The sequence below is a fragment of the Cucumis melo genome, chromosome 5, assembly GCF_025177605.1.
Source record: "Cucumis melo cultivar AY chromosome 5, USDA_Cmelo_AY_1.0, whole genome shotgun sequence".
Lineage (NCBI taxonomy): Eukaryota > Viridiplantae > Streptophyta > Magnoliopsida > Cucurbitales > Cucurbitaceae > Cucumis > Cucumis melo.
The window spans coordinates 10,105,470-10,169,731 of NC_066861.1; the positions used below are offsets into that span (position 1 = coordinate 10,105,470).

Consider the following 64,262-nt stretch of genomic DNA (forward strand, 5'->3'; position numbering starts at 1 on the left):
ATCTTTCTCTTAAAAAATTTAACTTAGCATCAAAATTTACTCAAGTTTTCTTCAGGAAAATTATTAGAAAATAAGTTAACTTTCAAGAAAATGAGGCCTTACCCCTAAGTTTTTCTTGTGCAACTCAAATAGAAATTAAAAACCAGATATGTACAGATTGAACCAAAATTCTGCCATGGATGTACTTTGCTTGAGTTCTTCCTCTCTTCTTTAACCTCAAAATTCCAGCAAGCTTCCTCTTCTTCATCCTTCAAACGCTCTCTTTCAAATTGGCTCTGAACTTTAAAGAAGAAAATATGGAAATTAGAAAGGAAATAGTTTTGGCTGTGGCTTCGAATTCTTTAAAGAAATGGCACCGATTGGTTTAATGTCTTTCTCCTCTCTTTTCTTTCCTTTCTTTATTTTCTCATCCCACTTCCTTGTTTTAATTTCCCCTCACTATCCTTTATTACTTTCTTTTTATTCTTTTCTTTTAATTACTACAATCCATCAAAATCCATTACTTCTTTTTACGCAACTACTTAAATCCAAAATTATTAAAATAAACTTCAACCTAATTCTTTGCCATTTTTTCAAAAATTAAGCAATAAAAACTTATAGAAATACAAGTTAGTATAGTCTTTTATGTAAAATAGTGAAGTCTTATCGCATAAGAATAGAAGAAAACAAAGAGAAAAGTAGGCAATTTGATTAACATGTGAATTGTATTGTGCAAAAGAACCTCATTCTTGTTTTATTGCATTTTTAGTGTCTTTATCGCATGATTATAGGCAAAAGAAGTAGAGCTTGACGATAGAATGACTTCGCGAGGAGACGCATTCAGCTAACGCGACAACAGGCAATCAAGTTAGGCTATCTAATGCACTAGTAGACAAATTTGGTTGGTGCGAATGTCAGTCAAAGGACAAAAGGACGTCTATGTGGCACTGATGCTACTTTTTAGAGGCATTAATGACCCGTGGAATGCCTTGTCAACATCACTCCTTGTTTATAAGTAGAGCTCTTCATTCTAGAATTTTATGTGCATACTTGATCAGAGAGCAAGCTCCTATATCGTCCATTTCTTTTCTTCCCTTGAGTTTTAGGTGAGAGCTCAGAACAAAAGTTAGAGAGAGTTCATCCCCTACCATTTCTCCCCCTCAAAGATAGGTAAAAATCAAAGCCAAGAAGTATGAGAAACATACTCTGTGGCGTAACACTCTTTTTTGTATTTCATTTTATCTTTTCTTTGTATTGTTATGAAGCTGATGCATTTCTGTTGGAATTTGTGTCCTAAAACTCGTACTTCGTTATTTGATTCAATAAAATTTATTATTGAATGCTATAATCTTAAAACCAATAAATTAAGGTCCCGAGACTATTTTAATGATATTTGTCAAATACACTTGAACTTTATGTAGAGACATAAACATGGATTAAGTTCAAGTTAATAGCCCAAATAGTCTATAGTGTATGAATAAGGTTGGGCGCCTTATTTTGGATAAACACTATGGATGCGGCCCACTCCAAAGTTAGTACAAATGATGTAATCCTGAATCGTTCATGTAGAGACATGGGAGTGGGGGTGTCCTATGTAAATGGTTTACATAAGTTTGGAACCACGAAGTAGTCACTTTTAGTTATATCACCATAAACTACAAACTGACTATTTCAATTATGATGACCTAGGTAACTTGATCTTAATCCTGAGCTAACTATGAACTTTTGTTCATTCGGTAGTATCCTTAGATCTGCATAGGTGAGGGCAGCTCAACATCGTTGGCCCAATAAGCCTCCCATTTCAGAGGTAAGACCGAGTGGATAGCTAGGGACATAGGGTGCAAAATGGAATTCACTCCTACCTACTTCTGGGATAGTAGATAGGTTGTTCTCTTAAGGACTGAATCCCAGTCTTAAAAAAGGGGTCCCACCTTCTCATTGACTCGAGAAGGATTCTGGTTTATAGGTTGGACCTTAAACCAATTGTTTAATAGTGGATCAGTGGGTCTTAAGGAGCAATATGTAATCTTGGGGGTAAAATGATATTTTGACCCAGCCAAGATTACGAACAACCTATGAAGGATCGATTTGCCCATTATGGTTATATTAGGTGGACATAAATATATCTATAGTGAGGGGAGTGCAACTATGAGTCTTTAGTGGAATGACTCTTTAGTTAACAAATGTTGATTAAACTTGGTCTAAAAGAGTTTAGCCAGTTAATCTCGAATCGTTGGAGTCCATGATCCATAGGCCCATTAGGTTCCTCTACTAGCTCATATGGATTCAACTAAGAACAAGTATGTTGAAGTAATTCGAATTGTTCGAACTAAAAATAAAGAGAGAGAAACTGACAAATATATAAGATATAAGTAAATATGAATGTAGAAATAAACTTTAAGCTTTGTGTTTAAATATGATTTAAATAAATATGAATATAGATTCATATTTAAAAGCTTGAAAAGTTTTGAAATAGTCAAAGTTGTAAAAGTCAATATGTTGATTTTTTAACTTTGAACTTTGACCGGATTTATATTCAAATATGATTTGAATTTTAGAAAAATAAATGCGGATTCATATTCGGGAGGTTAGAATTAGTCAAGACGAAAAAAATAGTAAAAAGTCAAAAAGTTGACTTTTGACTATGAAAAGTCAAAGTTTGACTTTGACTTAATTGGTCAAATGATTAAAATACCCCTTTGACTAATTATTTTATTAATTAACGGTTAATGGGAAATGTGGTAAATTATTATGAATTTGAAGCCACTAATTTCATTAAGAATTAATGGAACAATGAGGTGTTGAACATATATGAAATAATTTGCATGTGATTTGCATGAAGATTTCACATAAAACATTTCTCATTACAGAATGAGAGGGGATGATGTTCTACGAAAAAACCACCTAAGCGATAAACAACCTCTTCTCTCCCAAAAGTTTTACTTTACATAACCAAGTCCCACAACTTAGTTCTTGGTCTTGAGCATAGTAGGTCGGCTTGGTGGTTGTCTTTGTTCGTGATTTTAGGCAGAGAAGGAAATAAATTTGAAGAAGAAGCACAGAACTATAAAAGGTAAGTTCTTCGTTTACCTTTTTGGCTTCTCGCTTAGGACCATCGCATAACATGTGCATATTAGCTTCTAAATCGTTTAGATGCATATAGAGTAAAGCATGATCCTTTAATTTTCGCTGCAGCATGTTTTTCCATCAATTTCTTCTTTCATTTTCCCATTTTCCTTGTACTATTCATGTTCGATCTATTTGGTTAGTTTGCGAGTAAAGAAATGTGCTTTTAATATTAGAGAATCATAGTGTATGCGTTATGAGTTCTGTTGAGTTAAACGCGGATGCCAAAGCATTGTATATTCGAGAGAAGAACAATAGTATTGATTGTAATCACCTGACAAGTGAGAACATACATTTAGCTAAGCAAGTGGTGAGAAGATTGTAGTGATACAATCTTGTCATCAAATTTTTCCGTTGTATACGTTGTAAAGATGCCAATGTGTGTGGCAAAAGCACCAAGAGGTTGTCTGCCTTAATCAAGGATAAATTACTAATAATGCACCCAAGATGATTAGATAAAAATCATGGCTTAACTTTGTGTATTTGGATCCCAAGAGGCGAGCAATTATGGCAAAGACACCGAGAGGTCATTCGCTTTAATTCAAAGTTAATATATGCTTTGTATCACCTTAAACTATTAAAGCACAATTCATTACAATTAGACAATTAGACTTTCCTTACTCGCTATACCGATAATTGAGTTCACATCCCATCTCATGTCATTACCATACTCACCTTGCACCGTCAAGTACCATAGTGTAAATAGATAGGATAAGAATATACTACCCACAACAATACTATATAGACTGCATGGCTTTAGCTACAAGAAAAGACATTTTGGAGCTTATATTTCCTATGTTCGACCCCAGACTTACCAGGAAACCTCTCTTCACTTGCACTTGGGTGATAGAGAGGAAAACTTGTACTACATGCATATCCTTAGAAGTTAGCAACACATGAATAGGATTGCACTTTTTATTGCATAACCCTATTCAGTCGCCTAGTAGTTGCTCACTTAGAGCTTTAACATGACATATCCACGAGTAGAAACATATTTATTTAATATAAGAAGAAAGTTTTTGGTACTGTTGTCAGGGAATTTAATAATTTTCCTTTGTGCGTTAATATCATGCAAAAGTTTTGTTTCAGTTTAATCGAGTACTTTAGTCGAAGAGTGCGTGAGCGAGTTTATGAGTGAAAGTTAAAAACCAGATTTTGTACTTGACCCTTAAATAGAGCAAACTTTTTAGAGAAACATAAAAGAACGACAAAGGAAATAGAGAGCTAACACCATGAACAACTAAAATAACCAAGACGTCCCTGCCAACCAATGTGCGAAAGAATAAAACCCTGCCTATTTAGCCTATAACCTGGACAGACCCATAAGGTCGTATGCCTCACCTAATATTTACGATTGCAACCCGTACTATCGTCTACCCTTCATTTGGCGAAAACGTAAGGTTTGAAATCAAACCGTAGTTTGGTGGACACAAATGCGAGGATCCACATGATCACATTAGATTTTTCTACTTTATCTGTGCCTCTTTCAATTGCCTAGTAGTTGCTTACCAATTATTGCATGTAATTAGTTGGTCAGATCTCAACACCTAGTATTCCACAAACCATTAGTGGAACTTAGTGGGCTAGGTGTTTACATCTTATATAGCCACCTATCAACACCTAGCCCACTAAGTGTTAGTGGGATTATTCAACAAAATGTTGGATTTTCCTAATAACTTAGTCCAAGGGCAATATGGTTATTTGACCACTTAAATCAAAGTCAAACTTTGACTTTTTTTAAGTTAAAAGTCAACATTTTGAATTTTTACAATTTTATCCATTTTGACTAATTTCGACCTCCCGAGCAAGAATCCACATTCATTTTTTTGAAATTCAAACCATATTTAAATAAAAAGCTGGTTAAAGTTTGACTTTTCAAAGTCAAAAGTCAACATTTTGACTTTTTACAACTTTGACAATTTCCATCAATTCCGAGCTTCCGAATATGAATATGTATTCGTATTTTTAATATTTAAGTCACATTTATCTTAAAGCTATAACTGATAATTATATCACATATACTTGTCGGTTTCTCTCTCTTTGCAATTTGAACAATTCGAATTATTTCGATATGTTGTTCTAAGTTAATTACGTATGAGTTAGTAGGGAAACCTAATGAACCTATAGATCATGGGCTCCAACGATCCAAAATTAACTGGATAAATACTTTTAGACCAAGCTAATCAACATTTGTTAACTAGTGGTTCATTCCACTAAGTCTCGTAGTTGCACTCCCCTCACTTATAAACATATTTGTGTCCATATGATATAAACATAATCAGTCAGTTAATTCTTTAGAGGTTGTTCATAAACTCGGTTGGGCCAAAATACCATTTTACCCCCAAAGGCTACATCTTGGTCTTTCAATCCCAATGATCAATTATTAAACAATTGGTTTTAGGTCAAAATAACAAGAGGGTGTGGCCCCTTGTTCAAGACTTAGATTTAATTTTTAAGGGAATAACCTATGTACTAACCTTGAAGTGGGTAGGAGTGAATTTCGTCTCGCACCCTATGTCCCTAGCCATCTGCCTAGTCTTACCCTTGAAATGGAAGGCTTATTGGGCCGATGCTGTTGATCTTCCCTCACCTATGCAAATCTAAGAATAATTCTATTTGAATAGAAGTGGATAGTTAGCTCAAGATTAAGATTAAGTTACTTAGGTTATCAATAATCAAAATAGTAAGTTTTATACAGTCAATGGTGTTATAACTTAAAAGTGACTATTTCATGGTTCAAATCTTATGTAAACTCTTTACATAAGATGCCTCCACTTTCATATCTCTACATGAACGATTCAGGATCATATCGTTTGTATTAACTACAAAGCGGGCCACATCCATAGTGTCTCTAGAATAAGGCGCCAAACCTTATTCATACAATATAGATCGTTTGGGCGATACTCGAACTTGATCTACATTTATGTCTCTACATAAAGTTCAAGCCTACACTAGATAGCCTCGAGACCTTAGTTTATTGGATCAAGATTATAGTATTAAATTTTCACTGATAAGTCTTCAATAACCACTTTATTGAATAGAATATAATTTTAAACTACAAACTACAAGTTTTATTACATAAATTCCAATAAATAAGAGGTGGAGAATAAGTAATTATTTATAGAGTTCTTATTTAAGTACTCATGTGCATTCTTTCATTTCTAGTATATTTACGGTTAAGTTAAATAAGAGGATAGGGTTTTTAAGTAAGGATTAGATACGAAGTAGGTATCTAATACCTTTTGTGTTAAGACTTACTAAATTTTGAGGACGAAATTCCTTAAAGGAGAAGGAAATTGTAAACCCGATATCCAAGAATCCTTAAGCCTTTTAAGGAACTAAAGTGGTGATCAATAGGGGTCGAGTGTGGTTGGAGAAACATGATTTAAGATGAATATTGCAAGAAAAATTGGAAAAGAATTTTACTAAAATTGGGTGATGTCTAAGTGTTATGAAAAGTGAGTCATTATTTTAGGTGTCATGGTTAGGTGTGTCATCATAGCCTTGAAGAGGAAAATTTAGCTAAGGTATGATGTCAAGACATTATACCTTGATCTAGGTGGTCAAGCTTAAGTTAGGTGAGAAGAGGTTGTCGTATGCGATAAGAAGTGTCAAAATAACCTCCAAAGATATTGAGGTAGGCAACCAAGATCATGCTAAGTGTTGTGGAGTAGACAACCAGCTAGGTCTAAAATCCTTTAGGGATAAGGCAATGTTAGGCATTTCGGTTGACAAGTTTGACTAGGTGAGGAAAAGGGTGCAAGGCAAGCAAGCTAGACGATTTGGAAGTGTCAAGAACCTTTAAGGAGGTTAGCATGCGACCAAACCTTCCTACATGAGATGGGCCATGTGGCCAAGACAAGCCACGTGAGACTAGGCTATGTAGCATGATAGGGCCTGCAAGGAGGAAAGGCTATACGACATGAATTGTCCAAATAACCTCTAAAGCATGTGGCCAAGAGGGGATTGAGGCGTCATGTAAAAGACTAGGCATTTTGAACTAAGTGATGAGCAACCAAAAATGTCAAAATAATCTCTAAACCTATAAAGCATACAAGTAGGAGGTTTAAAGTGCCAAGTAAAAGGTGTTCATTGGAAGTCATGCAAAGGAAATTTATAAATAGAAAATTTTGGAGAAGGAGTGCTTCAAAATCACTCGTTCCATTTGCTTAATTCCAGTTGAAAAATCTTGAAAAATTAGTCTAATTTTTTGGATAGGGCTGTTGGACCAAGAGAAGTTGAAGAAAAAAGTCAATGTTGGAGCTAAAGCATCAAAAGTCGTTTTTCGGGTAACTTTGAGTAGTGTTGAGTCTTTTGAGACTATAAAACGCATCAGTTGGAGTTTGAAGCTGAAATTATAAAGTAAAATATTCAAGAGAATTCTAAACATCTCTTTAGAAAGAAGTTTTATCATTTGAGTTATTAACCTCCTAAGTTAGAAGTAAGATTCTGGTCGAAAACTCAGTTTCTAGGCATTGTACAAGGTGGATCGAGCACTAGGATGGTGCTGCACACAAAGGAGGTTGGGGTACCAAAGGGCATGTCATGCATGCAGAGAGCAACGCGCACAGTATGCCTTAGGCACGTGAAGCGTTCGGCCACCAGACCTCTAACACCCTAGCACACGTGAGATTAACATGCAACCTAAGGCCCTTGTGCGTACGTGCCAGGTGTCCCGGGCATACTTGTCCATGGTGTTGTTTACCTATGGCCGTATACCCGAATACCCCTAAATCGCTTTGTCTTTATGTCTTATAAGTAGTTTAGTTTATTTCTTTTGTTTTTGTGTCGCCGAGCCAAAGTGTGACATTTCATATGCAAGCCTGCCAAGGCCAAAAATCTCAATATGTACTATAGGGGGTAGCACACTACTTGAACCCCCGCCCAAGCCTTGTCGAACTCTTTGCAATCTAAGCTCTTTTATTTGTAATTGACAGTCTTCAATGCTTTTTGTTATGATGTTTCCAACAATTTATTTTCTCTCTCCCATTTTATAAAACAATTTTCCCAAGAACATGGAGGGAGGCTACATCATACTGTGAGTTTGTCTACAGGTTTTGAATATTGAACGACTGACTTGTTGATCGAGCATAACAAGCGCCGCACAATCATGTTTGAAAGGTTACGATTGTAACAAGTGGTATCAAAGCCAAATTGATTAATTAATGATAAGACCGAAATATGTTGTCGGTGAATCCATCGGGCAATGTCCAGAGAGGCCGACAGGTAGAGCTGGAGGAGCAGATGCTATACCTAGCCGAAGTTCCCGACTCCATCCGCTTCTTGGAGTCCCATCTCGAAGAGATTGCTGAGAAAACTGACATGATCGATGCGGTAGCTGGTTGTGTCGAAGGATTACCGATACAAGAGTTGTTGGCAAGAGTCGACACTTTAGAAGGAAATATTGGAAGAACTGGTAGCCACGAACGTTAGGACAGTTCGACGGGCTCGGTTGCCTATATTGAGGAGCGTGTCCAGGAGCTATATAGCTCTTAAAAGACACTTTAGGAGATGATAAACGACACGTCTGAGGATTTTCGAGTTACCCTCGATGTCGTCAGAAATGAAATTGTAGATGTGAACGCGAGGCTGAATCTCACAATGTGAGTAATGGCAAACCAAGCTCCTGCTGGAGGAGCAATTCTGGTTAGCAGAGTAAAGATCTCGGAACCAAAGTCCTTTTGTGGGGCAAGAGATGCAAAGTCCCTAGAGAACTATATTTTTGACCTCGGATAGTACTTCAGGGCTACGAACACGGTTACTGAGGAAGCCAAAGTTACGTTGATGACAATGCATCTGTCTGAAGATGCCAAGTTATGGTGGAGGTCCCGGTATGTTGACATGCAAAAGGAACGTTGTATGATAGATACTTGGGATGCTTTGAAGAAAGAAATCCACTCACAATTCTTCCCTGAAAAATGTTGAGATTTTGGCTCAACGAAATTTTTGAGAGATGAAACATATTGGTAGTATTCGGGAGTTCGTGAAATAGTTTACGGGGTTGATGTTAGACATTTGCGATATGTCAGAGAAAGACAAAGTTTTTTGTTTTGTTGAAGGGCTAAAACCGTGGGCCAAGACCAAGTTATATGAATAAAGGGTCCAAGACCTCACGTCATCGTATGCAGCACAGCCGAACGGTTGTTTGATTTTACCTGTGACTCTTCAGATGTGAGACATCACCAAAGTTCCTCACTTGGAAGAAATAGGAATAGTCGCCCGAGTTCTCACAAAGCTGTCGAAGGAGGCAAACGTTCTGTTAGAGATCGCAGGCCTTACCAATCAAACATAGAGAACACATGGCGAAGGCCGAATAATCGAAGTCCACCTAAGCGTCCTCTCAATTTTTTCATATGTGAGGGGCCACATCTGGCAAGAGAGTGTCTGAATAAAGTCGACTTCCATGCTTTCCAGGCCTCATTAATCCCAGATTCAGATGATAAATCAAATCAAGCCGAAGGTGAAGTGAACCAAATAGAAGGGGGAGAGAAGCCTAGAATAGGAACCTTAAAGTATCTGTCGTCTCTTTAGAAAAAAGTAGAGGAGAGAAGTGTATCAGTGGAAAAGGGATTATTGTATGTTGACATTTGGATCAACCAAAAATAGACTAAGAGCACTATGGTTGATTCTGGTGCAACTCACAACTTTATAACAGAGGCAGAAGCCAGACGTCTAAGACTCCGTTGGGAGAAGGATTCCGGAAGAATGAAGACCGTGAATTCCATTGCCATACCTATCGTCGGACTAGTGAAACGAACGATGATAAAGTTGGGAGGATGGAAAGGTTTTGTAGACTTTATGGTTGTAAAGATGGACGACTTTGATATAGTACTGGGAATGGGGTTCCTCCTTGAACATGGAAAGGTCTTGTAGACTTTGTGGTTGTAAAGTTGGACGACTTCGATATAGTACTGGGAATGGAGTTCCTCCTTGAACATCAAGTCATACCAATACCCTCAGCCAAATGTCTAGTGATTGCTTGATCTTTCCCTACCGTCGTACAAGCAAATATTCGTCAGCCTAACAGGTTTAAAATGATATCGGACATGCAACTAGACAAGAGTCCCACCCAAGAGGAACCACCATCCGCGACGATCTCGCTTGGGGCGTTGGAAAAACTAGGGTAGACAGTCCCCAAAGACACTTTGTGTGTCCTTGAGAAGTACCATGGTGTGATGCCAAAAAGTTGCCCCAAGTCCTTGTCGATGCGAAAGAGGATCGACCATGGGATATAATCGCCACCAGATGCGAAAGCGCCTGCGAAGAATGTTCATCGCACAACGCCATCGGAGTTAGCTGAACTTCAAAAACAGTCGAAGAAATTGTTGGATACAGGATTTAGTAGACCTGTACAAGCTCCATGGGGAGCTCTAGTCCTTTCCCTAAAGAAGAAGGACAGGAACCTACGATATTATATTGATTGCCGTATCCAAAAAAGGTCACAGTTCGCTGCAAATACCCATTCCCCACAATCACCAGGCTGTTTGACCGCCCACGTGGGGTGAAGTATTTCCCAAAATCAAACATTCAATTTAGGTACTATCGAGTAAGAGCAACAGAGGCAGAGGGACTCGAGACAACTTGTGTCACAGGACTTAGAGCATACGGGTTTCCCGTGGTGCCATTTAGTCTTATCGATGCCAAAGGAGGAAAGTGTTGTTCTGAAAGAGACAGATAAACGTGCTGGATTAGTGGTAGAATTTCACCAAATTGAGGTAGAAAAGAGGATGATTGTCGCAACATGTGAGGGGAGAATACCAAAATCAGTCGCAGTGTTACACTCATGTCTCAAACTGGCCAATAGTAACAGGCAGTCCATTGAGGGATTTTTAAAAAGAGCAAGCTTGCTGACTGAGTTGTTGAAAGAAGAAGACATTCAGTGGGGTGGGAACCTCAAGTGTCAGGCCGTCTTCAATGGTCTGAAGTAAGCCATGATTGATGGGCCAAGTCTTATGGTCGTCGGTGTAACAAAGCCTCCAGAAGTTGAAGTAGAGCAATTCAACTGTATGTTTGAAGAATATCTGCATCATTTTGTTGATGGCAGACAAAGGAATTGGGCTTAACTGCTGAATGTAGCCCAGTTCGGTCACAACACTCAGTTGAAGAGGAATGGGAATAGATGGCTGACTTCGCTCGAGTGTGCTTAGAAGAAGCTTCAAGACCGTTGGAGAAGAGGGTAGTTCGAGTGGATGACCAAGCTTTCGATCAACGGTGTAACAACGCCGTACGATTATCTGTCAACCTGGAACAGGAAGAAGATAGAGAAGTCAAGGAAGTCCTTGCTGACAGAGTAAGGAAAAGTAGAAGGCCCACGAGGGAGATACATAAATTTTTAGTGAAGTGGAAGAACCCCCTCGTTGAGGTAACAAGCGGAGAACATGTCAAAGATCTTGAAGCGTGGAAGTAGAAGACAGAAGAGCTCCAGCTTTTCCAGTTGACAAGGACGTCAACCGTTTAAGTGGGGAAGAATGTCACGGACATACTTGTCCAAGGTGTTGTTTACCTATGGCCGTATGCCCGAATACCCCTAAATCACTTTGTCTTTATGTCTTATAAGTAGTTTAGTCTATTTCTTTCATTCTCGTGTCGTCGAGCCACAAGGTGACATTTCAGCTTTTTTATATGCAAGTCTATCAAGGTCAAAAATCTCAATATGTACTATAGGGGGTAGCACACTACTTAAACCCCCGCCCAAGCCTTGTCGTACTTTTTGCAATCTAAACTATTTTCTTTGCAATTGACAGTCTTAGCTTTCTGTTATAATGTTTCCAACAATTTATTTTCTATCTCCCGTTTTATAAAACAATTTTTTCAAGAACGTGAAGGGAGGTTACATCATACCGCGAGTTTGTTCATGGATTTCAGATATTGAACGGTTGACTTGTTGATCGAGCATAACAAGTGCCGCACAATCGTGTTTGAAAGGTTACGATTGTGACACTAGGCTTGCCGCCCATGCTTACAAACCAACCCAGTCCACATGCCATTTTGAGGCCTTTTTTACTTAATTTGGTAAATTTTGCTTGGAGTTTGGTTGTTTTATGAATTAAAGGGAATTTTAGAAGGGTAAATATGATTATTTCAGGACAAAAAGAAATTGGATAAATCTACAAACCAAGTGTTTAACTATCATTAATGAGTGACTTATGCGTTTAAATTGTTTCTTAGAATATTTCCAAGCTTTATTTATTAAGCATAATTTTAAAATCTATTTATAAACATGTTTCAATTAGATTATTTTGACATGTTTGAGCTAGTTAACAATGATTTATGAGTATGCTTTGAGATTTTTGAATTACAATTGTTTACTATTTAAAAAGATATTTGCAAAGCATGAGCTTGGTGTGAAAAAGATTTTAGCAAGAAAACCATGTTCGTTCTATACACCAAGTTATCTATGGTCAATGTGCGTTGAGTATTAGGGGTTTGGGGCTTTTCTTACCACTTAACTAGCTCCCACCGAGTTCAGGAAGGATAATATCGATTTTACTCTACTATCTTGATCGAGTTCAGGCAAAATAGCATCAATTTTACTCTATTGTGTTGACCGAGTTCAGACATGATAATATCATGACTGAGTTTTTCAGAAACAAACGTATTGAGCTATCAAGCTAACGTGACGAGTTTCAAGGTATAAAATAAACAGAGAATCTTATTGAAAAGAATGATTTACAAATTGAAGTGTTTTGGAAGCTTATATGTTAGTTATATGATAATTTGCATATGTTAAAAAACTAAACTTTAAGTATACCTATTTCAAAAGCGTGTTTTAAAAAATTGTCACTTATGACTAGTTTTTTGCTAACCATTTGTAAAATGTTTTTCACTTTCCAGGAAGAGAACATATTTTCTGAGCTTGACTTGTAGTTGATAGTCTGTTGTGTTAGTTTTGTTGTTTAATGGTTAGTAAACACGTGTCAAGTGATCTTGTTTGTAAATATTTCAACGTATGAGAATGTTAAATGTGTGTAAGAGTTTATGTAAGACTTGTCTCGACATTAGTTAATAAATAGGTGACACTTGACTTGTTTATTATTTCTCTCTCAATAGTTGTTGATAACTTGTAGAAATACAAGTTATTGTAGCCTTTTAAGTTGAACAATGAAGTTAGAACACAGGATAAAGTACTAAAATACGTTACTTTACTGCAAATTTATAAAGATAAGAGAATACAACTTATATAATTCTTGACGCCTGATTAACTATAGTGAATCACAAGAAGAATGCATGTAAGATCCTAAACGATAAGAAGTTGTTTGGCGGTTAACATCACTAGACGAGATGCCACATCATCATGTAAGAAGATTTGCTAGAAGACAAGAATGGTAGTTAGAGTTAATACGAATTGACAAGGATGCTTTTGGCATTGACATGTGTAGAAGACAAAAAAAAGTTAGAAGTTTCCCACTCAAATACACCTATAAATACATCTAGCTCTACCATGGCCAAAATATAAAAGAGCTCCGAGAGGTTTGTCTCCACGAAAACCGATAGAAAGAAATAGCCTTGTCCATTTTGTGGAAGTTTTGCCCTTTTTCACCTATTCTCCGGTCAACTTTTGGGTGAAAGCTCAGAGAGAGATTAGAGAGAGAAGCCCACTAACAATTCCTCTAACTTGTAAAAGAGTCAAGAAATGCATAACAATGCATTCTGTGGCTTGGCTCCCTTCTTTACTTTTCATTTTTGTACTTTCAATTTAATATTTTGACTTTCATATTTCTATGACCGAGAGGCCTACATCAATCAATACATTGCATCTTTATTCACGGTCATTCTATCATCTCTTTACTATTCATCTTGCTGAAGTGTTATAAGTAGTTTAAGTGTGTGATATGTGCTTGATAAGGGGTCTTTACTTATAAGGTTCATTGTGTTTAGCTGAGCTTGACTCCATCGCTTGGCCAGCATTTGTTGCCAACTGCTCGAGAGAGTAAGTAGCAAGGACATAGCTAAGTACATGTAGAAGGAAGTTCGGAAATAAACTCCATTTTGACATTTAACCTCCATCATTTGTGTCCCTAAAGGAGAACAAGTTTGGTGCTTAGACGTTGAGAGGTTGTCACCCTTAAATAGAGAAGCAATGCACTCTTTCAAGTAAGAAAATCTAGATAGCTATTGCATAATCTATTTTGATCATTTGTATCCTGAAAGGTGAACAAGTGTGGTGCTAGGCGACGATAGGTTGCTCACCTTAACTAGAAGATGGTTAAGTGATGTCCATTGCATTAGGGGCTGCTACATGGTTTAATCGCTTACAATGCGGAGACCTTCCTTCACATTTCTTTAATACAAGTTCACCTTCCATAACATTCCATGCCACCTTCTACAAAACCTCTAGTATAAATCGTAAAATTAGTACACACATACATCATACTGTATAGATATGTATATCCCTTGAACGAGAAGTAGACATTGTAGCTAAGCTTGATAGAGAATTTCCTGTGTTAGACCCTAGCTTACTCAGGAAACCTCTCGCTTTGCTTACACTTGGACAAGCAAGAGGAAAACTTATACTCAATACAGATTAAGCAGTTACGTGTGGAAAGAATGTGTACATTTTATTACACGATCCTCGCCTAGAGACAACGAACATACTACATGTGATGATCATGTCTCACAGCGTAGCATAGTTGCAGACATATAAAACCTCAATGACATACCAACAAACTCATTATTAAGTGGATGAAAGGCACCCTAATCATCGTGTACCCCACTTTGTATGGGTATGCTTAGCCCATTGATTTTGTAAAGAGAGGTTTGGTATAAAATTATTAAAATGAAAAATCTACCTTTTATATCCATTGCAAACTAAATATACCAGCTGTGTTATTAGCTTTCACATGTTTTGTTAAATAATGGTGTATTGGAGGGTGGGCTTAGTAGGTGTGACCGAGTAGCTAGAGAAGAGATTTGCTGACTTTAGGCTGTCTCTTGAGTCGAGAATAGGTTGTCCGAGAGGGGGTGTGACAATATCCCTTTGTTTATAGAAATACAATTGGTGCACTACAATATTCAAAACACACATGACCTGACATTGCGTCTACATTTTCAACCACTTTGTCAATTTTTGAAGCAATTGACAAATGTGCATTTGCAGTGTGTAAAATGGGTTCTTCAAATGCATTTTCATACTGTTAAGTAAGTGAAATAAATAAAACATAATTTGTATTATGCCATATATATCACCTATTCTACTAGATCTTACGGAGCCTGGTCATGTACGACATGGTCAAGTTTGATTATAGATAAGGTCTCTTCAAAGCGAACCAACTTACCCTCTATATAGAGCTTTTACGGTGGTTGAAACAAAGACACATTTTGTTGTGAATCCCAATGTGGTAGATAAAAAGACGACATATATTTACACAACCCAATCAATAGTTAAAGTCACACACTCCCATAATCCATTTTATCTTTGAAGAATTCCCTTAAACTATTATTAAAAAACGAATAAAATTTCGTGGAGTTGAAGGAAAATATCCAAATACATGTCTTCTTTTTCAATAATCCATATTTGCAGCATATCTTAATGGCACTAAAAATGTGGGTCTGTTAACTACTCCCTTTGAAGTCTTCACATCAACGCTTCTATTAGTGACATTGATAGGAATTAATAAAAGTTTATCGGTGTCTATTATTGACAGAATACAAAATTTTACTATATTTTGTAAATATCTTAGTTTATTGTACTATATTTGAAAATGTTCTTAATATAATTGAATAACTAAATTAAACTAATTCAATTAAATATATATATTTAAAGTAATTTGCATTGGAATCATGCTCAAATTGCACATCTCTCTCATAACCTATAGATTTAATATGAATCTCATTCATATTAGTTTTAACCTATAGTACTTAATATGAATCTTACTCATATTATTAGAATATTATTATTTTCTCTCATGTACGTTAATTTTGAATCTTATTAAAAAATTAACTTTATATTATAATGTATCTATATGTATTGTATTAATTGTATCTTATACGATTAAAACATATTCTCTTTATATAATTTGAACAATTCAAATTCTTCAAAAACATTTAAAACTTATTTCATTCCGTTAGTGAGCTAGCAAGGGGACGATCTACATGTTAAAAGCTCAAACGATTCAAGATTAACTAATTAATCTCTTTAATTACATTAATCAACCATTATTAATTGTGGGTATTGACGAGGGGTTTTATAGATCAGTAAAAATGATGCAGAAAAAAAATGTAAGAAATGAAGCTTAAACTAGGTCTAAAGAAGGCTAAGAGACAATTTTACCATTAGGTTAACTTTTAGAATTGTAGAATTGTTATTCTTTCATTATATATATATATATATGTAATATAAATGGTAAAGTTGAAGATGGGCTTGAGCCCCCTTGGACCTATGCTAAATGTGTCGTTGTTGCTTATTAAAGACCCCACATTGTACTCTTGGTATTGTAGAACAGTTTGTGTGTCTATTAATTAAGCATTATGAGTAATTCCATCCTTCATGAGTGTTTATAATTACATTTGGGTCAAATTATTGTTTTTTCTAATTACATTTGGATCAAATTATTGTTTTACTTTTGTAATTATCTCTAATGAGCAATTTGTTTATGACCCAACTATAAACTAAATGCCTATCAAGTCATTGAGAGGAAGAGATCTTATTGTTCAAATTCATAAGGTCATTACTTAAGAAAATGCTCATCTACTTTCCTTAATAATCGGAATAAGAGAATTTCATCTTAAGTAGTTATGTTCCTAGATCCCTATTTGGTTTCATCCGAAAATGGTAGGCATATTAAGTCGACAACGTAAGCTACTCTCACCCATACAAATAAAAGAACGACTCCTAATAGACAAAAGTTCATAACTCACTTAGGATTGAGATCGAGTTATAATATATGGTTATCGATTTGAAATATTAATCTCTTCAATTTGTAACACTGTGAATTGATGATATACTAGTTTACTCTGTTGAGAGGGAAACCCATGAGGAACATTTGAGGATTGTTCTACAGACTCTACGTGATAAACAATTGTACGCTAAGTTTAACAAAAATGAGGTCTCGTTGGAACAAGTAGTATTCTTGAGACATGTAGCAAAAGGAGTTAGTGTCGATCCATAAAAAGTGGAAGCAGTTGTCAATTGGAAAAGGCCAACCAGTGAGATAGAAGTACGTAGTTTTCTTGGTTTGGCAGGATACTATAGGCGTTTTATTGAGAATTTCTCACGATTGGCATTACCCTTGACAACTTTAACAAGAAAGAATGCTAAGTTTGAGTGGTCAGATAAATGCGAACAAAGTTTTTAGGAATTGAAGAAGAGATTAGTCACCACACCTATTATGTCCTTCCCTGTAACAGGGAAGGACTATGTGATTTATTGTGACACTTTGAGGCAAAGATTCGGTTGTGTGCTTATGCAAGATGAGAATGTAATAGCTTATGCTTGAAGGTTAGAGGACGGTCTTCTCTAGTATTTGAGATTGTGAGAAGACAATCAGAGGACAGTAATTTATAAAAGAAGCTTGGAAAATCCAAAAAAGGCTTAGAGGAGGAGTTTAAGTTGAGAGAAGATGGAGCCATTGTTAAACATAGAAGATTATGTGTTACGAATATCAGTGAGCTTAAGGATGCTATTCTAAAAGAAGCTCATAGTTCAGCTTACGCTATGCATCCATATAGCACCAAGATGTATAGAACTTTAAAGAAGACTTATTGGTGGCCTAGAATGAAGCAAAAGATAGCTAAATATGTTAATAGATGTTTGATTTGTCAACAGGTTAAACCAGTGAGACAGAGGCCAGAAGGACTTCTTAATCTTTGCTAGTGCCAGAGTGGAAATGAGAGCATATTACTATGGATTTTCTATTTGGATTACCTCGTACATCCAGTGGACATGATGGTATATGGGTAATAGTATACAGACTTACCAAGACAACACGATTTATACCGGTTAAAGCGACATCTACGTTAGACTAGCTAGCTAGATTATATGTCGATAAGATTGTGAGTCAGTATGGAGTGTAGTGTTCATAGTTTCAGATAGGGATCCGAGGTTTACTTCTAAATTTTGGCCTAGTTTGTAGAAAACAATGGAAACAGGACTAAAGTTTAGTACATCTTTTCATTCTCAGACAGATGGTCAGTCTGAGAGGACCATCTAAACTTTAGAGGACATTTTGAGAGCATGTGTCCTTCAATTTAAGGGAAGTTGGGATACCCACTTGCCACTTATGGAGTTTGCTTATAATAATAACTATCAGTCTAATATCGGTATGACACCATATGAGGCCTTATACGGTAGACCATGCAAAACTCCTGTGTGCTGGAATGAAGTGGGAGAGTGGAAGTTAGTAGGTCCCGAGTTGGTTCAAATTACGACAAACAATATTAAGTTAATCAGAGAAAACCTGAGAATAGCCCAAGATCGATAGAAAGTTATTCGAATAGGCGACGAAGAAACTTAGAATTTCAAGTTGAAGATCAAATGTTTTTGAAGTTATCTCCATGGCGAGGTGTTATTCGTTTCGGAAGGAAAGGTAAGTTCAGTCTTAGATATATTGGGGCGTATCAAATAACAGAATGGGTGGGACCAGCAGCATATAGAATTGAATTACCAATAGAACTTGCCCGAATACATGATATTTTTCATATCCATGTTAAGGAAAGATATACCAGACCCATCACATGTGTTGCGATAACAACCAGTTTAATTGAAAGAAGATTTGAGTTATGACGAAGAACCAATTCAGATCCTTGACAGAAAGAAATAAGTTTTGAGAAACAAGATGATTCCACTCATAATGGTTTTGTGGAGACATCACGGAGTGGAGGAGGCAACTTGGAAACCAAAAGATCAGATGAAGAAGAGATACTCGATACTTTTCAGTTAAGGACATCTAAATTTCGAGGACGAAATTTTCTAAGGGGAAGGTAAGTTGTAAACCCGATATTTTTTTTGGATTTTTTTAATATGAAAGGAATAAAAGAAAAATGGAAATTAATTATATATATAATTAATAATTTTTATTAAATAAAACAAAGAGAAAAGAAAAGAGAAAGTAAGGTGGATGTACATTCGGTGCATTATTTATAAAAGGAACCCCTCCCCCACCGCAAAGCTTCTTTCGATCCATTCTTCACCATTTCTGCACCAAATTTTAGAGGGGTTTCAAAGGGGTATAAGGCTGAGAAAGGAAGAAGAAGAAGTTCAAAAAGTGTAGGTTGAAGAAGACAAGGAGTTTGCAAGACCAACTTCTTTATAGTTCACTAAGCACATCTCTGTTTTTTTTATTAATTCTGAGCTACACAAGAAGAATTAAGAGGCAATGTTTAAATTTTCTGGAATCTAATACATTTTTGAATAAATTTTATGAAGAAAGCTCGAGCAAATTTTGATGTTCATTGGGTAAATTTTGACAGAGAACACAAAGCAGATTGTTTTCACGTGAAATCAGGAGATCTCTGATTTTTTTAGTATTTCAGAGTGTACCGGTAGAGTTAAGATCTCTATTTGGTATGGTTGGAAAGCTTATTCAATTTATTACAACTCTTATGAAAAAATCATGAACCAAAAACGACTAAAAATAAGTTAAATTGTAGGGACAAGTTAAAGGGGTCGTGGTGTACATGATTATTAGAGTAATTCTGTTTCGAGGGATATATGAGATTATACATAGGGAATTAGAATTTCATGTCTTGTGGTAAGTTTTAGAGGACCTCAAAATAAAGATTTTGACATAAAGAAATCTCATTTTGGTTAATTTTTGGAAGAGTTATGATAATTTGAATTTCATACTGCGAACTTGGAAAATTCTTAGAAATGTGTGGAGTATGATTTATTTTTTTAAGAAAAGATAGACTTATTTAGCATTATCCTTAGTGAGCCATGTCAAGCATAACATTTGAAGATCATAATATTTAGGTTTCTAATACTCGGTCTGGTTGTTTGACAGGCCAAGAGGAAATAGGTCGGAGTTACACACGAGGGAAAACTAGTCTAAGACTGTGAGTGACAAAACCAGTTTTGAAAATATTTCTCCCAAATTATTATTTATGATTGACTGCTCTACACGTTTTATTACGAAGCTATGAAAATCATTTGAATTCCATAATTATTTTCAAGTATGAGTTTCGAGACTAGATTTCTTAATGATAATTTATGCTAGCACATGATTATCGAATGTCTGGAAAGTATTTGACCCACTGTGTTTCAAACAAAGCATGAGTTACCAAGTTTTGTTTAGTTACCAAGTTTTGTTTTAAGAACTACAACTTTTCACGAACGATCTAAGTAAGCTTAAGCTTTACGAAAGATAAAGATAACATGCATGTTTTAATGTTTTCGTAAGATTTTCGAATGTTTCCATTAACTACATGACTGAGGTGTTTGAGCCCGAGGCTATATGGTACCGTGTGCACATACGTTAGATTCCGTTGTTGATGTTGAGTGTACTCTGTAACAACGGTGCTGTCTGAGTGATGGGTGGGCCCCACTACGAAAAAGACAATGAGAGTGCTGGACGGACCCCACTACATCGTAGAGCTTGTCAACTTTAGTTGTATTGGGTGTGCCCTACACCATGTAGATTTTTCATGTTAGTTAAAATATTTTGATATACTTGATATGCCTTGCTAGATTTCAATGATGTACATACTGAGTATTTGAGGAAGCTATTCTTACTATTATACATTAATATTTACGACTTGTATAAACAGATTTATATGTGTAGGCTTTCATGTGCTCTTACCTTTAAATTTATAGTTTTAAACTAAGTCACTCATTGAGCTTTATAGCTTACTCTTCCAAAATGTTTTACCCACTTTCCAGGTAGAGATCGAGTTCCCGATAGCTGATAGATTGCCTTAGTCTACTGAAGCTCCAATATCGATTGCCAGTACGTGGTTAGAGTTGTGCATAGAGTTTATTGTGTTATGATATATATATATCTTTGTATGATATAGATACTCTACAGTTTGGGTAAGTTTTAGGAGCTGAGGTTGTATAAACCTTTGTGTGTTTTGGTTAAGGTGTCTCCAGATTTACTTGAGGAATAAGTTATTTTCGGGCTACACTTCATGTATGTTTATGATTAGTCTAGGTTCCGCTGTGTTGTGTTGCATGTATAATAGTTTTTATACTAGATTAGCAAGTTTACCACGTTAAAGAATTCAACAGAGTCGACAGATATCGGTAGAGAAAAACGTTGTTGGTCGGCTTCACGCCGTCTTTCGGTCTAAGCTAGCAAGTAGTCCGGAGGAGGTGTGACTTTTCAATTGACGGTGTTACAAAGAGAAGTTATATATTTTGTAGTCTAGTCTTATACAAACTTTTTATATAGGATATCTCCACTCACATATATCTACATGAACGGTTTGGATCAAATTGCTTGTAAAATTTACAAAGTGGGTCATATCTATAGTGCTAGTAGGATAAGGTACTCAACCTTATATGTATACTAGAGACCCTTTTAAAAATCACTAAAACATGATGAAATTTGTATGTGTTTACGTAGTATTCAAGGAGTTTAATTTATTGGATTGAGTTATACAAGAAATAAAATGAGATGAAAATACTTGATTAATTAATAAATAGTTTTGAAAGACCGGGAGTTCATAGCGTAATCCTCAACAAAAGGATCAACAGACATATTTCATTAGCAAAAGTTCAAAATGGTTAAATGGTTGATACATTTCACGTGTTTGTCAATCAGTAAAAATGATGCGTAAAAGTGGTCCCCGTTTATTTGTCTTTCTTGTAATGCCCTTGCCTTGGGTATTGCACACTTCTGTGTAATTAGTACATTATCACACAATAAATATAATACGAAAATTATGTACCCCAAACGGCAGCCCCTCATTTCTTTTCCTTCCCATTTGTATTTTATGTTACCTGTACAGTAAGTTGTAGCTTTGTTTCCATATTGATGCATGAAGTAAACAAATGTTACATGCGATGAAAACGTTTTCATATGCCATGTGATTATATGGAAAATTCTTCATTCTCACTTATAGATTTATGGTGAGGCCTACTACCATTAATATGAAATCTGTTAATATGTATGGAAGTAAATTTACAATGCGGTACTCCAATAAATTTGGGTTTTCAAGTGAGAATTGAGATAGATGTGAAAGAGTAGTAGTTTAGGAAAGCAATAGTTTCCAACCCCGTAATGGAAATCGGGAAATCGGGGGTTGGTATTCAATTCCTCGGCTCATTCAAGCCGATTGATTGCGAGGTTGTTGGATTGGGTAATGGTAGTGGGTGGCTTCCCCATCACTTGGACTTCACATCTCTTTCTCTATATATCTCTAACCGACAATGCTCAGATGCGATTTCCTATCGTCATTCCCCTGCTCTTTCACTCATTTCTCTCTTTCCATCTCTCATTCTCCTCTTTTTTTTTTTTTCTCTTTCGTAAGTCTTCACTTTCGATTCTATCCTTCTTCTACTTTCCCCCATATGTTTCACATTGTTCATTATTTCCATTGATTTCCAGGTTGCTGCTTCCGATCTCTAACTCCTACACCACTCAAGGGAAGAGAAGATGAAGGTGATTGACAAGATCCGGGCAGCCACCACCGGCGATGGCGGAAGAGTTGTTTTCTCCTTTGAGTACTTCCCTCCCAAGACAGAGGATGGTGTCGATAATCTTTTTGAGAGGATGGACCGTATGGTGGCTCATAATCCTTCCTTCTGCGACATTACTTGGGGCGCTGGTGGCTCCACTGCCGATCTCACCCTCGACATTGCCAACAAGATGCAGAACATGATCTGTGTTGAGACCATGATGCATCTCACTTGCACCAATATGCCTGTTGAGAAGATCGACCACGCTCTTCAGACTATCAAGGCCAATGGCCTTCAGAATGTCCTCGCGCTTCGCGGTGACCCTCCCCATGGACAGGACAAATTTGTCCAGATCGAAGGCGGCTTCGCTTGTGCTCTCGATCTTGTACTCTCTAAACCTTCGTCTGTGATTGTTTTTTGAATGTTAATTGTTTTTGCTCTCTAAATGTTTCCATTTCTTATTCATAGGTTAAACATATCAGGGAGAAATATGGTGACTACTTCGGCATTACTGTAGCTGGATATCCAGGTTTTTTTTCTTTCTGATCAACAGTTACAGATCTACTTTTGGCTGCCTTTTCTTTTCTGTAACTAACGGAATGCTAATGGTTACTTCCACTCTGTTCTTCTCAGAGGCTCATCCGGATGTGATTGGAAGCAATGGCGTGGCGACGACTGAAGGCTACCAAAGCGATCTGGCTTATCTTAAGAAAAAGGTGACTCTGATCTTAAAGCAATCTTGATTGATCTTTTTCCTGTTCTTACATGGGTTACTTTTGATATGCTACTTTATTTGTTTTCTGCTTGCTGCTATTTTATTATTTTGTTTTGGGTTCTTCTCAGTTCGATGCTGGGGCTGATCTGATTGTTACTCAACTCTTCTATGACACTGACATTTTCCTCAAGTTTGTTAATGATTGTCGTCAAATTGGAATTACTTGCCCAATTGTACCTGGTATTATGCCCATCAATAATTACAAAGGTTTCTTACGCATGACTGGCTTTTGCAAAACTAAGGTATAACCTTCCTCTGATCTTCATTAATGGTCTTGATATAGGTTATAAGTATTAACACTTGTTCGTTGCACTTCATGATACTTCAAAATTTACAATCGGTGATCATCAATTTTTTATTTTTCTTCTCCAAAGAAAAACTACTTTGATGTATAGTGTTAAATTTTTTCTCTTCTACCTATATGCGTGATTTTTGAAAACCTACAGATTCCAGACGAGATCATGGCTGCCTTAGAGCCTATCAAGGATAATGAAGAAGCTGTCAAAGCTTATGGAATTCACCTTGGAACTGAGATGTGTAAGAAGATTTTGGCTCATGGAATCAAGACTCTGCATATTTATACACTGAATATGGAGAAATCGGCATTGGCTATACTAATGGTATATTCCAGTATACAATGAATGGCATTCTTGTTTTACTTCAAGATATTGTTTCTGTGGGTAATTTTGTCTGTGGATGCTCTGGTACAAGGGGAAGTTTCTGAAGCTTTTGTTGACGTGTTGTATTGGTGGGTGGTTTCCGTTTATTGAATATGGCTTCCTTTCATTTCTTAATCTTGGTTCATGTTTTATTTGAACAACTGAGAATCTGCATCTACCTTTGAAGTAAACTTGTAAGGAGTCATAAAGTAATTGTTATAATGAAAACTTCTGAATGTTAATTGCTGATACGCCTGTTAGAAGTATGTTTTGAAACACTGCCACAATTATCGTATACTAAGAGGAACATGAGACTCATACACTTCTATACGTTTTAATATAGAATAAATATATTATAACATGAGAGTTTTTTTTTTCATTGGATGTCCTTAGGCTCCCTTTTTCTATTATAAAGTAATTTATACTTCATTGTTCTTTTTCTCATTCTTTTTGTACATTATTATTAGGGATAGTTGCAAATATAGCAATTAGATTCAAAATATTAGTATATATAGCAACATTTTTTTTTAAATTACAAATATAACAAAATCTGTCAAAGTTCATCAATGATAGAAGTCTATCGTTGATAGACCATGTTGCAAATATTGGTCTATCACTAGTAGACCATAAGTGTCTATCGGCGGTAGAAGTCTATCACCTATTGATTTTGCTATATTTGCAATATTTTTAAAATGTTGCTATATACTTAATTATTATTTCTAAAATTGCTTCTTATTGTAATTACCCTTATTATTGTTACTATTTATTTATTTTGGAGGCTTGTAGTTTATTTATTTATTATTGTTATTATTTATTTATTTCATGTCGATAAATCATGTCTGAGTGCACTTCTACACTCATGGCAGAATCTTGGTCTCATTGAAGAGAGCAAAGTCTCTAGATCCTTGCCTTGGAGGCGACCGACAAATGTTTTCCGTGTCAGGGAGGATGTTCGTCCAATCTTCTGGTATTTCTTCTGCTTATTGCAAACCAAGGATGCATTCCTAATGGTTTTTGGGTGCATAAATTTTTTTTTACACCAGGTTAATATTGAGATAGAGCTGATCTATTTAGTTGTTGATTACAGGGCTAATCGTCCTCGAAGCTACATATCAAGGACCATAGGTTGGGACCAGTACCCCCATGGTAGATGGAGTGATTCTAGAAATCCTTCATATGGGGCATTGACTGACTATCAGGTATGAATAACGAACTAGAACTTTTAATACATAATCTTTGTGAGTGCCGTTCATTAATACATGCTCTATGTTTATATTAGTTATATGTGTGTGAGAGAGAGAGAGCTGTAGGGAGGAGATTTCCTTTTACATCCGACTTCTTGTTGACCGCCAGAAAACATCTACATTAATTCAGGACTTAAAAATTGTCTTTGATTAGTCTGACACCATAACATAATCACAATATTCTGTTGAGTCGAATGAAGCTTATGATTTTAGGAAAAGATAATTTTCTAGAAAGTCAGTAACAACTCCTGTTGGAAGCTTTTGGTAGACTTTTGCCCCCAAATAACGTGTTTGTTTTTAGTGTTATTATTGCCAAGCTGGTTAGATGATTTGTTAGAAGTTTAATCAGAGTTATTTTTGCTTTGTTTTCCACTTAAGTTTATGCGGCCACGGGCACGTGACAAGAAGCTTCTTGAGGAATGGGCACTCCCATTGAAAAGCATTGAAGATGTTTATGAGGTACTGTTCCTAACCAAGAGCGTAGAGAAATTTTGTTACAACTGCTAGCGATCAACTAGTAATGTTTAGACTTTTTTTGTATCAGAAATTTATGAAGTACTGCCTTGGAAAGTTGAGAAGCAGTCCGTGGTCTGAATTAGAAGGTCTTCAGGCTGAGACAAGGATGATAAGTGAACAGCTTGGGAAAATTAACATGAAAGGTTTTCTTTCTATCAACAGCCAACCAGCAGTTAATGGAGAAAGATCTGATTCTCCTTCCGTAGGTAAATACAAGTTAATGCATTTGTACAATTAACTTTTTTGACAGCCCAACTGACCAAGTGTTTGAAAAAGTAGGAAAAGTACTTCAAAACAAAAACTGAACTAGATATTAATAAAAATGAAAGACAATATATTATTTGCCAAGTTACATATTGGAGGGAGTAAATTTAATATCCCCAAGGGAATGAAGCCCACTTCAGTTTCTATTCATATTCTTCTTGAAATCAGAAACCTGTACAGGGCCCATCTGTCAAAAGACAGTTAATGGTCATTTGAAGGGATGAAACACGTGTAGATGGTATGTAAACTTTAACCACGAATATAACATCTTAACAATACAATCATCATGCATGAGTCGCCCTTGTGTAGTGTAGGGGAATTATTATTTTCTTGCTGGAAAATTCAACACTTGGTCTCTACTCTTTTTGTAGTGATCTCATTAGGTTCTAACTTCTGAAATCTGTGCTAAATGGTGGCAAAATGTTTAGTAATCTGACCAATGTTGGGACGATTGATAATGATTTACAGGATGGGGTGGGCCAGGAGGTTACGTTTATCAAAAGGCGTACATTGAGTTTTTCTGTTCCAGGGAAAAGTTGGATGCTATTGTTGACAAATGCAGGGCCCTTCCATCTCTCACCTACATGGCGGTGAATAAGGAAGGCATTTGGGTATCCAACGTCACTCAAAAGGATGTGAATGCTGTAACATGGGGAGTTTTCCCAGCCAAAGAGATCATCCAGCCAACCGTTGTCGATCCTGCCAGTTTTCTTGTGTGGAAAGATGAGGCGTTTGAGATTTGGTCAAGGGGATGGGCTGCCTTGTATCCTGAGGGCGACTGGTCCCGAAAGTTGCTTGATGAGGTTGGTACACTTGCTATATCTTTTCAGTGCTCAATTAATTTCGGTTTAATATTTCCTAAAAAATAACATCCAAATGTGTGATTGAAAGGCTTAATTAGTAAAAAGATTAAATGTTGTTTTATCTACAAGGTTATTAATATATATAATGATAGAAGATGAGAAGGTATGTGGAGGATTATTATTGATGACGAAGCTATGTTATTTGTTTCAGATACAGAGCAGCTACTACTTGGTGAGTCTGGTGGATAACGATTATATCAATTCCGACCTCTTTGCTATTTTGGAGGACTTCTGAGATGAGCTCTGCTATTCCTTTCCATGATTCTAGCTTTTTCTTCCATCTTTCGATTTCTCATTGAAGCTTGGATAAGGTTAATTCAAGAAGAATTTAATTTTATTTCCTTTTTATCTTTTTTTTTTCCCTACATTTTCCGTTTGTTTGAGTTTATAATATAATTTCCCAAAGGGGAGGGGTGTCCATTTAAATACATTAGAAACAATTTTGGGATTTTAAACTTCCCGAGGTTGGATGTAATGTATAATTCATTTGTGACTGAAGTGTATTAGATTATAAATATCTCTAAAGGTGGTCAAACCTTGTGCCTGGGATACTACATTTATATTTTATGGTTCTTTTAAAGTTTTAAAATCAGACGGCGCTCATTCATGTTCCGGTAACTAACCTGCATAACGAATTTGAAATAGTTGAAATATGATAATTCTTGACCTCCTTCAATGTCTGAGGTGGAGTTGTATTGGAGATCAAATTAATATAATGACTGAGGTCGAGTTATCATTAATTCACTGGCTTGAGCCATTAATTTTGGTCGAGTACTGCAACTACTTTTACCTCATTTTGTTGAGAAAATTGAACTTTCAAAGAAGATTTGCTCCCAAGTGAAGACAACAATTAAAGATGAAGTTTAAGATAGAATTCATGCAATGGAATGACAAAATCAACCAAATAAAAGATTCTTTTATCATGCAAAGTACATAGGTCAATAAGATATTATTTTGTTGTAAACACTTAGAAGTAAACTTCACTGGATCAATTTTTATAAACATTTTGACAGTTTCTCCTTAAAATTGGATAACTTGCAAAACTATAACACTCCCAAATTATGTGTTTCAATCACCCACCAAGTCTGTATCACCACACACTCTTCAATAGAATCAAGTTCACAACACTTTAACTACATCACAGCATGAAAAATTAGGAGGAATGGTGGAAGTTTTACTTTACAAACCATCTCAAACTAACACTACCCTCTTTAATTACAAGCCAAAATAACAAATTCAAAATATATATGTAATAATTTGAAATTTAAATAAAACTGGTGATAGATCTCAACTTCTATAGGTTGTTGGAACCTCAAATGCTACTCAATGGAAAATTAAATAAAAAGAATATACTAAAAAACCTAGTGAGTGGTATTGAGTGGTATAAATTTATAAGATAAATAATGTTTAGAAAAAAAATCACATTCATAATGGAAATATATAACTTTATAAATCAATAGACACTTCAAAAACTCGAGATAATTAAAAATCTAAAAGTTTTACAAAGGAAACTCTTAGAAAGCATTGCAATGAGTTCCATCACCAAAATTGTAACCAAATTTCTAATCATACTGGCATTGAAGAATCTGAATATGTACAATTAAGCAATCTCTAATCATACTATAAAATACCTATTCTCAAGATACATAACAGATACATAATAGATACATAACAGAGCAAATCCTTAGTTATACTATGCATTGCGTAAGCTCTTGATACTTAGTACAGTGAAACTCAAGTCATACTATGCACCGAGTAATCTCTAGTTACATGTCATAGTTAGTCTCTAGTTATACTATGCACCGAGTAATCTTCAGGTACATAGTAAAGTAAATTCTTAATCATACTATGCACCAAATAATCTTTAGGTACATAATAGAGGAAATCTCTTGTCATACTATGCACCAAGTAATCTTCTAGTACATAGCAAAGCAAATCTCTAGTCATACTATGCATTAAGTAATCTCTAAGAATATAATAAAATAAATCTCTAATCATAGGTGCATGCAAAGCGATCTTTCAAGAGCAAAGCACCCCATGGTAGAATCCAAATCCTATGTATGTATTAAAGTGGATCCCAAATATCTTGTATCACATCCACATTATGAAACATATTCACATAGGTGTATATGAGAAATCACCATGTATACAAATCTAGGAGTTTAAAAACTACTTTAAACTTTCAAAGATTCTCATCTCAATCAGAGTCACTCTAAAATTAATACCTCTATATAGTTCTAACACGTTCTAAAATCATATATTCTTCATTAAACATTATCTCTAAAAGTCACACAACTTGAATTGATCTTTGGCAAAATGTTAAAACCAAGAAATTTGTAGAAATTCACTTTTCATAAGCTCCAATAATTGAAATGAGCCATCGTAGCTAAAATTGTACATAAAAATATATCCCTCGAAATTCAATTATGTATCACAAGGCGAAAAAGGTATCAAAATCTTTGGATCTAATCAAATAAATTTTGATACCTACCGACAACCCAAGCTCATGCGTCAAAGTAATAAAATCCCACAACACCGGGTATTGTCATCATGGAATTATTTATTCGGTTTAACTAACTATTTGGCAATCATTCTCGAAGTAAAACGAGACATGCGCAACGGGATCTATTTTACCCTAATTGCATTTAAACAATTTAGAAATTAACGTGCTTTAAAACCCTAATTAAATGAAATTAGGGTTAAATGAAAAAATTTATCTTCGTTGCTTTCAAATTTCTCGATATCTCCTCATGAACACGAACCGGGACCACCATTAGTGTTGACTTGCTATTCTCCAGATTTAGAACCGGGTGGTGGGACCCAATATGTGAAGGAAAATAAGGGAGAGATGAAAATTGAAAGTTTGATTTTAGGGTTTGAGATTTGTGAGAGAGAAAAATTGGTATTATTTTGTAAATAATAAAAATTACCAAAATTTCAAAAGTCTTCAAATATTTGAAAATACGTCTTTAAATAACCTAATTATATGAAAAATGCATGTAATTAGTACACCAAATCTTAACACTTAACATTCTACTCAACATTAATGGAACTTAGTGGGCTTGGTGTCTATATCTCATATAGCCACTTATCCCACTATCAGTTAATGGGATTATCCAATAAAACATTAAATTTTTCCAATAACTTTTTAGACAAAAGGCAATATGGTTATTTCACCATTTAAATCGAAGTTAAACTTCGACTTTTTCTAGTCAAAAGTTAACATTTTGACTTTTTACCATTTTGTCCATTTTGACTAATTCCGACCTTCCAAGTACGAACCCACAATCATTTTTCTAAAATTTAAATCACATTTGAATATAAAGCTGACCAAAGTTTGACTTTTCAAAGTCAAAAGTCAACTTTTTTATTTTTTTACAATTTTATCCATTTCCATCAATTTCGAGCTTCTGAATATGAATCCACATTCATATTCCTAACGTTTAAATCATATTTAAACATAAAGCCCTATGTCCAACTCATATCGACGACTATATCACATATATTTGTCGGTTTCTCTCTTTTCACCTATTTCGAACAATTCGAATTATTCGATCATATTGTTTTAAGTTAATTCCATATGAGCTAGCAAGGGAACCTAATGAACCTATAGGTCATGGGATCCAACGATTTGAGATTAACTGGCTAAATCCTTTTAGATCAAGCTAATCAACATTAATTAACTAACGGGTAATTCCACTAAAGTTTCGTAGTTGGACTCCCCTCACTAAAGATATATTTGTGTCTGTTTGATATAACCATGATAAGTAAGTTAATCCTTCACAGGTTGGTCAAAATACCATTTTACCCTTGACACTACGTCTTAGCTTGCTCCTTAAGTCCCACTGATCCACTATTGAATAATTGGCTTTAGGTCTAACTTATAAACCAAATCCCTCTTGGCCCAATGAGAGGATGGGGCCCATTGTTCAAGACTTGGATTCAGTCCTTAAGAGGATAACCGATCTACTAACCTTAAAGTAAGTAGGAGTGAATTTCGTCTTGCACCTTATGTCCCTAGCCATCCACCCAGTTTTACTCTTGAAATGGGAGGCTTCTTGGGCCAGCTCTGTTGAGCTACCTCACCTACGCAGATCAAAGGATAGTTCCGTTTGAATAGAAATTCATAGCTAGGTCATGATTAAGATTAAGTTAATTAGGTCATCAATAATTGAATACTCACTGTAGACTTGAACTTTATGTAGAGACATAAATGTGGATCAAGTTTGCGTCTATAGTGCAAACGATCTATAGTGTATGAATAAGGTTGGATACCTTATTTCGGGAACACTATGGATGCGACCCGCTTTGTAGTTAGTACAAAAGATGTGATCCTGAATCGTTCATATAGAGACATGGGAGTGAGAGCATCCTATGTAAAGTGTTTGCATAAGACTGGAACTACAAAATAGTCACTTTTAAGTTCTAACACCGTTAACTATATAAACTTACTATTTCGATTATGATGACCTAGGTAACTTAATTTTAATCCTGAGCTAACTATGAACTTTTGTTCAAACGGTATTATTCTTAGATCTGTATAGGTGAGGGCAGCTCAATGACACTGGCCCAATAAACCTCCAATTTCAAGGGTAAGACTGGGTGGATAGCTAGGGATGTAGGGTGCAAGAGGGAATTCACTCCTACCCGCTTTAGGGTTAGGGACTGAAACGAAGTCTTGAACAAGAGATCCCGCCCTCTCATTGGCTCGAGAGAAATTCAGTGTATAGGTTAGACCTTAAACCAAATGTTCAATAGTGGATCATTGGTAATTAAGGAACAAAATGTAGTTTATAGGTTGGACCTTAAACCAAATGTAAAATAGTGGATTTTCAAAAGCGTTATCTTCTTTAACTTGAATCATGTTAATTTTGTTATATTTAATAACTTATTCTAATTTAGACAAATAATCGAGCATTCAATCCATCATACAAGTTCGGATGAAATTCACGATGTCAGTCTACATTCCTAGCATGATCCCTTATACATTTTTCCAAAATATAGGTCGAAAAATGAGCTTGTTGAAGGGAGAACTAAGGTGTAACCCAAAACGATAAAAAAGATGGCTAATGCTACCAATAATTGGCAAACGTTTGTCCAATATAAAAAAACCATCGAAAATGCACTTTCAGTAAAAAAAATGGGCTAAGTTTAAGAACTTCTGGTGTTTGTTACCAAAAAAAGCAATCGATAATGGCCCAAAGTCAGTCTTTTTTAGTTTTTATTTTGGGGTAAAAAGTGGTTCTTCAATGGTTTTTTTGTTTTGTATTGGTCATAAGTCTTTCGAGCTTCGAGACTCAAACTCCGAAGACTTCAGTCTACATTTCTATCATGGTCTCTTACACATTTTTCAGAAGTATAGGTTGGGAAGCGAGCTCGTTGTTGGAAGAATTAAGGTGCAATCCAAAACGATCGAAAAGATGGTCAATACTTCCAACAAGTGGCAAACGTTTGTCTGGTGTAAAAACCACTGAAAATGCACTTCTAGTAAAGAAAATGGGTTAAGTTCAAGAACTTCTAGTGTTCGTCCCAAAAAATAGCGATGACAATGCCCAAGACTTTAGTTTTTTTTTAATTTGGGGTAAAAAGTGGTCCTTCAATGGGTTCTTTGTTTTGTATTGGTCATAAGTCTTTCAAGCTTAAGGACTCAAACTTCGAAGACTTCAGTCTACATTCCTGGCATGATTGATTAAATCTAAATGATCGTGTAACCAAATTTGAATGTAACCAAATTAAACGATCGTGTAGCAAAATTAAATGATAGAATTGAAAAAAATAAATTGTAGTCATATTTAAACGATTGTATACCAAACAATAGCCAAATCCAAATCTAAACGATCAAATTAAACGATTGTATAACCAAATTTAAATGTAACCAAATTAAAGGATCGTGTAACAAAATTAAACAATAGAATTGAAAAATAAATTGTAGCCATATCTAAACAATCGTGTACCAAACAATAGTCTATTGTATGTATAAATTGTATATTGTATATTGTATGTATAAATTAGATTATAAGTATAAATTGTCTATTGTATGTTGTATAAATTTTATAGTGTACGTTAGGGAGTAATGTATATTGTAAATTGAATACATATTATATGTGTATGTTAGGGAATAATGTATGTTATAGAATGTATAAAATTTTGTACATTGAATATATAAATATCTTTGTAATTTAAATTGTAAATTGAAATTGTTATAGTTTTTTTAGTTATAATGTATATTTAATTTTTTAAGAACCAAATTATATGTGTGAATGAAATTTTAGCAATTGTAATATGTTAGGGAATAATTATTATTGAAATTGTGATATTGATAAAAAATTTAAATTTATGATATTGATGAAATTGAAGAATTTGAAACTTTATATTGATGTGATGTGGCTATCCTGCATTTATGGTGGTTTGTAGTTTATAAGAACACGAGTTATTTATTAGAAGTAAGGGTGTATTTGTGCGTCATGTCATTGTATGTAGTTGCTGATCATATTGAGGACGACACCCTGTGCAGAGTCGACGTTAATCTTACAATGGTGGAAAGACAGATTGTGCGTCATGTTGTTGATGACTTAATAAACAATGATGATGAAAAATTATTCGTTCAATGCGGATCAAACAATGATGAAGAACAATAATTGACGAATCATGTATTCATAGTTTTTTCATTTTTTTATATATTCAGTTTCACGTACTCTCATATTTTTAATTAATTTTGGTGTATATGTCCATAGGTACTATGTCTAACTTTCTGTTGATTTCAATGAGAGCGATGATGTGTTTAATTTTAATGCAGAGGTGTTTAATACCATTCTAGACACGTCATCGATTGGCGACACATCTGGTTAGTCATCGTTACATAAACAATTATTTATGCATAAGTCTTTTTGTTATATTTATGAAATTATTCTGTTTTCTTAGATGCCTCTCAACCTGCTACTTCTACTCTTAGGAGGCGACAACACTCTAGGAACCTGGAGTTGGATAGACATGTTGCACAAAATGGGAAGATGTCCATATCTATCGCTCAAAGCTAGGACAAGCCTATCTCGCCACACGTCGTTCACTTTAGCAATGTCATCAGCATGTTAATGCGAGACACTTTTTTAGTTCGCTTTTTTAAGTGGGTTGATGTGATACAGGAGTACATCGAGCTCGTTAAAGGTAGTTTATAGATAAGTTTTTTAATCGCTCGTACATATATGTTACCTATACATATATACACAGACTTAATCCTAATATGTGTGTACTTTTCTTTGACAACAATGGTTCGTGCTGGATTTCACTGATCTAGCACTTATCCAGTTTGTTGAGCATCAAATGCTTACTGTGTGGAAGGAGTTCAGAAAAAATAATCACTACCATTTCAAGAACTTCGATGATCTTAAATAGGCTTATGCCAACCCACCCTCAGATTCACCAATCAAGTGCAAATTGGCACTTCCTCTACGACCACTACCTCACTCGATAATTTCTGGTGATTTATCCTTTTAATATTCTTAAATGGTACTTCATTTATTTTTTTATGTAACATTTTGATTGTTTTCATGTAGGAGCAATGGTCGATGAATAGGGCTGCTAAAGTGAAGCAGCCGTACAACCACATCAGCGGCGTCAAGTTGTTTCTACAACGATAACACGAGCTCACTGAATAGTGGGGGAATCCAATCAATCGTGTGGAGTTATTCAAGGAAACAAACACTTGGGGTGACCAGTTCGTTTTGTAAGCGACTGCCGATGCGCATATAAGTTTATAAGCTGTCATTTGTCTTGTTTCTCACAATAATTGATTTACACGTTTTACTTAATTAACAAAAATTTTATTTACAAATCAAATGCTAGAACTCCAGTCCTAGCTTACCCTAGAGGGTTTTCAACCACTCTCTGGGGACGAGATATGTGAGACCGTTTTAGGTAGACGACCGAGCTACTCAAAAGGTTTTGGTTGGCCCTACACCAAAGTCCTGACATGCTTCTGGCAGTTCTTCATCTACATCTATGGAGCAAGAGGTAGCCCACGCCAAGTAGGTTAACGAGCTAAAAGCTCGTCTTGAGGTAGTAGAAGAAGAGAGTAACAGGAAGCATGAAGAAAGTGCTCGCTTGATAGAAGCATAAGCTCACCATATGGTAGCACAAGCTTGGCAGATGAAAGAAATGAGGAAAATGATTGAAAATCTCTCCTGGGCTTTGAGAGGACCTTAATTTCATTGAGGTACATAATTTTCAACTTTTACATTCTTTAACTTCATATTATTGATGATACATATTTAACTTAATTTCGTGTCATTGTAGGTTCGAAGGCATAGAGAACTTTCATGGAACACCGATGCTTAAATTATGTGTTTAGTTTTTAGTTTTTCGTTTTCATTATGTATGTAATTTTTAAACTACAAACGTGTATTTTTTAATATAAATTTCATTTGGTATTTTATTATATTTACGTTAATTTTTTTAGTATTTAAATCGAATTCAATTCCAATTTACAAAAAAATAAAATAAAAATAAAAATAAAAATTATAATAAGGATTTCATGACGCACGTTATGCATCGCAAATGGTCGATCTGTCGATGCGATGTCGTTAGAAGGTCTGCCAATGTCGCGTTGGTGGTTCATGTACGCCAACTCACTTAATGACGTCGACAGTAACCTATTTATGACATCATTACCAAACGTCGACAGATCCCTACTGCCGACGAGTTAACCATGTCGACGAACAATGGTTGATAGTAACCCCTTTGCCGACATCATCCCATTCGCGCATCAGGAGTGCCTTTCACGATGTTCTTGTCGACGTAGCCTCTCCCGACGCAGTCTTGGCTTCTGCCAACGCATCTTTACGTCTGTAGACCCCCTTCTTCTTGTAATGCAAGCTACTTAACACAACTTCAAACCCTCATAAATACTAACATATTCAATCTTAAGTTTGCACTGAATAAGCTTCCATAACTGCAAAATAGCCATAATAAATCAATAACAAACTACTTCAATCTTTACAAGCTACCTAACAGTTGCAACAAACAAAATGTCACATCCCCTCATGGATTACCTGCTAGCTTAAACCGAAAGACGACGTGAAGCCGACCAACAATGCTTTTCTCTATCGATATCTGTCGACTCTGCTGAAATTATTAACGTGATAAACTTGCTAATCTAGTATATAAACTACTATACATGCAACACAACACAGCGAAACCTAAACTAATCATATACATACGTGAAGTGTAGCCTGGAAATAACTGATTCCGCAAGTAAACCTGGAGACACCTTAACCAAAACATAACCAACAAAGGTTTACACAACCGCAGCTCCTAAAATGTACACAAACTGTAGAGTATCTATATCATACACAAATATATACATCATAACACAACAGACTCTATGCACAACTCTAACCACGTACTGGCAATCGATATTGGAGCTTCAACAGACTAAGGCAGTTTATCAGGCACCGGGAACTCGATCTCTACCTGAAAAATGGGTAAAATATTTTGGAAGGGTAAGCTATGAAGCCCAGTGAGTGACAATACGTTAAAACTGTAATTCAGAACTCATGATAATCATTGAAAACTTATAAATCTAACAAGCAAAGTGTTAACTATAAATATTTTCAGAAAACAACTCCTTCAAACATTCAATACGTATATCTATAAAATATAGCAAGACATTTCCTGTTTATAAACTATTTAACTAACATGACTTCATTACGTTGTGTAGGACACGCCCAGTACAACCAACGTTTATTAGTTCTATGATGTAGTGGGACCCGTCCAGCACTCTCATCGTCTTTGTCGTAATAGGGCTCACCAAGCACTTATGACAGTAACGTTGTCACAGAGTACACTCAACGTCAACAACGGAATGTAACCTGTGTGCACACGGTATACTCTGGCCTCAGGTTCAAGATCTCAATCATGTAGTCAATGAAAATATCATAAAGCATATGAAAACATTAAAACATGTGCTTATCTTAATCTTGCATAAACTCAAACTTACTCAGCTTGTTTGTGAAAAAACCGAAAATCTTAAAATAATTCTTGCGTAAACTATGCTTTGCTTAAACAAATACCATTTCAATCGCTTTTCAAAACTCATTAATTACGTGCTAACATGTGGATTCCGTTATGAAATCTTAGCTTGAAACTCATACTTGAAAACTAAACATAGAAATCATATATCATTTATAAACTCGTAGTCAAGCATTTTAAACATTTAGTTATAAGAAATAGTTTTCTTAAAAAGAATCTTTTTCAAAACTTGTTTTTGTCACTCATAGTCTTAGACTAGTTTCTCGGTGTGTAAACCTAACTTATTTCCTCTGGGCCTATCAAACAACCAAACCCAAGTATTAAAAACTTAAATATTATGACCTTCAATGCTATGCTTGATATGACTGATGCTTAAGAAGTCTAACTTTAAGAAATAAAACCATATTACACACATTTCTCAAAATTTTCCAGATTCATAGCACGAAATTTAAATGATCATAACTCTTTCAATACTTAATCAAAGTGAGAGTTATTTATGTCAAAGTGAGGTTCTCTAAAACTTACCTCAAGACATATAAATCTGATTCCCTGTATATAATCTCAGATGTCTCTCGAAACACAACCGCTCCAATAATCGCGTACACCACGACCCCTTTAACTTGTCCCTACAATTTAACTTATTTTCAATCGTTTTTAGTTCACAATTCCTTCATGAAAGTTGTAGTAAATTGAAATAAGCTTTCAAACCATACTAAATAGAGATCCTAACTCCACTAGTACACCCTAAAATACTAAAAAAACCATAGATCTTCTGATTTCGCATGAAAACAATATGCCCTATCTTCTTTGTCTAAATTCATCCAATGAACATCAGAATTTGCTCAAGTTTTCTTCATAAATTTTGTTCGAAAATGAATTAGCTTTGAGTAAATTTAAACCTCACCTCTTAATTCATTTTGTGTAGCTCAAACCGATCAGAATACCAGAGATGTGCTTAATGAACTATAGAGAAGTTTGTCTTGCAAACTCCTTGTCTTCTTCAACCTACAATTTTTGAACTTCTTCTTCTTCCTTTCTCAACTTTCTACCCTTTGAAACCTCTCTGAAATTTGGTGCAGAAATGGTGAAAAAAAATGGTGAAGAATGGAATTAAGATAGCTTGACGGTGGAGGGAAAGAGAAGAAGAAAAAGAAATTGGAATTTCTCTTCTTTTTTTTCCTTTCTTTATATCCTTTCTTTTTTTTTCTTTTATAAAAACCATTAAATATATATATATATATATATAATATTATATACTTAATTTCCAATTTCTTTTATTCCTTTCTTATTTTTCTTAAAGAAAATTCAAAGAAAATATTAAGTTTACACAAACTACTAACAAATAAAAACAACTAAGTTTGAACTAAAGGCTACCATAACTGCAGGATAGCCAAAAAAATCTCAACCGCAAATTACAGTAATTATAAAACAATAGTAGTCTTCACAAAGACAAATAATGAAATCGTTATGCCCTCTTCCCCAAATTCAATACTACCCCTTTAATTTTCAATTCAAACTCTCCTCCCTCAAATCTTCAATTCAACTCCCCCCGCCCTCCTATCCTAAATTCAAATTTTCAATACATAATCTCCCTCAAATTTTCAATTCTCAAATTCATAAAACACATAAAATCCAAATTGAATCCTAAAACAAAACTAATTCAAAAACTAGATCACAAAACAAATTCAACCCCTATATCATAAAACTAATTTCAAACAAAACCTAAACCTAAACTAAACTAGTCCTATCTTAAAACATAAACTAAAACAAAATAAAAACTAAATTATTTACCTGAGTTAGGAGTGGTGGCAACAAAGACGACGGACGATGGCAAGCGGCAGGTAGACGGACTTTTTCTTCTCGACCTCTCTCTCATTCTTAAATCTTTCTCTTTTTTGTTTCTGTGATTTATAGAACTCAAAGAGTTCTTTTTATAAGGGAACTTCCGATGCACCACGAAAACATCGGGAGAAGACATCCATTCCCGATGTCATTAGTAACACGTCGGTATTGTTTAATTTAACAATACTCCCAACGCATTTAGTAATACGTCGGGATAGATTATCCTCTATCCTGACATTGTGCATGTCCTATCGGGGGAAAGCAAACATATTATTTAATTATTTCCTATCTCCCGACGCTGGATATAAAAATGTCGGCAAATAGAGCCCCAGTCCCGACGTCTACTAACTGGGGTTGTGGAAAGTGTGACGATTAAATAATATTTTTGATGTTCTTCGACACCTTGTTCACAAGCGTCGATAATACGAAAGGTTATCCCGAGTCTCTCAAAAGGATTTGGAGAAAAACAAATATATATATATTTAATTGTAACACATTCCTCAACGTTATTGTTATCCACATCAATATATGCCTACCTTAGCTCGACATCGTTCTCACAGCGTCTGAGTATGCAAACTTTACTGGCATAGGGGATATGGCGTCGGGAAAACACTTGTCTTCCGATGTCAGTTTCGCCAACGTGGGTTTGTGCATTGGAAGAACCCCAATTATTTGTAGTGACTCCCTATAACACATGATAAATGGGTGTCCTTAGACAAAGTGATGACCATCTATTACATCATGTGGTGCACCCCAATGGACATTAGATGCATTCTGGCCGTTCAAATTAAAGGAGTCTTCACAAATAAGAAAGTTCAGTTGCTTCTTCCCTTAATAGTTGAAAATATTGAAATGCATCATGTGTTGAAAATATTGTTGAAGTATGACATGAACTATTTTGAAGATGCACCGGTAATAAATAAAAAGATCAAATGGTAGCATCCTCCTCTCATTCACCGCGTGAATCATTCACCAAATGAAGAAAACTGATTAAGGCAACCACTAGTAATGAAGAGGTTAAAGAGACTGATAAATCAACCTTTGTAGCCCTTACCATCATTCCATTGTCCCCCACATCCAAAGAATTACCACCACAGTTTATGGATCTATCTTCCTTGCCTTTCGAAACTCTATCACTCTCTCTCTGGAAGAAATTGGAGGATGAGACTCTATCACTCTCTCTTGAAGAAATTGTAGGATGAGCTTTGTCACTCTCTCTTGAAGAAATTGGAGGGTGAGACTCTATCACTCTCTCTTAAAGAAATCGGAGGATGAGACTATATCACTCTCTCTTGAAGAAATTGGAGGGTGAGACTCTATCACTCTCTCTTAAAGAAATTGGAGGATGAGACTATATCACTCTCTCTTGAAGAAATTGGAGGGTGAGACTCTATCACTCTCTCTTAAAGAAATTGGAGGATGAGACTATATCACTCTTTCTTGAAGAAATTGGAGGAATTAGATCCTTTGAAAAAGATGTCTTCCTACCCTCATCCTCATCATCTTAAGACCAATCTATCAAAACTTCCACAGATCATTTTTCTTCTATCTTAATCCCAGTGCCCACCCCAAGAAAAGCTCTAGAATCTTAAAATCTTTTACCTTTATCGCCTGTTGTCATAACTCCCCCACCACACGAGAATCCCTTACTTAAGACTTCAAAACCTGAGGAGTCTATCAATTTCCCATCCTTGCCGTACGATTCAACACATGTTGATGATCGACTTAATCCAAACACAAGTGTGCCAAAGACTGATATTGGTAAGACACATTAGGTCACATCTGATAATGTCAATACTCAATGCCAAGAAGTCCCTCAACACTTCATGGTGAGATCCTCGAACCCTTAACGCATTAACTAGTCACGATCTCAACCAACTAGGATGCTTTGATGATGCAACACTAGAGGTTCCAACAATGGCATGAAACATTTGTTCAACGCCATGCTTATTTTGCATAAGAACAGATAGTGCTACAAGATTTAGGTCTGCATCAATTAGAGAAAATTAGTAAACTTCAACGACAACATCAGTGCATCTTGCAGCACCTTGAAAAAGACTGAAAACTAATGTGGCAACATGTTCATAGGCAAGAAGACCAGTTTTGAGGGTTGATGAACTACGTGCATGATGTATATGTTTAACGTGTACCTGCTTTACTCTTATCATTCTGCAAACTCTTCAACAACCCCTCAACTTTCTAGGCAATTAACTCCTGCCGCAACACCATGATGACAATGTGGTTGAAAAATAAATTCAGGGGTGTCTTTTGTTGGATTCTATTAACATCTCTTTTCAACCCTTGTAAACATTTGGAATGCATTTGTAAAGTAAATTTATATAATGACATCTCTACTTAACGCATTTTATCCAACTTTGTTTGTTTCTTTTCCTTTGATATGTTTGTTCAATGGCTTCAGTGATGATAACCATGTACCCACTTAAAGACACTTAGGGCCCGTTTGGTAACGTTTTTGTTTCCTGTTTCTTGTTTCTGTGAGCAAATTTGCTCACAATAGAAACTCTTTACTATGTGAGCAAATTTTATCTCAAACCTTTTCTTTTGTAAACTTCTCTATTGCAATCTTTTAACGTTATTTTGGCAATGAAGACCTTACTAGCTTTCAAATTTTGGGGGTAGAACAAGGCTAGAGCTAATGCGTTCAGAAGTAAAAAAAAAAAAAAAAACATGTTCTATGCTTTATTTATTTTATCTAAATCCTAAATCCAAAAAAGGGTTAAAAATATTACTAATATAAACTAAAATTGAATCAAATAAATGGAACTCCTATGAGATCATCTCATTTGAAAATGAGTTGCCACGGTGAGCAAAGCTCTCGCATTTAAGCAATTAGATTAAATAAAGCAATGATAAGAGTTGTAGTTGTGAAGATTCAAATAATACAAGTGTTTTTTTTATCAACAGTCCAACATCAAACTAAATAATAAAAAGAGAAAATAAGTAACACAAAAAATTTAGAGCATTTTGAAACAATTGCATATTTCTAAAATAAATGCTTAAGGTTGTTTATATAAGAAGAAGATGAATTTTCAAGAATGAGCTCGTCACGTTTAAATTTCTAAAATATTTGTATAGTATGTAAATTTAACTTTGCGGAGAATGTTGGTCTAATAAATTTGACAGTATGATGCATATTGAGAAGTCCCATAGAGTTCAAATAAAGCTAGACCAAGCACCGAAGCTCTAAATAAATGCTTGAGAACAAGCATTATCTTAAATTTAAAGATATTTAAGAAAAGATGGTAAAAAAAGAAAAAAAAAGTAAGTGTGCAACTGTTTGCAAAACGTAAATCATGAAAAACTATACAAAATTTCATTTCTATCACAGAATTTCAAGAAAAGGAGAACTCAAATAAGAAACAAGTTATAGCAAGGCTGGACGCATAGAAGAGGCAATGTAGAATCATTAGATGAGGAAATCATGTGATAAAACTCAAAGAAATAAAGAAGCGCATGATAAACGATTCAGAATGCAAAAGAAATTGCCCATCAAACGTTGAGATTAATTCGAACGCCTATTGTGAAATTGATGCTTAAGAACAAGACAACATAGTATGTGCCTAGGTTATTTAATGTTATTGCACTATGCAAAAGACAAAAATAATATGGGAAGACCTCAAGATAGTGCGGCTATTCTTCCTTAAACCAAGGAAACATGTTTAACAGGGGATGCATGGTTATGTGTATGTAATCATTTTAGTGTTATCGTGGATATGGAATTACTGCTCTAGGAATGTGACTAAAGCTAGGTGACTAAGTTAAGATCATGCTATAAAGAAGCATGTTTTATCTTATATGTTGCTTAAAACTATAGTTATGTCAATTGCGTACAAGTTATCCTCTCTCTTGTCCAAGCGTAAGCAAAAAAAGAGATTTTCAAAATAAGTCAGAGTCAAACACAAGAATTATGGTTTCTTTTGATTATAATGTATAGATTGGTTTCATGTGGTGTCTATACAGTATTGTCTATCTTTTTTATTATTATTTACACTAATTGTGATGTGAACGGGGGAATGGAGTTGGGTTATGTGTATGCATTTGAATTTAATATATATTTGGCAAGAAAAGAGAAGGAAAATTCATTATGTTATGACATGATGCAAATGGAGAATAGCTCCTTGAGGCGATATAAAGCACATATTAATTCCAGAATTAGGGCGAGCATTCTCTCAGAGCCTTCGTCATACTTGCTCATCTTTCGAGATGCAAATACTTGAAATTACCATGTGATTTATATCTAATTTTTTTGATCGCATTATTTATAATTCATCCTATATTAGGGCAAGCAATCTCTCTACATGTTATTGCCATAAACACTAGCATTTCTGATATGTATGATAAGTAGGAATTCAGTGAACTAATTGTATTACAACAATCCTTTCACTGCCTGTTTAGTGAGGTCTTAGTTATTAACTCTCTCGAGTAGTAACGCCTAATACTTCATTCCTTCTCTCGAATGGAATGAAGCGTTGAATGAAGCTCTTATTAAACAAGACATACGAACATCCAAATTCTCTAAGAACTGTTACTACTTTGCATTGTCCATAATTACAAAGAACTCAAGCAGATGAATGATATAGAGATGGGACAATGAAAGTAGAAACTCATTGCATTCATAGTTAAAACTTTAGGCCTCTCGACCATGAAGTTCAAAACATCAATACATTACAAGTAAACATTACAAATAGAAAATAAATGAAATACATCAAGTCGTAGAACACAATCCTTAGTGTTCTTTGGCTCCATTAATGTCTATTATAGAACTTAGGAAAATGGAATTTGGATTCTTTACGTCTCTCACTCTAAGCTCTTACCTTGAAGCTTAAGTTATTGGGCTATGTATACAACGATTTTATTCATGGATATGTCAGGTAAAAGCTCTAATTGATCGACTAAAGGGCGACCTGTAGGACTATGCAATAAAAGGTGTAAGCCTATACATGTGATGCAAACTTCTAATGCCAATTGCATAGTACAAGTTCTCTTATTGCTTGTCCAAGTCTAAGCAAAACAATAGGTGTCTTCTTGGTTTTTCCAATGTGGGACTAGCGCTTAACATCTCAACATGCCCCCTCAAGATCATGCCTCTTTGGTTTCACTTATCTTGGATCGAATACCCGTTTGGACTTAATGGACTCTGATACCATGTTTAATAGTATATGGGGTTTCATCTCAAAACCAATTGGCAATAAGAGGAGTAGCTCATCTACCTTATAAGAAGGATGAGTCTCCTTGGTTTTTCAAATGTAAGACTCTTAACATCTCAATAGAAAGATGAAAGAGTGATGTGTTGAGGCGCAAGATAAAATATTGTCTCGTGTTAGGTTTTATTTCTAAAACACACGATTTGTGAATGTTAAACTATTTTTTATTATTTAATAAAGTTGTTATTGAAGTGTTTTTCAACAAGTTGTTATTGAATAAAAAGATTTTCTTATAATAAAACTCATTAACTAGATCTAGAGTATGAGTACTTAAATTGTATGTAGAGACATAAACGTGAATCAAATTTGACTACTAGTCTAAATGTGGGCTTTATTCTAGGGACGCTAGGGATGTGGTCCACTTTGTATTTGGTACAAGCAAACGGATCCGAAGACGCTCATGTAGAGACATGTGAGTGGAGGCATTCTATGCAATGAGATTGTATAAAACTGACCATGAAATAGTCGCTTTTATATTATAACATCATTCATTGTTTAAAATTGACTATTTCAATTATAGATGATCTAGGTAATTCAATATTAATCCTAAGCTAACCATGAACTCCTGTTTTACAATGAAATTATCCTTAGATCTACATAAGTGAGGGCAGTTCAACAACACGACCCAATAGACCTCTCATTTTAAGGGTAAGATCGAGTGGATAGATGGGGACATAAGGTGCAAAACAAAAATTACTCTTGCCCATTTCTTTAGGATTAGTAGAAGGTTGCTCCTTTAAGTGCTAACGCCACGTCTTGAACAAAGGGGCCCCACCCTCTGATTGGCATGAAGGGATTTGATTTACAGGTTGGACTTTAAACCAATTATTCATGAAATGATCACCTAAGGATCAAGAAACAAGATGTAATCTCGGGGGTAAAATGATAAATTGACCCAATCGAGATTACAAACACCCTGTGAAGGGTTAACATTCTAATTATGGTTATATCAAGTGGACAAAAATATATCTACAGTAAGGAGAGTACAAATACCGGCCTTAATGGACAACCTCGATTAGTTAATGAATGTTGATTAACTTGGTTAAAAGAGTTTTGCCAATTAATCTAGTATTGTTGCAGCTCATAAATTTTAGATCCATTAGGTCTCTGTACTAGCTCGTTATGGATTTAAGCTGAGAACATAGTGATCTAAAATTTGGATTTTTCAGATTTAGTTGAAAAAAACTGTTAATAATACTTGAAATAATTAATGGTTACAAATAGAGAGAAATGATATTTAAATGAGATTTAAGTATTGGAAATTTGAATGGGGATTTAAATTAGGCCATTAGAATTGATCGGGATTAAGTGAAATTTAATTAATTAAATTTGTTTAATTAATTCTTTATTTATTTTAAATTAATTAAATTTAATAAATCAAAAGGCAAAATAGAAATTTTGATTTTTTTTTGGTCAAAAGTCAAATAGTTGAGTTTTTATCTTTGAAAAGCAAATGTTGACTTTAACCATCTGCTAATAATTCCACAATTCCACAGTTTGTGGAATTATCAATGATGAATAAGCTAGGTGCTTATTATGTTGGGTAGGTAATATGAAACTTTATTTTTTAAGTGTTATTTTAATGATGTCGAAAATAGAGTAGAAGGAAAAGTATTGACAAAAAATAGGATAGTGAATTCGTGGACCCCATCTAAACGATTAATTTTTTTTTTAATTTTTTTGATTTTTGGTACATGATCGTTTAGATTTTATTGTTTAAATTTGGGTAACCAAACTTAAATGATATTTTAAAATTTGGGTAACCAAACTTAAATGATTTTTTTTCAAAAAATTTTGGTACACGATCGTTTAGATTTGGCTATCCAAATTTGAACGATAAAATCTAGTATACGATCTTAAACCAAATAACAGTTTGAAAAAAAAAGAAAAAATTGTAGAAGAAGAAGAGAAAATGACGATGAAAAGGAAAAGAAACTTGCAGGAGAAAGAAGATGGAAAGAAAGAACAAACCTGGAATATTTAAAAAAATAGTCAACTTCATGTGCTTTTTGATTTTGTTACATGGGCCGTAAATATTTGGGTATTTTGCTATATTTATGAAAATTAACCATATATATATATATATATATATATATATATATATTATATACATACATATATTGTGTATGAAAATATTTGCAAAATACCAGTAGATTGCAAACTCTTTGGAAAAATATGACTGAAAACTAATTTTAATAGAATTATTATTGTTATAGATTTTAAAAAATTTGAAATATTTTATTAATATCGGGGGATTGTAAATATTTTTTAATCTATTTTTTAATAACATATTTTGTTAATATATATCTTTTTAAAAAATTGGAGATTGGGAAAAAAGATAAGGAAATTTTCTTAAATATAACAAACTACTAAAATATTTACGGCCCATGTAACAAAGTCTATAAATTTAGCCATTTTTTAAATATTTCAGATTTGCGCTTCCATCTTTTTCTCTTATTTTTTATCGTCTTCCTCTGTACTCTTCATGCGATTTCTTCCATTTTTTTTAGATATATATTAACTTCTTCTTTGGTCCAAGACTTCTTCTCTTCCTGAAAATCACGAGCAAGGACAACCACCAGGCTGACCTACAATGCTCAAGACTAAGAACTGAGTTGTGGGACTCGGCTATGCGAAGAGAATTTTTGAGAGAGATGGGAGTTAATCGTTTAGGTGTTTTCCAGAGCAAAAAAAAACCTCTTTTTCTCATTCTGTAATAAGAAGTTTTGTATGAAATTTACATGTAAATTATTTCATATCTTATCAACACCTAATCAATTCATTTTCTCTTTAATAAAATTAATGGCGTTTAATTCATAATCAGTTGCCACATTTCCCATTAACCATTAATTAATGAAGTAATTAGTCAAAAGGGGTATTTTGGTCATTTGACCAACTTAAGTCAAAGTCAAACTTTGACTTTTCTTAGTCAAAAGTCAACTCGTTGACTTTTTACTATTTTTTCCATCTTGACTAATTCTAACCTTTCGAGTATGAATCCGTATTCATTTTTCTAAAATTCAAATCATATTTGAATATAAATCCGGTCAAAGTTCAAAATCAACATGTTGACTTTTAACCGTTTTCTAAACTTTTCAAGCTTTTAAATATGAATCTATATTCATATTTATTTAAATCACATTTAAACACGAAACTTAAAGTTTATTTCTACCGACTTATAGCGTGTATATATATATATGTGTGTGTGTGTGTGTGTGTGGGCTTCTCTCTCTTATCAATATTCGAATAGTTCAAATTACTTTAACATACTTGGTCTTAGTTGAATCCATATGAGCTAGTAGGAGAACCTAATGGATCTATAGATAATGGGCTCCAACGATCCAAGATTAACTGGCTAAACTCTTTTAGACCAAAGTTAATCAACATTCGTTAACTAAAGAGTCATTCTACTAAAGACTCTTAGTTGCACTCCTCTCACTATAAATATATTTTTGTCCACCTGATATAACCATAATGGGTAAGTCGATCCTTCACAGGTTGTTTGTAATCTTGGCTAGGTCAAAATACCGTTTTACCCCCGAGATTACATCTTCCTCCTTAAGACCCACTGATCCACTATTGAACAATTGGTTTAAGGTTCAACCTGTAAACCAGAATCCTTCTCGGGCCAATGAGAAGGTGGGGCTGTTCAAGACTTGGATTCAGTCCTTAAGGGAACAACCTATCTACTATTCCAGAAGTGGGTAGGAGTGAATTCCATCTTGCACCCTATGTCCCTAGCTATCCACTCGGTCTTATCCCTGAAATGGGAGGGCTTATTGGGCCAGCGATGTTGAGCTGCCCTCACCTATGCAGATCTAAGGATACTATCAAATGAACAGAAGTTCATAATTAGCTTAGGATTAAGATCAAGTTACCTAGGTCATCATAATTGAAATAGTCAGTTTATAGTTTACGGTGTTATAACTAAAAGTGACTACTTCGTGGTTCCAGTCTTATGCAAACCATTTACATAGGACGCCCCCACTCCCATGTCTCTACATGAACGATTCATGATTACATCATTTCTACTAACTACGAAGTGGGCCACATCCATAGTGTTTATCCAGAATAAGGCGCCCAACCTTATTCATACACTATAGACCATTTAGGCTATTTAACTTGAACTTAATCCATGTTTATGTCTTTACATAAAGTTCAAGTATATATGACAAACTAGTAAATAGCCTCGGGACCTTAAAGATTATTGGTTTTAAGATTATAGCATTCAATAATAAAACTTATTGAATCAAATAACAAAGTATGAGTTTTAGGACACAAATTCCAACACGTATACCAAAGTTTGAAAAGATCGTGTAACCAAATTAAACGATAGAATTGAAAAAACAAATCTAAACGATCGTGTACCAAATCGCGTTGCCAAATATATTACGCGCATTGTTGACGGGACATTTTTGGTATTTTACACGGTAGTCCTCTGAATTTTTTCCATTTTTGGAATTGTTCTATACAGTGTAAATACTTTGCCGCTTTTTTATATTTTTGAAAAGACCCTAAAAAGGTATGTATAATTTTGATTTAGAAATGATCAAATTAAAATAGAAAATATGAATTTAATAAAGGAAATTGAAAATTGAAATATTTAATATATATATATATATATATATATATATATATAATAAAAAAAAGAATAAGGAAGTTTGTTAATAAGGAAGTAAGGAAAGATAATGAAAAGATGGTGTTAATTTAACAAAAAAAAAAAAAAAAAGATATTTTTAGGATTGAAATTTGGGAATTAGGATATTTAATATATATATATAAATAAATAAAGAAACAATAAAAAAAAAGGTGTGGTGTGTAGGTGGCCAACTCTATTTTTTAAAATAACATTATTAAAATAAAAAATCCATAATCTGTTGAAGAAGTGAAAATCAACGGCTCTCATTCAGTTTATAAAGTATTTTCCTAACCATAAATAGGAAAAACATTCATAACTAGAGAGGTTAGCGTAGAATGAGAAATTATCCGGTGTGTGTTTTGTAAAATCTCTCTGTGGAATAAATCAATTCACAACTCCTTCAAAGTGTATATAGGTCTCTGACCGAACCACTATAATCATTAATTTTTTTCTCATTCTTTTCTTCTTTCTACTCCCTTTTCATCTAAAAATTTCATCAGCAAATTGCAAGAGAAAACAAAGAGGATTTTTTTCTTACCCACTTAGAGAAGAAATTGAAATTAAAATTCCTTCTATGGCTAAAGGTTTTGTTCCATGTGTGAGGTTAGGTAACCGCTTTACCTTTTTCCCTTGTTTAATTACTTTGTCCACTATGTTGTAACCTACATAAGAATTACAAAGTTTGTCCCCACTCATTCTTCTGAGGACTTCATCTTGGACATCCAACACCTCTGTCTACTCACTTACACACTAGAAAATTCTAGCACCATATGAAAAGGCAGAACTAAAAACCTTTAAAAAAAAAATCATTCATTTGTTAATCTTCCTAAAAGAACTGCCTGATGCTAAGAAACTGTAGCTCACTTTCATGGGTTTCTTGCGTTGGATAATTAATCTAAAACCCTAAACTTAGTTGTGAGATAGAAGTTTGAATTCAATACTGGGACTGGCTAGTCAAAAATTTGAAATTTTGTAAAAACGTACCTCAAAAGACCCGTGAATTGGTAGATATATATGAGGGTATTTAACAAGTTTTGGGAGCGATTTTAGAGCATTTTGATGGGGAATTGGATGAACATTTGAGGCACTTCTTGAACTCAAATCTCTCAACACCAGACTCTTCTTTGTTATGCCTTTGTCACACCTTTTCAGTTTGCTAGCGTTGTTATGCTAGCATAGCAATCCGTCCATTCGAGTTCGTCGACGTTGTTACGTTAGTCAGCCATTGATCTGCCCACTGCTTGTTTGTGTATGTTCAATGAATTTTAGCTTTGTGGGTACTGAATTCAGGTTCTAATTAGTGTGGGAGTAGACTAGGTCATGCGAAAAAAGGGGCTGACGCCTACTTATGTGTTGCTTATGTCTAATGAGCAGTCAATTGTAAACAAATTTTCTTCTTTTTTGCCTAAATGTAAGCCAAAAAAGAAAAAGATTTTTTGGATAAGGTTGAGTCAAACATAGAAAATCATTGTTACTAAGGTTATGACATGCGCTTTAATTTCAGGCGGTGACTACATAGTTTAAAAGTATTGAAAGCATAAATTATTTGAGACCTAACTATTGTTGGAATTTATGTTCTAGAAATCGTACTTTGTTATTTGATTCAATAAAATTTATTATTGAATGCTATAATCTTAAAACCAATAAATTGGCTATTTTACTAAGTTTGTCAATACACTTGAACTTTACGTAGAGACATAAGCATGGATTAAGTTCGAGTTAATAGCTCAAATAGTCTATAGTATATGAATAAGGTTGGACGCCTTATTTTGGAAAAACACTATGGATGCGGTCCGCTCCATATTTAGTACAAACGATGTAATCCTGAATCGTTCATGTAGGGACATGGGAGTGGGGGCGTCCTATGTAAATGATTTGCATAAGACTGGAACCACGAAATAGTCACTTTTAGTTATAACGCCGTAAACTATAAACTGACTATTTTATTTATAATGATCTAGGTAACTTGATCTTAATCCTTAGCTAACTATGAACTTCTATTCATTCGGTAGTATCATTAGATCTGCATAGGTATCTGCATAGGTGAGGGCAGCTAATCATCGCTGGCCCAATAAGCCTCCCATTTCAGGGATAAGACCGAGTGGATAGCTAGGGACATAGGGTGCAAGACGAAATTTACTCCTACCCACTTTTGGGATAGTAGATAGGTTGTTCCCTTAAGGACTGAATCCAAGTCTTGAACAAGGGACCCCACCTTCTCATTGACCCGAGAAGGATTCAGGTTTGTAGGTTGGACCTTAAACAACTTGTTCAATAGTGGATCAGTGGGTCTTAAGGAGCAATATGTAATCTTGGAGGTAAAACGGTATTTTGACACAACCAAGATTACGAACAACCTGTGAAAGTTCAACTTACTCACCATGGTTATATCAGGTGGATAGAAATATATCTATAGTGAGGGCAGTGCAACAAAGAGTCTTTAGTGGAATGACTCTTTAGTTAACAAATGTTGATTAAGCTTGGTCTAAAAGAGTTTAGTCAGTTAATCTCGAATCGTTGGAGCCCATGATCTATAGGTCCATTAGGTTCCCCTACTAGCTCATATGGATTCAACTAAGAACAATATGTTGGAATAATTCGAATTGTTCGAATTAGGTAAGGAGAGAAAAACCGACCAGTGTATATGATATAAGTCGGTAAATATAAACTTTAACCTTTATGTTTAAATATGATTTAAATAATGAATATGGATTCATATTTAGAAGCTTGGAAAGTTTTGAAACGGTCAAAGCTGTAAAATTCAACATGTTAACTTTTCACTTTGAAAAATAAAACTTTGACCAGATTTATATTCAAATATGATTTGAATTTTAGAAAAATGAATGCAAATTCATGTCCGGGAAGTTGAAATTAGTCAAGACGAATAAAATAGCAAAAAGTTAAAACGTTGACTTTTGACTAAGAAAAGTCAAAGTTTGACTTTGACTTAACTGGTCAAATGACCAAATTGTCCTTTGACTAATATACTTATTAACTAAATGTTAGTGGGAAATGTGACAGCTTATAATATATTTAGAAGCCACTAACTCCATTAATAGTTAATGGATTAATTAGGTGTTGAGATTTTATGAAATAAATTGTATGCATTTTGCATGTAATTTTTCTATATATAAACTTCCATTTATAGAATGAGAAGATGATAATTCTGATGAAAAATATCTAAACCATCCATCTCTCTAAAGATTTTTTTCCCAAAAACGAGTCCCACAACTCGGTTCTTAATCCTTAGATTAGTACGTCAACATAGTGATTGTCATTTGCTCGTGATCTTCAGGCAGAGAAGAAGTTTTGGAACGAAGAAGAACTTGAGAACTACAAAGGTAAGCTCATCGTTTACCTTCTATACTCTTCGTTTAGGTCTATCGTTTAGGTATAGCATGTTATTTTCTAAATCATTTAGATGCATATAGAGTAAAGCATGATCCTAGTCTTCCGTTGCATGTTTCTTTGATAGTTTTTCATTCCCTTCATGTGGTATCAGAGCATGCTGAGTTTTACTCATATGCATATGGTGGGTTCTTACAATTTATATGATAAATTGTTATGGTTGAACTAAAATGGATTAGTTATGGATTTGGCTCTAAATTAAGTTGTTTATTTGCATTAATTATTATAATTAGCCCTGTTGGTGGCTTAATTTACTTTTTGCAAAGAGTCTGTAATTTGCTGGAGTCATTAGAGTTGATTTTAGGTTGTAATTGCTTCATTCGGGAAGAAGAAGTGCTATTTTAAAGCTCAGACCCGAGAAGAAGTTGTTTCAGACTTATCGTTCACCCTCTCAACGATCGCGTATGGTATGCGCATTGCTTAAGCCAGTGAACGTCGCTCTTACCAGCTAAACGATCGCGTATGGTACGCGTCATTTGTATAAAACCACATCGTTTACCAGGTAAACGATCACGTATGGTACGCGTATCGTTTGCATAAGACCCCATCGTTTACCCGTTAAGCGATCGCGTATGGTACGCGTATCACTTGCGCTTGAACGATCGTTTTCTTGCTCAGCGATTGCGTATGGTACGCGTATCGTTGGTACCTATAAACAATCGTTTACCTTATAAACGACCGTTCACCCGCTCCGCGATGTTGTATGGTACGCGTATCGCTTATGTCCGTGAAAACCATCTACCTGCTCAGCGATCGTGTAAGGATTAACAAGCGGTTTTTGATCGGTTTATACAACATTGGTGTTATTCCAGCTGGTTCGAAGTGCTTGAGAGCGGTTCATGTACTTCATCAAATTATTATTGTAATAATTTAGTTTTAACTTAATTTAGAGAGCCAAAACCAACCCATTTTAGGGTGTTTTAATTATTTTTACATATGATGTATGTCTTAATTATTACTAAAATTGTATGACATATAGTTTTAAAATCTCACCATAGGTTAACATGTTCATGCATATTTAGTATGCATGTTGAGTAATTAATATGAATATTAATTAATATGATTAATTTAAAGATTAATTGAATTAATTTTATTAAATATGATTTAATGAAATTAATTAAAATTTTTGATTTATTTAAAAAGTTAAATAAATAAAAAATACCATATTAATTATTTGTTGAATTCCTAGATGAATGTTATACGTTTGTCTAAGAGTTTTATAAGTGTTATAAAATAAATTAAAATTTTAAAATCTATAATAAATATCAGATGCATACTCACCTAAGTTAATACCATATCTTCAAAAATTAAATTTAGGTCGATATCTTGTAAAACTAGTTTACAAGTGGCACACTTGATTCGATCTTGTCAACAAGTCAGATAAGATGACTACGGAGTGGAGGTTTTTAAGTTGATGGTTTATGGAACACCTCCTACCTGGAGATCGTAATCAATTCTTGAGCCTTGTTAACTTAATTTTATGAGCATGCGTGAGAGATGTAAGGTAATAAAATTGGTTTATCACCTAGACATCGTAGGTTAAATCCAGTATAAAAGTTATGCTTGGATATTTTACCTAGATTTAGGATTTTTTTAAGTTAGCCTAAATAAAATCTTAAAAATTTTACCCAAAAAATCCTTTTAGAACACTTCAGCTGGAGAAAAGTATTGTACTTTGAGCTCTAGCGTCCCCAAGAGTTCACACCGTGAGGTTTATGTAGGGCTTTGGGCCGTGCGCAAGAGTAGACTCCATTCGGAGAGTGTTTGCATGGGCTATGCACAAGGTGAATGGGGGAAGTAGTTCATAGTAAATGGGTAAGGGATATATGACAATACATCCCACGGTCTCTTCCATTGGGTCGCACTTTGAGATTCTTATAATGCACCTGCTTGTCTATCCTGGAGCGACGTGCCATTCGGAGGGTTATATTATAAGATTCGAAACACTGCGAACTCCATATCTGGATAGGGCCTCTTAGATAAGTTTTTATATTGTCTTTCCACTTTCGGGAGCATAATGATTCTCAACTCTAAGGACCAAAAATGAAGGGTCACACTTACAAGAATTACTAAATAGTTAATATATTCTTGACCAAAGTAACGCTAACTAAATGCTAAGTAAATATAAGATATTTGTGAGTTGCCATTTGGTCAAGATTGTCTTAATTCAAAAAACGAGTAATCGGCTACCCCTCGGTAGAGATTATTCTGAACCTTTAGAATATCATTGCAAAACATAATAAAGGGTACATTATTAAAGGTTTTGCTAAAAAGATTAGTTTATTAGGATTATGGTTTCTACATAAAGTATGTTTGTTTTTCAGCATGAATAGCTCGATAGTTCAATTGTTAGTTTTCGAAAAACTTAACGGCGATAATTATGCGGCATGAAAATCAAATCTTAACAGAATACTAGTGGTTGATGAGTTAAGATTTGTCTTAATTGAGGGATGTCCTCAAACCCCTACCTCAAATGCAAACCAAACTAGTCGAAAGCATACGATCGATGGATAAAAGCAAATGAGAAAGTCCGTGTCTACATCATTGCTAGCATGTCTGATGTTTTAGCAAAGAAACATGAATCCTTAGTCACAGCTAAAGAGATAATGGATTCATTAAAAGGAATGTTTGGACAACCAGAATGGTCCCTAAGTAACGAGGCAATTAAATACATTTACACTAAGCGAATGAAGGAGAGGACCGTTGTTAGAGAACATGTCCTGGACATGATGGTGCATTTCAATCTTGCTAAGGTAAATGGTGGTGTTATTGATGAGGCTAATCAGGTTAGCTTTATCTTAGAGTCTTTTCCGAAGAGCTTCATATCATTTCAAACAAATGCGTCCCTGAACAAGATAGAATTTAATCTGACAACCCTTCTACATGAGCTCCAGTATTTCCAGAATCTTACCATGGGTAAGGAAAAAGAAATAGAAGCAAATGTTGCTACTACTACAAAAAGAAAATTCTCAAGAGGATCGTCCTTTATATCTAATTTGTTGGAATTTATGTCCTAAAACTCGTACTTTGTTATTTGATTCAATAAAATTTATTATTGAATGCTATAATCTTAAAACCAATAAATTGGCTATTTTACTAAGTTTGTCAATACACTTTAACTTTATGTAGAGACATAAGCATGGATTAAGTTCGAGCTAATAGTCTAAATAGTCTATAGTGTATGAATAAGGTTGGGCGCCTTATTCTGGAAAGACACTATGGATGCGGTCCGCTCAGTAGTTAGTACAAACGATGTAATCATGAATCGTTCATGTAGGGACATGAGAGTGGGGGCGTCCTATGTAAATGGTTTGCATAAGAATGGAACCACGAAATAGTCACTTTTAGTTATAACGTTGTAAACTATAAACTGATTATTTTATTTATAATGACCTAGGTAACTTGATCTTAATCCTGAGCTAACTATGAACTTTTGTTCATTCAGTAGTATCCTTAGATCTGCATAGGTGAAGGTAGCTAATCATCGCTGGCCCAATAAGCCTCCCATTTCAGGGATAAGACCGAGTGGATAGATAGGGACATAGGGTGCAAGACGGAATTCATTCCTACCCAATTTTGAGATAGTAGATAGGTTGTTCCTTTAAGGACTGAATCCAAGTCTTGAACAAGGGGCCCCACCTTCTCATTGGCCCGAGAAAGATTCAAGTTTGTAAGCTGGACCTTCAAAACCTAATCGAAATATAGAAAAGAAGGAAGAAAGGAAGACTCCCAAACAAAACAAGGGAAAAAAGACTACAGGAAAAGGTAAGTGTTACCACTGTGGTGAAAATGGGCATTGGTTAAGAAACTGCCCAAAATACCTTGCTCAGAAAAAAGCAAAGAAGGAAGCACAAGGTAAATATGATTTACTTGTTCTTGAAACATGTTTATTAGAAAATGAAAATTCTACTTGGATATTAGATTCAGGAGCCACTAATCATATTTGTTTCTCATTTCAGGAAAATAGTTCTTGGAAAAGGCTTTCTGAGGGCGAGATCACTCTCAAAGTTGGAACTGGAGAAATGGTCTCAGATAAAGCAGTGGGAGACTTGAAGTTGTTTTTTAATGATAGATATATCATGCTCAAGAATGTCTTGTATGCTCCTCAAATGAAGAGAAATTTAATATCTATCTCTTGTATGTCAGAACATATGTATAAAATATTTTTTGAAATTAATGAAGTGTTCGTTTTTCGAAAAGGTATTCATGTTTGTTCTGCTATACTTGAAGACAACTTATATAAGTTAAGACGAACACGAGCAAATTTTGTCTTAAATACTGAAATGTTTAGAACAGCTGAAACTCAGAACAAAAGACAAAAAGTTTCTTCCAATGCCTTCTTGTGGCACTTAAGACTTGGTCACATAAATCTTAATAGGATTGGAGGATTGGTTAAAAGTGGACTTCTAAGTCAGTTAGAAGATAACTCTTTACCTCCATGTGCTTCTTGTCTTGAAGGAAAAATGACCAAAAGATCTTTTACTGGAAAAGGTCTTGGAGCCAAAACACCTATAGAACTCGTACATTCGGAGCTCTGTGGACCAATGAATATTTCATTAGTTTTGTTGATGATTATTCAAGGTATGGTCATGTTTACCTAATTCAGAACAAGTCTGATTCTTTTGAAAAGTTCAAAGAATATAAGGCTAAAGTTGAAAATGAATCATGTAAAACAATAAAAACACTTCGATCAGATCGAGGTGGAGAGTATATAGACTTGCGATTCCAAGACTATTTGATAGAACATGGAATTCAATCACAACTCTCTGCACCTAGTACGCCTCAGCAAAACGGTGTATCAGAAAGAAGAAACCGAACTCTGTTGGACATGGTTCGCTCTATGATGAGTTTTGCTCAGTTGTCGGATTCTTTTTAGGGATATGCTTTAGAAATAATTATCTATATTTTAAACAACGTTCCCTCTAAAAGTGTTTCTGAAACACCTTATGAGCTATACAAAGGGCGTAAAGGTAGTTTACGTCACTTTAGAATTTGGGGATGTCCAGCACACGTGTTGGTGCAAAACCCTAAAAAGTTGAAACATCGTTCAAAATTATGCCTATTTGTAAGTTATCCAAAAGAATCTAAAGGTGGTTTGTTTTTTTACCCTCAAGAAAATAAAGTATTTATGTTGACAAATGCTACGTTCTTATAGGAAAACCATATAAGAAATCATCAAACTCGTAGTAAACTAGTATTAGAAGAAATTTCCAAAAATACTACAGATAGGCCTAGTTCATCCACTAAAGTAGTTGATAAAACTAGGAATATTGGTCAAACACATCCTTCTCAAGAGTTGGGAGAACCTCGACGTAGTGGGAGGGTTGTACGACAGCCTGATCGCTACTTGGGTTTAAGTGAAGCTCAAATCGTCATACCTGATAATGGAATAGAGGATCCATTGACCTATAAACAGGCAATGAATGATGTGGACTGTAACCAATGGGTAAAAGCCATGGACCTCAAAATGGAATCTATGTATTCCAATTATGTCTGGACTCTAGTAGATCAACCAAATGATGTAAAACATATTGGTTGTAAATGGATCTACAAGAGAAAATGAGACCAAGCTGGTAAAGTACAGACTTTCAAAACTCGACTAGTGGCAAAAGGTTATACACAAAAGGAGGGAGTGGATTATGAAAAAACTTTATCTCCTATTGCCATGCTGAAATCAATTAGAATACTCTTATCCATCATCACTTTTTATGATTATAAAATTTGACAGATGGATGTCAAGACAACCTTTTTAAATGAAAATCTTGAGGAGAGTATTTATACGGTCTAACCAGGGGGTTCATATCAAAGGGTCAAGAACAAAAGGTTTGTAAGCTTCAAAAATCTATATATAGATTAAAACAAGCATCCAGATAAGGTTTGATACTGCGATCAAATCTTATGCTTTTGAACAAAATGTTGATGAACCTTGTGTTTACAAAAGGATCATCAAATCCACTGTAGCATTCTTAGTTCTATATGTAAATGACATTCTACACATTGGGAATGATAGAGGTCATCTAACTGATATTAAGAAATGACTAGCTACACAATTTCAAATGAAAGATTTGGAAAATGCTCAATATGTTTTTAGTATCCAAATAGTTCGGAACCGAAAGAAAAGAACACTAGTCATGTCTCAAACATCTTATATAGACAAAATATTGTTCAGATATAAGATGTAGAATTCCAAGAAAGGTCTGTTGTCGTACATATATGGAATTCATTTATCAAAAGAACAATGTCCAAAAACACCTCAAGAAGTTTAGGATATGACTAACATTCCCTATGCTTCTACGGTTGGGAGCCTAATATAGGCAATGTTGTGTACTAGACCTGACATTTGCTATTCAGTAGGGATAGTTAGTAAATATTAATCCAATCCTGGACGTGATCATTGGACAACCTTTAAGAATATTCTAAAATATCTTAGAAGAACAAAAGACTACATGCTTGTGTATGGTTCTAAGGATCTGATCCTTACTGGATACACTGACTCTAATTTTTAATATGATAAAGATGCTAGAAAGTCTACATTGGGATCAGTTTCCACTTTGAATGGAGGAGTAATAGTATGGAGAAGCATAAAACAATCTTGTATTGCTGACTCCACTATGGAAGCTGAATATGTAGCAGTCTGTGAAGCAGCAAAGGAAGCAGTATGGCTTAAAAAGTTCTTAACAGATTTGGAAATTGTTCCAAATATGCATCTACTAATCACCTTATACTGTGACAACAGTGGTGGAGTTGCAAATTCACGAGAGCCTAGAAGTCATAAACGAGAAAAGCATATTGAACGAAAGTACCATCTTATCAGGAAAATCATACATTAAGGAGATGTTACAGTAACAAAAATCTCCTCCGAGCAAAACATAGCTGATCCGTTTACAAAAACTCCCACGACTAAAATGTTTGAGAGGCACCTACATGATTTAGGTCTGTGTTGTTTGTAGACTAAGACAAGTGGGAGACTTATTGGGAATATGCCCTAGTTTAATATATATATATATATGTTTATTGTACTCATATATATTCTTCTCTCATTGTTAAAATTCTAACTTTGTATATCGTACTGGGAGTTTTAGTCCAAGTGGGAGTTTGTTGGAATTTATGTCCTAAAAATCATACTCTGTTATTTGATTCAATAAAAATTATTATTGAATGTTATAATCTTAAAACCAATAAATTATGATCCCGAGGCTATTTTACTAAGTTTGTTGATACACTTGAACTTTATGTAGAGACATAAGCATGGATTAAGTTCGAGTTAATAGACCAAATAGTCTATAGTGTATGAATAAGGTTGGACGCCTTATTCTGGAAAAACACTATGGATGCGGTCTGCTCCGTAGTTAGTACAAAGGATGTAATCCTAAATCGTTCATGTAGGGACATGAGAGTGGGGGCGTCCTATGTAAATGGTTTGCATAAGACTGAAACCACGAAGTAGTCACTTTTAGTTATAACGTCGTAAACTATAAACTGACTATTTTATTTCTAATAACCTAGGTAACTTGATCTTAATCATGAGCTAACTATGAACTTCTGTTCATTCGGTAGTATCCTTAGATAGGCATAGGTGAGGGCAGCCAATCATCACTGGCCCAATAAGCCTCCCATTTCAGAGATAAGACCGAGAGGATAGCTCGAGACATAGGGTGCAAGACGAAATTCACTCCTACCCACTTTTGGGATAGTAGATAGGGTGTTCCCTTAAGGACTCAATCCAAGTCTTGAACAAGGGGCCCTACCTTCTCATTGGCCCGAGAAAGGTTCAGGTTTGTAGGTTAGATCTTAAACCAATTGTTCAATAGTGGATCAGTGGGTCTTAAGGAGCAAGATGTAATCTCGGGGGTAAAATGGTATTTTGACCCAGCCAAGATTACGAACAACCTGTGAAGGATCAACTTACTCATCATAGTTATATCAGGTGGACAGAAATATATCTATAGTGAGGGGAGTGCAACTAAGAGTCTTTAGTGGAATGACTCTTTAGTTAACGAATGTTGATTAAGCTTGGTCTAAAAGAGTTTAGCCAGTTAATCTCGAATTTGAAGCTCATGATCTATAGGTCCATTAGGTTCCCCTACTAGCTCATATGGATTCAACTAAGAACAATATGTTGGAATAATTCGAATTGTTCGAATTAGGTAAGGAGAGAAAAATCGACCAGTGTATATGATATAAGTCGGTAAATATAAAAAGCTTTATGTTTAAATATGATTTAAATAATGAATATGGATTCATATTCATATTTAGAAGCTTGGAAAGTTTTGAAACGGTCAAAGCTGTAAAATTCAACATGTTGACTTTTTACTTTGAAAAACAAAACTTTGACCTAATGTATATTCAAATATGATTTAAATTTTAGAAAAATGAATGCAGATTCATACTCAAGAGATTGAAATTAGTCAAGACGGATAAAATAGCAAAAAGTTGAAACGTTGACTTTTGACTAAGAAAAGTCAAAGTTTGACTTTGACTTAATTGGTCAAATGACCAAATTGTCCTTTGACTAATATACTTATTAACTAAATGTTAGTGGAAAATGTGGCAGCTTATAATGTATTTAGAAGCCACTAATTCCATTAATAGTTAATGGATTAATTAGGTATTGAGATTTTATGAAATAAATTGCATGTATTTTGCATGTAATTTTTTTATATATAAACTTCCATTTGTAGAATGAGAAGATGATGATTCTGATGAAAAATATCTTAACGGTACACCTACCTCCATCCATCTCTCTAAAGATTTCCTTCCGAAAAACGAGTCCCACAACTTGGTTCTTAGTCCTGAGATTAGTAGGTCAACATAGTGGTTGTCCTTTGCTCGTGATCTTCAGGCAGAGAAGAAGTTTTGGAATGAAGAAGAAGTTGAGAACTACAAAGGTAAGCTCATCGTTTACCTTCTATACTCTTCGTTTAGGTCTATCGTTTAGGTACAACATGTTATTTTCTAAATTATTTAGATTCATATAGAGTAAAGCATGATCCTAGTCTTCCACTGCATGTTTCTCTTATGGTTTTTTTTCCCTTCAACTATATTATATGCGAAGGAAGATAAGATGAAGGGCAAAGTGGTGGTTATGAGTGATTTCGAACTCAATTTTAATGAGGCAAGATAGGCAAAGGAAAGTCTAAGTACTCTAATGACTCTAATGCATTACATGGTTAACTAGTTGACTGAGGCAATACAAATCATTTGTTAATTTCAAATTTAGGACGAACTTCATCTCAACGCCTTCGCCATACTTGTTCACCTTTCGGGATGCAAATACTCGAAATTACCATATGATTTATACATGATCTTGAACTTATTATCTATAATTTATCCTATATTAAAGCAAGCAACCTCTCAGTATCTTATCACCACACACACTCGCATTTCTAAAATGTATGTTTAGGAGGAATTCAGTGATAAGATTGTACCTCTACATTCTCTTCACCACTTGTTTAGTTAAGTCCAGATTATTATTTCTAAAATGTATGTTTAGGAGGAATTCAGTGATAAGATTGTATCTCTACATTCTCTTCACCACTTGCTTAGTTAAGTCCAAATTATTACTCTATCAAGTGACAATGTCCAATACTTCATTCTTTCTCCTGAATAGAATGATGTACTAAGTACTACACTTAATTGAACAAGATGAGTAATACCAACCCATCCAGATTCTTTACTAATTATTTAAACCTTGCATTTTGTCATGATTACAAAGAACTAATATTATAGAAAGATAAAGAGACGGTTGAGTGAAAGTAGTGATAAATTGCATTTATAAATAAAACTTTAGGCCTTTCGACCATGGGATTCAAATTACAATTCAAAATGAAAAGAAACTACAAATGAAGATACAGAAGAACGAGTCGAGCCTCTCTAAGCATAACTTCTTATGCTCATTGACTCCATTTTTTCCTACTACAATTGAGGGAGAAAAGGGATATGGATTCCTTTCGACTATCTTCTAAGCTCTCACCTAAAATAGAGAAGAAAGATAGAGAGTGAAGTTGAGTGCTTGATCTCTAAATTTTCACACTTTGTCTCGAGGGAAAAGTATTGTATTTATAGGCGAAGACCTATGGGACATAACATTGTCTGGGTGTCAATAATTCTTTGATAAAGCTGCATAGCACCACATACGTCAGTTCGTCCATTTCTGACATTCTTGCATATCATTCTTGTCTTCTAGCGATGTAGACCGCCTAGCATTTTTTCGTTTGTTGCCTGGTTGACATGCCCCTTATCGCCTGACGTTCATCGTTTGAATATTCCTTTTTTTTTCACCTAAAACCTGCATTAAGGTATGAAAACCATGATATACAGGTGTTTTACTCTTTTGATACTCGTAATGCGTAATCATCTTAATTTGTCTATTTTGCTATATGTTTCATCCTTTTTCTCATGTTAAGACTTCATTATTATACCTAAAAACCTATAATAACTTGTATTTCTACAAGTTATCATCCACTCAAATGTTGAGGGGAGAGAGAGGAAAAGAGTGAGGGAAGGGAGTTAAAGAGAAAGTGGTCGAATAAAAGATTGAAAAAAAAATGAGAGGAGTAAGAGAGGGGAGTGGAGAAGTGAGAGATAAAGATGAAGAAAAAATAGGGTTTTGAGTTAGTAAATTTGAGGGGAGGAGGATGAGAAGGAGAGAAGGGGTAGAAAGATGAAGCTATGGTTTGTTATTTTTTTTTTTTATTTTTTTTCTTTTGCGCATTTGAGAGAGGAATGAAAATGGGGGAGGGAAACAAAAAAGTTTTGAGAGTAAAAAAAATTCCGAAAATTTGTCCATCTCCGTCTTTTAATAAAAAATTTTGACGTTTGACAAATGTCAAGAACAAAATATATACTATTTAACGTTTTAAAACGTTAAGGAAAAGTACATGCCAAGAAAGGTCCTAACAGAAAAACTTTCTTAAAATTTGCCCACCTCCCTCTTTTCAAAAAGTTTTTTTTATATTTGCAAAACGTCAAGAACAAAATAGATATTACTTGACATTTTTAAAACATCAAGGAAAAGTACATATTAGTTGATGTTTTTTAAACGTCAAGAAAGGGCCCATTGTGAATTCGAAAATTCACCCACCTATTATCTTTGAGATCACCCATCATAAAAAAATCTTGACGTTTTATGTATCTTTAAAATCATTCATTTTTTTATTTATCTTTAAAATCATTCATTTCTTAACATTTTTTTTCTTTCCAAAAACCATCAATTATTAAATCACAATCATCAAAAGAGTCCTTTTTTCTAATAGTGTGTTTTTTTTACCAAATCCACTGTCTAATTGCATGTTAGGTGTCAAATCATTATACAAATGTGATGTGCATGTGTATTGGCTGTATAATGCACACATTAGAAGGTGAATTTGAGGATGGAAGCTTGTTGAGTTTTGGAAGAAGATTCACAAGTGTTCACAAATTTGTTTGAAGAGTGAGTGTTCAAAATCTTAAGCCTAGAGGATAATATATAGAAGAATCTTGTGGTGTTTATTGAAGGGATCAAAACTCTTCCCGTAGCGGAAGAATTAACAGAAACCATAACTCAATTTAATTGGAACAAAAAAAAATACTAATACATTGGCAAATTAAATTACAAAATTCTATGACTAAGCATGCTTTCAAAAAAAAATACAGAGAAGTAGAACTTAAGCTCGTTGACGACTTCGAATCTATCAATCACCAATTTGGACACCACCACTTGGAAACCTTCCTATTCTCTGATTGAGATGGTTTGTGGGAACCAAAATTGGATTGAGGAAATTTTTCCAGAAAGAACAAATTTTTTTTAAAGAGAATGGGAGGATCTCGCAAAAATCACAAAACTCTTTCTATTTTGTTTTGCAAAGACTTCCCTCTTCTTCAGACGGAAGAAGTGGGAAGTTAGAGAGAATAGATGGGAACGTGGAAAAACCACCTACGTTCCCTATATTAACTTAATAATTACTAAATTAATATATATTAAACTAATTAATTAATTTAATTAACTAATTACTTAGTTTAATAATTAATTAAATCATATTTAAACGAAAATTTCTCGCATAACCTATAGTTTTAATTTAATTAATTTAATTAAATCAAATTAAACTAAACTATTAATTAATTCTCCAATTAATTAATTTCTAAATTAAATATCTTATATTT

At 34.6% G+C, this 64,262-nt stretch overlaps 1 protein-coding gene and 1 long non-coding RNA gene across 4 annotated transcripts; one reads left to right on the forward strand and one right to left on the reverse strand.

The window, feature by feature from the left end:
- Positions 1 to 22,020: 22,020 nt before the first annotated feature.
- Positions 22,021 to 27,516, forward strand: LOC103496932 (methylenetetrahydrofolate reductase 2). 2 transcript variants are annotated; one of them, XM_051084450.1, is made up of 12 exons: positions 22,021 to 22,111; positions 22,590 to 23,045; positions 23,129 to 23,189; positions 23,294 to 23,376; positions 23,504 to 23,677; positions 23,882 to 24,055; positions 24,961 to 25,061; positions 25,182 to 25,293; positions 25,717 to 25,797; positions 25,883 to 26,060; positions 26,587 to 26,921; positions 27,133 to 27,516. In XM_051084450.1, the coding sequence occupies exons 2-12, from the start codon at positions 22,638 to 22,640 to the stop codon at positions 27,214 to 27,216; spliced, it is 1,791 nt and encodes a 596-aa protein (XP_050940407.1). In that variant the 5' UTR covers positions 22,021 to 22,111; positions 22,590 to 22,637; the 3' UTR covers positions 27,217 to 27,516. The 2 variants fall into 2 exon arrangements, with proteins under 2 accessions (XP_050940407.1, XP_050940406.1); XM_051084449.1 differs by lacking the exon at positions 22,021 to 22,111 and adding an exon at positions 22,230 to 22,507.
- Positions 27,517 to 35,520: 8,004 nt separating this feature from the next.
- LOC127149287 (uncharacterized) lies at positions 35,521 to 50,069 on the reverse strand. 2 transcript variants are annotated; one of them, XR_007820711.1, is made up of 6 exons: positions 49,698 to 50,069; positions 37,912 to 38,070; positions 37,533 to 37,644; positions 36,688 to 36,847; positions 36,029 to 36,449; positions 35,521 to 35,928 (listed from the first exon to the last, which is right to left on the reverse strand). It is a non-coding gene; the product is annotated as an uncharacterized LOC127149287 (long non-coding RNA). The 2 variants fall into 2 exon arrangements; XR_007820712.1 differs by lacking the exon at positions 49,698 to 50,069 and adding an exon at positions 38,799 to 41,525.
- Between the last annotated feature and the right edge of the window lie 14,193 nt (positions 50,070 to 64,262).

What these genes read in the sequence shown, in the direction of transcription:
- LOC103496932 (XM_051084450.1), top strand. Translation starts at nt 22,638, where the DNA reads ATGAAGGTGATTGACAAGATCCGGGCAGCCACCACCGGCGATGGCGGA. An exon ending in TACTGTAGCTGGATATCCAG is followed by an intron (nt 23,190 to 23,293) that starts GTTTTTTTTCTT and finishes TGTTCTTCTCAG; the next exon opens with AGGCTCATCCGGATGTGATT. An exon ending in GGGCATTGACTGACTATCAG is followed by an intron (nt 25,294 to 25,716) that starts GTATGAATAACG and finishes TTTCCACTTAAG; the next exon opens with TTTATGCGGCCACGGGCACG.